Source organism: Mobula birostris, chromosome 32 (assembly GCF_030028105.1).
Source record: "Mobula birostris isolate sMobBir1 chromosome 32, sMobBir1.hap1, whole genome shotgun sequence".
In the NCBI taxonomy this organism is placed as follows: domain Eukaryota; kingdom Metazoa; phylum Chordata; class Chondrichthyes; order Myliobatiformes; family Myliobatidae; genus Mobula; species Mobula birostris.
The window spans coordinates 23,101,016-23,172,898 of record NC_092401.1 but is presented as its reverse complement, the minus strand read 5'-3'; the positions used below and the strand labels follow the sequence as shown (position 1 = coordinate 23,172,898).

General features: G+C 44.9%; 2 protein-coding genes across 2 annotated transcripts in view; one reads left to right on the top strand and one right to left on the bottom strand.

The window, feature by feature from the left end:
- Nucleotides 1–18,133, top strand: part of LOC140191094 (keratin, type I cytoskeletal 19-like) — a 25,036-nt gene extending 6,903 nt beyond the window's left edge. The window contains exons 3-12 of the mRNA XM_072248175.1: nucleotides 2,272–2,428; nucleotides 3,373–3,534; nucleotides 5,822–5,947; nucleotides 7,460–7,680; nucleotides 11,873–11,916; nucleotides 13,151–13,178; nucleotides 14,233–14,276; nucleotides 15,508–15,535; nucleotides 16,553–16,569; nucleotides 17,355–18,133. Coding sequence (XP_072104276.1) covers nucleotides 2,272–2,428; nucleotides 3,373–3,534; nucleotides 5,822–5,947; nucleotides 7,460–7,680; nucleotides 11,873–11,916; nucleotides 13,151–13,178; nucleotides 14,233–14,276; nucleotides 15,508–15,535; nucleotides 16,553–16,569; nucleotides 17,355–17,377 — 850 coding nt within the window. The 3' untranslated portion in view covers nucleotides 17,378–18,133. The remainder of the gene's footprint in view (nucleotides 1–2,271; nucleotides 2,429–3,372; nucleotides 3,535–5,821; nucleotides 5,948–7,459; nucleotides 7,681–11,872; nucleotides 11,917–13,150; nucleotides 13,179–14,232; nucleotides 14,277–15,507; nucleotides 15,536–16,552; nucleotides 16,570–17,354) is intronic.
- A 33,613-nt stretch (nucleotides 18,134–51,746) lies between these two features.
- Nucleotides 51,747–66,065, bottom strand: LOC140191092 (keratin, type I cytoskeletal 19-like). The gene is made up of 10 exons (XM_072248169.1): nucleotides 65,617–66,065; nucleotides 63,741–63,823; nucleotides 63,450–63,606; nucleotides 62,164–62,325; nucleotides 58,643–58,768; nucleotides 57,553–57,773; nucleotides 55,934–55,980; nucleotides 53,973–54,000; nucleotides 52,995–53,011; nucleotides 51,747–52,198 (listed from the first exon to the last, which is right to left on the bottom strand). The coding sequence occupies exons 1-10, from the start codon at nucleotides 66,043–66,045 to the stop codon at nucleotides 52,182–52,184; spliced, it is 1,287 nt and encodes a 428-aa protein (XP_072104270.1). The 5' UTR covers nucleotides 66,046–66,065; the 3' UTR covers nucleotides 51,747–52,181.
- Between the last annotated feature and the right edge of the window lie 5,818 nt (nucleotides 66,066–71,883).

Genomic DNA, 71,883 nt, shown 5'->3' with positions numbered 1-71,883 from the left:
TCTTTCCAAGCATAATACTTGCCCAATCTGACATAAGCATCATCATCTTTTGAATATCCAGGTTTTTTTTATTGCTTCATCAATACTGATGCTGCCACATGCAGTTAGATTCAAAGTGCCCACAAACATGGTCTTGTAGGAATTTTCCCATTGCAACTTAATATACAAAATTATCATATTCTGTACAGAAATGTCTGTACTTTTGTCTGTACTTAGTGTATGGAAGGCAGATTTCTGCAATTCTTCTTTTAATCTGTTTCTGAAGCACAATGCTGATGCACAAAGCACAAATTCAAGTGTATTGTTCTTACTGTGCCAGCTCTCTGGTATATTTACATATTTGCCCACATTTGCATGAACTTCTTACATAGAATACAGAGAAGTATGAATTTTAAATGCAAAGATCATATTATCAATGTCCACTTTGATTATATCAGAGTAAAACTACTTTTGCGCACCATGTTTCACTCTTGCTTCATGCTCTTTGGGAGTTTCAGTTAACCTGCCCAAAATTCCACATTTCTTCTTGTTGGATAATTACATAGTGCATCTTTATGAATTCTCTGGTTAAGATGTCCTCTAAGAAATGTAACTTCCATTCTTCACAATTTTTTCCACGACTGAGCATTCCCCCAACTTTTGCTTCTGCACAAATGATGTGTATATGTCACCATGGTATTGATATCTTGCTGAGACGTATCGCCAATTTTTATTTTTTTCTTTTTGATGTGAAGACAGTAGTTCAGTGTTTATGATTTGCAAAAGCAGTTCTACCTTAAACTTTGTACAAGCTTTTATCTTCAAACTATTTAATTCTTCTGTTTTTCTTTTTCTCATCCTTTTGATACTAAAAATAATAATTATTATTTTTTTGAGAATATGAAAATAATCATTATTTGAATACTTTAACATGATAAGCAATAATCTTAACAATTTTAATAAAATAACCACAGTCATGTAAATAGTTTTATAGAAACAAATTTTTCCCTTGATATAACATTTTTTATTAAAAGTTCTTATTAGGTTTTGATTTTTTGAAAGATTACTTGTCAAAATAGTCAGAGTATAGAATTTTTCACGTCAAAAAACACAAAACACAAATCACAACCAAGTACACAGAGTCAGGCAGTCAGAACAACTGATAGACACAATAGCAAAAGTATAGGCTAGGTGGCAACGGCATTCAGTGGCAGGTGGTTTATTAACAATGAGCTGCCAACTTCCATTCTGTGTTTATTTTTACAATTTGTAACAGTGTTGTAACTTGAAACGCTGACAATGTAAATATGTTGACACCCTAAAACATTTAAAAGTAAAGGCTGTGGTATGTTTAGTATTTAGAAAATTTATGGATTATATTCATGAACACAATTAATTACAGGGTGTTTCATAGTTACATTACCATAGATTTGAAAATTATATTAGAATAATTTGGAAATTATATTAACATTATATAAAAGAAAATTCCAGCTGTACGGCAACAAAGGCTATGTGTGTGGGAACATTTCTGTTACTGCCTGGCCATGCTCCCATGCAGCTTAGAGGGAACAGTGCACTCTGGCCAATGACCCTAATTGATCAACATCCTCCTGTAATCTACAATAGTATACACTTTGCACAAACTGCACATGAGGAATTCTGCAGATGCTGGAAATTCAAGCAACACACATCAAATTTGCTGGTGAACCAGCAACTTTGATGTTTGTTACTTTGCACAAACCATCTACTTTTATGTCATAGCTAAAATGGTCAATTTTATTGTTTCAAAGTTTATATATTTCAAATGATAACTATCATATGGGGAGCTTTTCTTTCTGTGTTCTTCTTGTATCAATTATGTAAAACCAACAAATGTGTGAAATGTTCTCTATGGATTGGTACATTTTTGTCTGTCGATGAGTAGGAGACAAGAAGCTTGTTTCATTCTTTTTGTTTTGTTGCTTGTTGTGCTGTGTTTTTTTGTGTTCTCTGTGTCGTTTTGTCAAGCCTGATGGGCATCCTACTGTATGTTTACACTTGTGGGCCGCCTCCAACACATCCTTAGGTTGTGTTGGTTGTTAATACAAATGATGCATTTCACTGTACAGTATGTCTCCATGGACACAAGATAATGAACCTGAATCTGAGTGGGATTTCAGGATGAGGCATTTGATCTGTAATGAACTCAGGTCTTTCAGCTATGAGCTGGGAATTGGTTTACAGGATAGGAAGGGTTTCAACTTTGGTCCCTGGTCCTGTGGTGGCATTGTTACCCTGCCCTCTCTGTTACAGGTGGCAGGCAGAACAGATGCTGAGGCAGTCTGTGGAGGGTGATATCGGTGGCCTGCACCATCTGAAGGAGACCTACCTGCAGCTACGGGACAGCCTGAGCTATGACATCGCTGGGCTGGAGGACGAGATTGCTTTCCTGAAGAAGAATCACGCTGAGGTGAGTGGCTCCAGTGCCCTGTTGCAACACTGTGGGATTTAAAGTAACAGAAGGAGGGGTCTATCTGCTGGGAAAGCCCTTGCCCTCAGCCAGTGAGTGTCTTCCAGCCTTCAACAAGCAGAGATACAATTTAGGACCCACCCTGGCCAATGGGGAACTGGAGCCAGCTGATAGGCTACCTGATTTTAGCCCAGTGAGAGATCAAATGAAATAAGGAGTGATCTGAACCGTTTACCTCCTCCTTCGATCATGTCCTATCTTCTCACTCCATTCCCCCCTTCCCCCCATCAGGTCTCACCTATCACCAGCCAGCTTGTACTCCTTCCCCACCCCAGCCCCTCCTTCTTCCCTTCTTCCTTCTTCCTTTCCAGTCCTGATGAAGGGTCCTGGCCCGAAACGTTGACTGTTTATTCCCCTCCATAGATGTTGTGTTACAAATGATAGAATGCCGCTCCCTGGTATTAATTAATTGGGGTAAGGTCAGGGGCACTCTATGTCAACCTGTCAATCTTCAGGCCATGCCAGTCAGGGACTTGTGCTAATATTATTTTGTGACTGTATGTGCTGGGTCATAACTACCTGTGCTGTGTGTAACTGTGTGTGCTGGGTCATAACTACCTGTGCTGTGTGTGACTGTATGTACTGAATTTTGTACCTTGACCCTAGACAATCAATGTTTTTGTCTAGCTGTACACATGTGCTTGATTGAATGATGACAGCCTTGAACTTGTGTTTCAGGAGGTGATTCTGTGAGAGCAGATTCTACAAGATTGATCTGGTCTCAGTTCCATCCATTTATTCGACTTGACTTTAATGTAACTCATAGATCCTAATCCCCTGCAGAATTTATCACAGGCAGCAATGTAGCACCAGGGAGATCTGCAGTGCATTGTCAGTCGTAAGTGGGCTGTACTGATCCAGCCTCGTGTTGTCTTGTTTCTCAGGAGCTGAAACTGCTGCAGCAACAGAGGACCCAAGAGGTGCATGTTGAGGTGGACTCTGCTCCGACCCCTGACCTGAATGCAGCCCTGGCAGAGCTCCGGGAGAAGTACACCACCCTCGCTGACAATAACCAGGCAGAGCTGGATAAGTGGTACCATGAGCAGGTAAGGATTGGAGCAGCCACTCACATCGGTCCCGACTGCAGGACGATAAACGACTGCTTAGTCTGCACATCATTGTGGCATAGTCCTTGAGTGAGTACAGCGGGCTGTGGAGTGATTAATTTCTGAATGCATTTAAACTCTGGAAGGATGGCATGAGCTACTGATCAGTGTGGGATATCATGAGGTCATGAAACATACCAGATAAAAGCAAGTTATTGTGCCTCGCGGGCTTGGCTTGCATAATGAAGTGATGCCAAGCACAACTTGGGCCCCACTTATTGTGCACTGACCCAACAATCTCCCTCCAGTCTGTCTGTGTTACCTCTGACTTTTGGGAATTGAATGATTTGCTGTTTGACTTGTGAGTGTTTCGACAAAGCTTTCTGGCTACGTCCACACTAGACCGGATAATTTTGAAAACGCCGGTTTCGCGTAAAAACGATAGGCGTCCACACCAGGCATTTTTGAAAATACCTCCGTCCTTATTAAAACGGGTATTTGGGCGAATCTCCTCCTATTGGGCAAGCGCAGGACACATCTACAGAAAACAAGCGAAGAGGAAATGGTATACTATTTCCGTTTCCGCGGCGGTGTTATGCTGTTTCCATTGGTCAAAAACTAGAGTACAACAACAGCGAAAGATAAGTTTTCAACAATGTCTTTGAGGAACACAAAGAAAACCTCTGCTGGAAAAAGCAGCTATTAACGTAGATAATAAAGTAAACAACACACACATGAAGCCGTCCGCCATTGTTGTTGTGGTGTTGGAGGCTGAGTTCAAGAAAGCAATGAAATACTGAGCTGCCGCCACCATCTGTTCCGGCGCGTCATGACAGCGTTTTTAAAGAGCTCCGGTTACCCCATACATACTACACTGCCCAAACGGCGTTTTCAGATTTACACCACTCTGGAGAGCGTTTTGGAAAAGCTCCATTTTCGGGGGTGGAAGACGCCGTTTCAGTGTGGACGGAGGGTCAAAACGAAGAGAAAACGCTTCGGTTACGGATTTGTCCGGTCTAGTGTGGACGTAACCTCAGCGAGATACTTTTGTTTCACAGCTCTGAGTGAAGTCGTTGCGAGCAGCCCCATTGTGATGGGTTGTGCTCTTGGTCACCATCTGAAAGTCCAAGTGAATTTATTAGCAAAGTAAATATACATTACCATATACTACCCTGAAATTAATTTTCATGCACACATTCACAGCAGAGCAAAGAAATGAAATAGAATCAGTGAAAATCCCCACAGAAACTGACAAACAACCAATGTACAAAAAAGACAAACTGTGCAAACACAAAAAAAACGTAATAAATAAGTAAATAGACCACTCACCATCGACGAACAATTGCAGCAGTGTGTTCTATCTACAAGATACACTGCAACAACACACCAAAGTTTCTAAGGCAGCACCTTCCGGACCCATAACCACTAGAAGGACGAGAACAGCAGATACCACCACTTGGAAATCCCCCTCCAAGTCACTCACCACCCTGACTTGGAAACATACTGCCATCCTTTCATTGTCACTGGGTCAAAATCATGGTATTCCCTCCATAACAGCACTGTGGGTGTCCCTACACCTCAGGGAGGGCAGCGGTTCGAGAAGGCAGCTCAGCACCACCTTCTCAAGGGCAACTAGGGATGGGCAATAAATGCTGACTTAGCTGGTGATGCTCACATCCCATAAATGAATAAATAAAAGAGAAAGAAAGAATACCAAGAACATGAGTTCTCGAGTCCTTAAAAGTGAGTCTGTGGGTTACGTTTAGTGATCAGTTCAGTGTTGTGAGTGAAGTTGTCCATGCTGGTTCTGGAGTTCAGTGGTTGAAGGGTAATGACTGGTGGCATGGCACCTCAGGCTAACTCCTTGCCAGTGATAGCAGCAAGAATAGAGAATGGCCTGGATGGGGATGGGTGGGGGGAGAGTCCTGGATGGTGGATGCTGCTTTCCCGTGGCAGTACTCTTTGCAGAGTATGTACGTGTCACCATATACCACCTTGAGCTTCATTTTCCTGCAGGCATTTACGGGAAAATAAAGAAATCCAATAAAATTATGAGAATCTGTACATAACCAAGAGCAGACATGCAACCAATATGCAAAAGAAGACATATTGTTAAAATAGAACTTAAATAGTTACTACTATGTTCATAAGTTGTACAGTCCTTGAATGCAAGTCTGTATGTTGTGAAATCAGTTTAGAGTTGACAATGTTTAGACAGCTCTTACCAATCCCAGCTTGGTTGTCTCCCATCTCTCCCCAATAATCTGCCACTCATTTTCTTTTTCAGCTCTCGGTTAAAGAAGTACAGGTGACTCAGAATGACCAGGCTCTCACCAGTATTAAAACTGAGCAGTCTCAACTGCGAAGTAATTTGCAAGCCCTCGAAGCTGAATACAGTGGCTTACTCGGAAACGTAAGTGACCTTTGCCAATACACAATCTGCTTGTTTGAGTAGAATGGTTATCTATAGTTCTTTTCTCTACTGGGGTGGGGCAACACTGATTACCACTCTGATTACCTTGTTTTATTAAAAAACTATAAAGGTTTATTTACATCACATTAGATTATGAGGACGCTCAGTCCTCATTTATTGTCATTTAGAAATGCATGCATTAAGAAGTGATACAATGTTCCTCCAGAGTGATATCACAAAAAAAACAGGACAAACCAAAGACTAACACTGACAAAACCACATAATTATAACATATAGTTACAGCAGGAGCTGCAGCTTCTCACGTTCTGTGTAAGCATGGTACTCTGAGTCCTCCCAGGCCACAGAATGGACAGCTGGACGGGGTGTCAGTGAACCTGCTCAAAGATCTGTTGTACGGTACTGCCCGATGCAACACCTACCACTCCCTGGTCCCCACAGTACAGGGGAAGCACCCCTGCGTAAAGGCTGAGTGGCCATTTTAGGGGGCTGTTTGGGGTTAGTCTGCAGCCTGGTGGTTTGGGTGCTGCATAGTCCCAATCTCCTTCCTGAAGGGAGTTGGGGAGGGAGGTTTCCCACAACCTGGTTACACTGTAAGTGATGTTTGGCCCAGATTTTATGTGGTAAACCATATATATATGTTGTAACTGGGTTAACTGTCTGGACACGCCCCTCTGCTGACTGCTCCTGTGGCTTCTCCCACAGAACCCTGAATAAAGGCGATTGCGCCATTGCTCCTCCCTCAGTCCAGGGCAGATACTCAGCACGGACTTTGGTCCATTTACTGTTAATAAAAGCCTTTCAGTATCTACTCTACTTCCAGTCTTTTGGAGTTAATTGATTGAGCATCATTTTATTAACTGGTTTTATTCAGCTGAGGTGATGGGATTTGAACTCTGATTTCAGGTTAAAAATCCAGTAACCTCTGTCCTATGAAAGTTAAGGCTTAAGATAATGTCCAGGCATGGATAGTTAACAGATAGTGTCAACCCAGGGAAATAAGGCCTTGGAAAAATGAGTCCCTTTGCACAGCAGGGGCCTGGGGCCATTTGGCATACCAAGACAAGATAAGAATGCAAGTGAAGGATTCTAGGGGGGCACACTTACTTTAGATTACTTTACTAAAATCAGTTACATTACTAATTCTGAAGTATTATCGGCATTTAACATGTAGATTCTATTGGCTATTAACACCTGTATTACTGAAATGATTGGTGATTGATCAATTTGAACATACACAGATTACCAAATGGTCAATATCTGTAACTGCTAGTCAATCTTATATAAAAATGTCACCTCTTTGTTAAAACTTAGAACAGTTGGTGATAGGGGCCACACAGTTCTCCTTATGCACAAGCAAATAAAAGTGTGACAGAGGAATGAGAGAGTTTTCAGAGTCCAATTAATGCACGTTGATGCTCCTAAAGTCCCTCCAGTCCCCTTCCTGTTGAAACCTGTTCAAAGCAGCTCATTCATGAGTTCTTGTGCTTTCAGATGACTGCACTGGAGAACACGCTGGCTGACACTGAGGACTCGTATGTCAATCAGCTTCAGAGTTTGCAGTTCAGAATTCGGCAGCTAGAGGGTGAGCTGGCAAGTATCCGAAATGATCTGCTGAAGCAGAACAGTGAATATAACAGGCTCCTTGACATCAAGATGAAGCTGGAGGCCGAGATCAACCAGTATAAAATCCTGCTGGACGGTGGTCAACAAAGGTAAGCACAGGTGGGAGGTGGTCACCAGTGGAGGCACAGGGGAAGACGATGAGAAATTTCTGCTCCATCCTCAAAGGCTATGCAAGGTGGAGGCATGCATGAGTGCTGGTCAGTTGATGCGCCCGGGGTTCGAGCCTGGAGTTCAGGGTCCTGTCATCATCTGGTCTGGGGATCAGAGCCCAAAGGTCGATTGGAAGTCAGAGCTTGATGCCCGAAGCTTAGAGACTGGATGTTAGAGGATTGTCCTAGAGATGGAAGACTGTCCAAGCATGCGGGTGGGAGGAAGGAGGCAAATAGGCCTGTTTGCTCTGGTTTTGGGTTCCGTGTTGTCCTGCCGAGCGTCTTGAGCTTTCTATCCGTGCTTTTACCTCTAGATCTGTTTGTAGTCCATGCCTCAGTCTCCACCTCATCCAGATGCATGGAGCCAGTTTCCACTTGCATTGGAGACACCCACTTCACCACCCTTCCCCCATCCCTCTGCCTCTGTGTTACCACCCTGGTGTCTCAAGTGCCGTCAAGAGTGAAATTCAGTTTCCCCCAAGCTTGAGAAGATCAAAACCATTAACTCTCAGAGGATTTCTCATTAACTGCTTTCTTCAGCCTCTCACTGTCTTCCTCTGTCACAGGTCCGCAAATCTCACAGGCACCTTCTCATCTCTCGCGTACATCAACAGGTGAACACACACACACACACACACTCATACATACTCTACCTGTGACCTCACTTTTAAGCAATTATGGATCTGTATTCCCAGATCCTTTTGTTCTGCCTCACTCCTCAGTGCCCTACCACTCACTGTGCAAGTCCTACCCTGGACTCTTCTCCCAAGTGCACCTCCTTATTCTTGTCTGCATTAAAATTCCAATTGCCGTCTTCAACCCATTTTTCCAGCTGGTGAAGATCCCACTTCAAGCTTTGACAACCTTCCTTACTGTCCACTGCACTGCCGCCCAATCTTATGGTCTTTTAAACCTAACAAACCCTGCAGTCTGTTGAAGATTGAGTGGAGAAACACAATTGCCCATCTCACATACTGACATACAAACATACTCATTATGTACACTACCAAAAACACTCTCTCTCTCACTCTTACACATGGAGTGATGTCTTCACTTACACAGTGACTCACACTTACTGCAGTCATATACTGACACTGCCAGAAACACACACTCACATGTGCACTCCTTCTTGGAAGTCCATCGGGAACGATGGTGACGTCAGTGAGGCCTCTGATGAGCGTGAAGCCTGGACTGGGAAGCACAGATGCGCCTGTAGGTCGGGTTGTCTCTCCTTGCGGTTCTGGCACTTCTGATCAAGGTCCTTCAGCTGCTGCTCTTCGTATGTACTGGTGCCTTCATAGACTGCCAGGCACCGGTCTTTGGCCACGGCCTGCCAACCAGTCACAGGGATAGTGAATGCTTTCAAAGACGCTTTCACACAGTCTTTATGGTTCTTTGTGAGGCCTTCCTGCTTTCTGGCGCCATGTACCAGCTCAGAAAAGACTACCATCCTTGGAAGGTGGTTGCCTTCCATCGAGACCACATGCCCAACCCATCGAAGTTGAGCCTTCATGACCAGAGTTCCCGGCCCTTCATAGCATTTTTTTTGGTGGGGACTTTGTCTTGCTGCAAGATGCCCATGATCTTGGGAAGGCATCACAGGTGGAACCGCTCAAGCATTTTGATGTGCCTGAGGTATGGGGTCCATGTTTCACAGCCGTACAGCAGAGAAATCAGGATGACTGCTCTGTAGACTGCCATCTTGGTCTTCAGCTGGATGCCATATTCTCCCCACACACGTGCCCATAGCCTGTCAAAAGACACCTCAGCTTTTGCTTTGTCCTCCTACCACTGACCTTTCATCTTCCGCAGCTCAGCCTGGACCTTGCTACGCTGGTGTTTCAAGCGGTCACGGAGGTTGACTGCTTGTCACTGAGCCAGCGTGCGAAGGCCTCCTACTTCTGCCTGAGGAGGGTGACAATATTAGAGTTGTTCCTATTGGACCAATCCTGATGCGTCCACTTGGAGTGCCCGAGAACGGCACTTGCGGTGCTGTACAGGGTGTCTCTGAAGGCAGCCCATGTTGTTTCTGGGTCTGCTTCCTCAGGCAATCGCTCAGGTTGTTCCTCCAGTTTGCTGATCGGCTCTTCTTTGAGGCTGGGGTCAGCGAGCCATTGAATGCTCAGCTTCTGCTCAATGTCAGCCTGCTGACGCCTGTGCGCCCTGGCGATCTGAAATGACAGCTTGTTTCTCAGCAGCATGTGGTCAGTCTGGCAGTCTGCACCTCTCATCACTCTGGTGATGACCACATCCCTGATGTCCCAGCACCTTGTGATCACGTATTCAATCAGGTGCCAGTTCTTCGAGCACGGGTGCATCCAGGTTGCCTTGTGGATGTGTGGAAGCTGAAAGAGGATATTGGTGATTGTCAGCCCATTTTCTGCACAGAACATGAGCAGTAGCTGTCCATTTGAATTCTCCTTTCCAAGACCTGCTTGCCAATAACTTCCGGCCAAGATTTATGGTCACTGCCTACCCGGGCACTAAAGTCACCCAAGTAGCAGGATCTTGTCGTCTTTGGGGACAGAATATAGTAGCTGGGCAAGCTCCTGGTAAAACAGTTTCTTTTGTTTAGAGGTGTAGGTCACGGTGGGTGCACAGGCACTGATCAGCGACAGATGAGCCTTGGCTTCCAGAGGCAGCCTCATTACCATGAGACGATCGTTGATGCCTCTGGGGAGGGACTCCAGGTTCCTGACTATTGTGATCCAGATGGCAAAGCCAACTGTGGCCTCTCTAGCCTCATCCTTTTCCCTCGCCACTGCAGAAAAGCACGTAGGCAGCCCCTCCTTCTGTGACTTCACCAGTCTTGGCCAGGCATATCTCACTGAGCGCTGCAATGTCGACGTTGTACTTCTGAAGCATGTGTCCTACAAGTGCAGCTCACCTCTCTGGTCTGTTACTCGTATTGTTGTCCATGATGTTCCAGGCTCCAACTCAGAGTTAGCTGAGCTTTCTGGTGGTTCTCCTTTCTTTTGTGGTCTTTGAGGTAGTTTGACCACAAATTAGATGTCCGGTCATACCCTAATGCTGACAGAATAGGGTAAGCCAAACTTTCTTTAGGTCACCTCTTCCAGACCCTTTACCATGAGGGGGGAGCAGTGCGGTCCCTGAAGAGGGCTGCTCTGTCGCCAAGGTGGCTGCCGAACTCTGTCCTCGCTTCGTGGGAAAAGACTGACCATCTGAGTGCCAGTCTGTGACTAGTGGCTCCCAGCGCCATCTTGTGCCTGCCAATGTTGCCACTGGCCCCTTGCCCCAGGACTTGAGTTGGTTGTAGAGATTGGCATCACCAAATCCTGGGTATGAAGACCATGAGTTACCCAGCATCATGATCCCCCTCTCTGTCCAGACACTGATGTCAGAAGGGATGCCAGGGATAATGTTTTGATGACGGCTGAACTGCAGAGGCTGTCAGAATGACGTTGAATGAATATCAGACTGCCTGAAGGGCTCCGACTGTGGATTCTTTCCTCAGTTTACTACCCAAGCCTTTCCCATGAGTGGGTATAGCCGCAAGGCTGCGGAGGTTTTATATCAGAGCTTTCCTTCTCCTAGGTGTGCTGTCTTCCCAGGCCAACAAGCCCCACTGCCCGAAGCAACTGGTTTTAAGGCACCAGTGACTCGTATTTGCCCCTTCTCCTGTCAGTGTAAATAGTTCTGCCATGTGAAGGCCGGGGGTTGGACTTGGTTATCAGAGGCTAATTTGAGACACTCGCCATTGAGAGCACTTCATAGGTAGTGGGAGCTTATCCCCACTACCACCCCGGCTATGACAACCATTTGGAACCTTTGTGCACTCACATACACACAGTATCACACACTGTCGCAAAGGTTCACACACAATCGTGAACAGTTGTGCACACAGTCACTTGTGAACACCCACTCAGTTACTCTCAGACTCAAACACACAAGTCCGTGAGGCAATGGGATAGAAAATGGTTTGAGGTAAATCCTGACAGATTTGATGGGCAGATTGGCCTCCTTTGGCGCTGTAAGAGCCTTGTGATTCTGCCCAGAAAGGGTGAGGTGGAAGGAGACGATTTGAACATCTGCTGGGGGAGACGGTGGATGGGGGAAGGAGCATCACAATGCAAGAGACCCATTTTAATGATTTTTTCTTTTCACCCTTTAGCTTCAATACTGCCGGAATCTCCTCATCAAACGTCTCCTACTCCAGTAAGTTTTCCACATGGACTCTGGCTAACCAACTGACGTGGACTGTGGTGACTTGAATTATGGAGACCAAACACCTTATTTTGAAATGAGAGACAAGGGACCGCAGTTGCAGGAATCTGGAGCAGCTCACTATCTGCTAGATGAGCTCAGAGAGTGGCGTAGCATCTGTGAGGCAAATGACAGTCGACATTTTGGGTTGAGGCCCTTCATCTGGTCTGAAAAATAAGAGGGTAGATGACCAGTGTAGAAAGATGGAGGGAATGGGCTGGCAGAATCACATTGAGGGATGGGAGAGATAGAGGTTGGGGGGGGGGAACGTGGTGATTCTGAGGTAGTATATGGTCATATATATGTAATTTGATCAAAAAATAACTTTGAAATGAAGAGGAAGGGAGTGGGAATGCCATCAGAAGCTGGGAGGTGATAGGTGGAAGTGACAAAGGGCTGAAGATGATGGAATTCGATGAGAGAGGAAGTGTGGAGTAAAGGGAGGGAGGTGGGGAGGGGTACCAATGGGAGGAGTGTGTGGGTGATGGGCATATTGGAGAAGGGAACTGGGGTGATGTGGGGCTAGTGGGTCAGGGTGAGAGGGGGAAGTGTAAAGGGACAGAGGAGGAGCACTTATTGGAAAATGAAGAGTTTCATCCTTGTGCTGCCATGTTATATACAACCCAGGCAGAACTTGAGCTGCTGCATTGAGCCTCAGCTTGATAGTGGAGAAGCCCGAGGAGAAACACGTCCTGATGCAAGGCTTCAACCCAAAACATTAACAATTCCAAATGCTGCTCGATGCACTGGGCTCCTCCAGCAGTTAGTTGCTCCAGCTTGTCTGTGCCTTCAACTGCCCTGCCTGAGCGGAAACACAGTGTCTGAGAGCTGGAGGCAGACACGGTTGGTCACAGCTGGCATTTAGTGTCCTTGCCTGCCCAGGATCTCTGAGAGGATGGCACAAATCTCTATGGAGAGGAGTTGATGCACCCACAGGGACAGTGTGTCCTAGGTCTTCAAACTCAAGGCTAGTCCTTGGTCTTTAAGCTCATGTGTGAGTCCTTGGCAGTTATGGCATTGCCAAGCATTATTGCCCTTCTGGGTTGGAGGGGGGGGAGAGAGAGAAGGTGCCGTAATGTCTCCCTGGGTGAAAGGTCGGACTGACCAGGCTTCCTCGCCCTGAAGTTTGAGACAGGGCATCTTTTTAGGACTTCGTTTAAGACTGAACTTTTGTTTTCTGTTGCAGGCATGGGTCCATCTTCCTCTGTGAGCAAGTGAGTTGATCTGGTTTTACTCTGACTTTGACACTGTATTTTGGAAGGCTGAGAAATCACCTTGTCATTGCCGTCTACATCTCGCCCAGAGAGAAACAGATAGACCAAGTTAATCCAATGGCCGTCTTACCAGTAAACACTCCCAGGGCAAAGAGAGCCTAGGGTTTGTTCAGAGAATCACATTATCCCTCCACACAGCATGTTCCATCACCAAATCCTGGGTATGAAGACCATGAGTTACCCAGCATCATGATCCCCCTCTCTGTCCAGACACTGATGTCAGAAGGGATGCCAGGGATAATGTTTTGATGACGGCTGAACTGCAGAGGCTGTCAGAATGACGTTGAATGAATATCAGACTGCCTGAAGGGCTCCGACTGTGGATTCTTTCCTCAGTTTACTACCCAAGCCTTTCCCATGAGTGGGTATAGCCGCAAGGCTGCGGAGGTTTTATATCAGAGCTTTCCTTCTCCTAGGTGTGCTGTCTTCCCAGGCCAACAAGCCCCACTGCCCGAAGCAACTGGTTTTAAGGCACCAGTGACTCGTATTTGCCCCTTCTCCTGTCAGTGTAAATAGTTCTGCCATGTGAAGGCCAGGGGTTGGACTTGGTTATCAGAGGCTAATTTGAGACACTCGCCATTGAGAGCACTTCATAGGTAGTGGGAGCTTATCCCCACTACCACCCCGGCTATGACAACCATTTGGAACCTTTGTGCACTCACATACACACAGTATCACACACTGTCGCAAAGGTTCACACACAATCGTGAACAGTTGTGCACACAGTCACTTGTGAACACCCACTCAGTTACTCTCAGACTCAAACACACAAGTCCATGAGGCAATGGGATAGGAAATGGTTTGAGGTAAATCCTGACAGATTTGATGGGCAGATTGGCCTCCTTTGGTGCTGTAAGAGCCTTGTGATTCTGCCCAGAAAGGGTGAGGTGGAAGGAGACGATCTGAACATCTGCTGGGGGAGACGGTGGATGGGGGAAGGAGCATCACAATGCAAGAGACCCATTTTAATATTTTTTTTCTTTTCACCCTTTAGCTTCAATACTGCCGGAATCTCCTCATCAAACGTCTCCTACTCCAGTAAGTTTTCCACATGAACTCTGGCTGACCAACTGATGTGGACTGTGGTGACTTGAATTATGGAGACCAAACATTTTATTTTGAAATGAGAGACAAGGGACCGCAGTTGCAGGAATCTGGAGCAGCTCACAATCTGTTAGATGAGCTCAGAGAGTGGCGTAGCATCTGTGAGGCAAATGACAGTTGACATTTCGGGTTGAGGCCCTTCATCTGGTCTGAAAAATAAGAGGGTAGATGACCAGTGTAGAAAGATGGAGGGAATGGGCTGGCAGAATCGCACTGAGGGACGGGAGAGATGGAGGTGGGGGGCGGGGTCATGGTGATTCTGAGGTAGTATATGGTCATATATATGTAATTTGATCAAAAAATAACTTTGAAATGAAGAGGAAGGGAATGGGAATGCCATCAGAAGCTGGGAGGTGATAGGTGGAAGTGACAAAGGGCTGAAGATGATGGAATTCGATGAGAGAGGAAGTGTGGAGTAAAGGGAGGGAGGTGGGGAGGGGTACCAATGGGAGGAGTGTGTGGGTGATGGGCATATTGGAGAAGGGAACTGGGGTGATGTGGGGCTAGTGGGTCAGGGTGAGAGGGGGAAGTGTAAAGGGACAGAGGAGGAGCACTTATTGGAAAATGAAGAGCTTCATCCTTGTGCTGCCATGTTATATACAACCCAAGCAGAACTTGAGCTGCTGCATTGAGCCTCAGCTTGATAGTGGAGAAGCCCGAGGAGAAACATGTCCTGATGCAAGGCTTCAACCCAAAACATTAACAATTCCAAATGCTGCTCGATGCACTGGGCTCCTCCAGCAGTTAGTTGCTCCAGCTTGTCTGTGCCTTCAACTGCCCTGCCTGAGCTGAAACACAGTGTCTGAGAGCTGGAGGCAGACACGGTTGGTCACAGCTGGCATTTAGTGTCCTTGCCTGCCCAGGATCTCTGAGAGGATGGCACAAATCTCTATGGAGAGGAGTTGATGCACCCACAGGGACAGTGTGTCCTAGGTCTTCAAACTCAAGGCTAGTCCTTGGTCTTTAAGCTCATGTGTGAGTCCTTGGCAGTTATGGCATTGCCAAGCATTATTGCCCTTCTGGGTTGGAGGGGGGAGAGAGAGAAGGTGCCGTAATGTCTCCCTGGGTGAAAGGTCGGACTGACCAGGCTTCTTCGCCCTGAAGTTTGAGACAGGGCATCTTTTTAGTACTTCATTTAAGACTGGACTTTTGTTTTCTGTTGCAGGCATGGGTCCATCTTCCTCTGTGCGCAAGTGAGTTGATCTGGTTTTACTCTGAATTTGACACTGTATTTTGGAAGGCTGAGAAATCACCTTGTCATTGCCGTCTACATCTCGCCCAGAGAGAAACAGATAGACCAAGTTAATCCAATGGCCGTCTTACCAGTAAACACTCCCAGGGCAAAGAGAGCCTAGGGTTTGTTCAGAGAATCACATTATCCCTCCACACAGCATGTTCCACAGGCGTGGAATCAATAGGTAAAAATGTAAAGGCATCCGTTAGTCTTGCGAGACCATGGATCTGTGCCTGGAACGTCTTCACTCTCCAGGGCGCAGGCCTGGGCAAGGTTGTATGGAAGACCAGCAGTTGCCCATGCTGCAAGTCTCCCCTCTCCATGCCACCAATGTTGTCCAAGAGAAGGGACAACACAGCTTGGCACCAGTGTTGCCGCAGAGCAACGTGTGATTAAGTGCCTTGCTCAAGGACACAACACGTTGCCTCAGCTGAGGCGCGAACTCCCAACCTTCAGGTCACTAGTCCAATGCCTTAACTACTTGGCCACATGCTCACAATGGGTATGGAGAAGGAACAGGAAAGATAAAGATCAGCTCTGTTACATCTACATTGAAACATGCAGTGGAATGCTTTGTTGGTGTCAAATAAAATCACCGAGCATTATGTTGGCCGTGTCCAAGAGCCAGCAGGCTTCCAGCCCTACCATAGCATGACCACAACGAATTAACCCTGACCCCATGTCTTTAGAATGTGGGAGGGAAAACGGGTCACCCGGAGGAAACCCATACACACTCCTTACAGGCAGTGGTGGGAATTGAACCCCAATCAGTGACCATCGTAAAGCAAAGTGCTACACCACCATTGGAAAGAGAATGACTACAGGTTTAGCTCAGTGATTAATGGAGTGCCTTCAAGGGGTTGTACTGCCAACCAAGCATTACTTCTTAGCTTCTTGCAATGTACCATGGTGATTATATTTGACGTGGCTCTCTGTAGGTAAACTCTAACATTTTATCTTTTCTCTCATTTTTCAGAACCAGAATCACCACAGGTAATGCACTTTGCTTCCCACTGTTTGATAGCTTGGTATGAAGGGATTCCTGGTGTGAGTGCAATGAAATTGAGCCCCAGTGGACCCTCGGTCTGTGCTGAGTGGGTCTCCAGACAGGAGTGAGTGGGAGATACCACTCTGATTGTTCTCAAGTTGAAGGTCAATGGAACTTGACTGAAAAAGGAGAGAGAGAGTAACCTAAGCAATGAGGGTGAGGAGGAGATATACCAGGATGCTGCCGGACTAGAGGGAATGTCTTATGAATATGGTTGAGTGAGCTAGGGCCTCTCTATTTGGAGCAAAGGAAGATGAGAATCGACTTTATGGAAATGTACAAGATGATGAGGCACAGATAGAGTGGGTAGAGACATGGGTGAAATGGTTATTACAAGAGGGTATAAATTTAAGCTGATTAGGGGATATCAGAGGCAAGCTCTTTACACAGAGAAGTGGGTCTGTGGAACACCCTGCCAGAGGTGGTGGTAGAGGCAGATAGAGGAATTTACGACACCCTTAGATAAGCACAAGGGTGATAGGAAAATGCAGACCATGTAGGAGGGAAGGGTTAGATTAATCTTACAGTGGGTTAAAAGGTCGGCACAACATCATATCATGGTCCTAGGGCCAGTACTATGCAGTAGTGTTCCACCTTCAGTGTTCTGTGAGGATCATTAGGAACTGACGTGTCACTTATGAAACTTGCAAAAGTTTTATCTTTCACAGGATAATGGTAGAAAGAAGTAAGTGTGAAATTCAAAATTTCTCTTTATTTAATGTCTTCACAGAACGCGTGACAACTCGTAATTAGGAGAAATACAGGCTCCGGGGTGCCACCTGATCAGTGCACTGAGACCCGAGACCTCCATGTTCTGCTGGAATCTCTATGATGTGCAATCTCTGGCCACCAGCTCTCCACTTCTGTCCTCTACCCTCTGCTCATCGTGTCCTGATGCTGTAGCCAGTCATCAGCCGCTCGCTTTCAACCAAATCGTATCATTTCTGAATGCAACCCTCGGGTTGCCATGGAGACTCCCGTCAGTGACTTCACCTTCACATGCTGCTGTGTAGTTAATGCCAGTAATCCACCAGCCCGACAACCACCAGAACAACACCCACCAAGGCTACCCCACCAACCCACAACCATCAGCCTTACACTCACCAGAACCACACCCTTAACCCTACACCCACCAATATAACATCAACCAACACAACACAACATACAAAATCCAACACTCGTCAAGACTACTCAGAACAATGTGACACATACCAATACAGCACCCACCAGTCCTATGCCAGCAACCCTATATCCACCAACTCTACGCACATACACCATCCCATCTATCAAGCATGCTGGTTGCCAATTCCTGCACTCAGACAGTCAGACCCTCATCACCCTTGGGATCCCAACCATGACACGGGTGGTTGGCATTAACCTATCCCATCCACCACCTGGTCTGATAGTGTCACTGTTTGTGGGTATGGGCTTCATGTGAATCCTCTCTGAGTGGGTCTGGCCCTGAAGCCCTGGTGTGAGCCTCGGGCAGCTCAAGTACTAGACATCTTTGTGCACAATTGCTGTAAATCCATCCAATAAATGCTCTCCATCTCAGCCCTCTGCGTGGTGTGACTCAATTAATCATCGGAAGGAAATGGATCAAATACATCAACTTTCAGACATGTCACAGTGAGATCCAAGCCAGTGTTTATGCCCAATTCCACATTAGTATTACAGAAGAAGAGATCAAGACTTTACTTGCTGAATTGTTTTTCTTGCTAATACATCCATTGATGTAGCCTCCAGAATCCTCCATGGTAATGAATTCCAGAGCTTTATCACTCTCTGATGAAAAAATCTATCTTTAACTCAGTTTCAAAGGGATGCTCCTTTATTCTAAGTCAATGGCCTTAGATCTTAGACTCTCCTGCTAATTGAAATGTCCTCTCCATATCTACTCTATCCAAGCCTTCCAGTATTTGGCAAGTTTCAATGCAGTCCCCTCTCATCCTTCTGAATTCCATCAAGTATAGGCCCAGAGATATCAAACACTCCTTGTGTTAAGCTTTTTTCCCCTAGGATCTTTCTTCCAAACCTTCTCCATGGTTAGCACATCTTTCCTTAGATGCGGGATAAAAAAAAACTGCAGACACAGAGTCTGCAAAGGACGTAGAGGACATTGGCAAGGGTCTTATTGCAGGCTCAGAGTCAAGTGAATGGACAGGAGAATGGACAGGAATCTGACAGGAGAGGTTTGGTGAGGAAAATGTAGAAGTGTAGGGTTAAATGGAAGGAGGATATAGAGGGTTTCTTGTAAATAAGAACAGAAAAAAAACTAGGGAATTAGGATGGGAACGGGGAAGTTCTTTATTGTTAAGTGGAGCAGGCCGGTTGAAGAACCTGAGGGCTGTGGGAAAGTAAATGTTCCTGAAACCGCTGGTGTGGATCTTCAGATTTCTGTACGTCTCGCCTGACAGTAGCAGCAGTGAAAGCCTTGACCTGGATGCAAGGGATCTTTAATGATCAATGGTTCTTTGTTGAGGCAACACTTTGTTTTGGTGGGGAGGTCTATGCTTGGGATGAACCAGGCTATGTCCACAGCTCTCTGAAGTCCCTTGTGCTCCTGTGCTTCACAAATCTCATACCAGACCATAACACAACCAGTCAGGGTACTTTCAACAGTGACTGAATGTTAAGAGTTTTGGCTACATGCCAAATCTTCTTAAGCTTCCAAGAAAGGGTAGGAGCTGGAATACTCCTCCGTGCTGGGCCCAGGACAAGTCATCTGAGATATTAATGTCCAGGAATTTGAAGCTGCTAGCTTTCTTCACATCTGATCCACCACACTGTCTCCCTAATTCCTCTTTCTGAAGTCAACAAGTAGCTCCTTGGTCCCAGGAGCCCATTAAATAGAGAGAAAGCGCTGCATTTCTGTAGCACCTACCAGAACATACAAAGGACCACAGCTAATGAAATGACTGTAAGCTGACAGTGTGACCCATAGCAATGTTGTGATGAAGATATCGCAGAAGCCGATCTGTATACAGGCAGCTCACAATACAGAATGCATCCAGCGACACTAAAATCTCTAACTCAATTGCGGATTGAAGTTCAAATAATTGCATCTAAGTTAGAACAAACTGCAGAACAGTACGACATGGGAGCAGGCAAATTAAATTCATAATTAAATTGATGACTAATTGAATTAATTTAATTAATAAGTAAACTAATTATGCTGGTAATCAGTTGCCCAAATAAACAAATAGCTCCTGTCTACACAATGTCCATATCCTTCCATTTCCTGTACATTCACGTGCCTATCTAAAAGCCTTTTAAAAGCCTATGTTATATTTGCCTCCAGGACCATCCCAGTTGTGGGTAAGACAGACCAAATTCCAGGTTTTGAGAGTAATTTTCAGAAGTCTGCAAGTATAAATCACTGAGGGGGAAATTTGATTTAAACTGCATGAACACATTCTCAAGTAAAGCTTTGATATCATGATTCACACCAGGAGCCACTGTTTTGCATCTCATTTCCCTTGGTGAATTGCTGCTTGTTAGTCTAAACTTAGATCATGGGGTCTTCAGCAGCAAGGGGCTGGATTGGATGGGCAGATGGCAAGCCCCAGGAGAGGACAAATGGGAGACCAGAGATACCGGGAGTAGCCAAGAGGAGGCCAGAGACATCAGAAGCAGAGGCAAGTCAGTATAGTACAGGGGTTCCCACGGACCCCTTGTTTAATGGTATTTGTCCATGGCATAAGAAAGGTTGGGAACCCCTGGTTTAGCAGCATGCTGTCAACATCTTGGTTGGTAATATCAACATTTCGGAAGAGAAAGTGTTTTGAAAGGAATAGGACAGGAGGTAGAAAGGTGGGGGGAGTAGCATTACTGGTCAGGGATAGTATCACAGCTATTGAAAGGGAGGACACTGCAGAGGGAGTGTCCACTGAGTCGTTGTTGGTGGAAGTCAGAAATAGGAAGGGATCAATCACTGTGCTGGGAGTAGTCTATACGGCCCCAAATAGCCCTCGAGACACCGAGGAGCAGATAAGCAGGCAGATTTTAGAATGGTGCAGGAAATACAGGGTTGTAGTTATTGGTGATTTCAACTTCCCTCATATTGACTGGCACCCCCTGACTGCAAGGGGGATAGATGGGGCTGAATTTGTGAGGTGTGTTCAAGAAGGATTCCTCCCTCCGTATGCGGACCGGCCAACGAGAGGAGAGGCCATACCGGATCTAGTTCTGGGTAATGAACCTGGTTAGGTGGCAGACCTCTTGGTGGGGGAGCATTTTGGTGAGAATGACCACAACTCTCTTCGCTTCAGCATAGCTATGGAAAAGGATAAAAACAGACAAAATGGGAAGGAGCTTAACTGGAGAAGGGCTAACTATGAAGGGATGAGGCGGGAACTAGCAAGAGTAAATTGGAAACAGATGTTCAAGGGTGAAAGCACAGAAGTAATGTGGAGGAACTTTAGGGACCGCTTGTGCTGGGTTCAGGATAGGTTTGTCCCACTGAGACAAGGAAAAAATGGTCAGAACAGGGAACCGTGGCTGACGAAACACGCAAGGAAACTTGTCAGGAGGAAGAAGGAAGCATATGTTAGAAATAAGAAGCAGGAGGAAGGAGGGGCTCATGAGAAATATAGGGTAGCCAGGAAGGGGCTTAAGAAAGGACTGAGGAGAGCTCGAAGGGGGCATGAGAAGGCCCTTGGCATGTAGGATTAAGGAGAACCCCAAGGCGTTCTATGCTTATGTGAAGAACAGAAGGATGACAAGAATGAAGGTGGGGCCGCTAAAGGATAAAGAAGGCAACGTGTGCCTGGAGGCGGAGGAGGTTGGGAAGGTCCTAAATCAACACTTTGCTTCAGTATTCACAAGTGAAAAGGACCTTGATCAGGGTGAGGTCAAAATAGAACAGGCCTGTGTGCTGGACAATGTGGAGATTAAGGAAGAAGAAGTGTTGGATCTTCTTAAAAACATCAAGATTGGTAAGTCCCCAGGGCTAGATGTGGTATACCCCAGTTTGTTGTGGGAAGTGAGAGAAGAGATCGCTGGAGCAGTAGCTATGATCTTTGAATCCTCTTTGGCTGCAGGGGAGGTGACAGAGGATTGGAGAATGACAAATGTAGTTCCCTTGTTTAAAAAAGTTAATAAGGAGAATCCTGGGAACTATAGACCGGTGAGTCTTACACCGGTGGTCTACAAACTATTGGAAAGGATTCTTAAGAATAGGATCTACGAGCACTTGGAGAAGTACAGTCTACTCAAGGATAGTCAACATGGCTTTGTGAAGGGAAGGTCATGCCTCACGACACTAATTGAGTTTTTTGAAGAGGTAACAAAAGAAATTGATGAGAGTAGGGTGGTAGATGTGGTCTACATGGATTTTAACAAGGCATTTGACCAGGTCCCCCACGAGAGACTCATCCAGAAAGTCATGAGGCATGGGATCAGTGAAACCTTGGTTGTTTGGATAAAAAAACTGGCTTAAAGGAAGAAAGCAGAGGGTAGTAGTGGAAGGAAAGTATTCCGCCTGGAGGTTGGTGACTAGTGAAGTGCCGCAAGGATTTGTCCTGGGACCCCCTGCTCTTTGTGATTTTTATAAATGACCTGGATGAAGAGGCGGAAGGATGGGTGAGTAAGTTTGCAGATGACACGAAGATTGGAGGAGTTGTGGATGGAGCTGTAGGTTGTTGAAGATTACAAGAGGATATAGGCAGGATGCAGAGTTGGGCAGAAAAGTGGCAGATGGAGTTCAATCTGGATAAGTGTGAGAGGATGCATTTTGGAAGGACAAACCAGAAGACTGAGTACAGGGTTAATAGTCAGTTACTTAAGAGTCTGGATGAACAGAGGGACCTTGGGGTTCAAATCCATACATCCCTCAAGGTCGCTGCACAGGTTGATAGGATAGTTAAGAAGGCCTATGGGATGCTAGGCTTCATTAATAGGGGGATTGAGTTCAAGAGTAGAGAGGTCATGTTGCAACTCTACAAATCTCTGGTGAGACCACACTTAGAGTATTGTGTTCAGTTCTGGTCACCTCATTATAGGATGGATGTGGAAGCTATGGAGAGGGTGCAGAGGAGATTTACCAGGATGTTGCCTGGATTGGAAAACAAGTCTTATGAGGCAAGGTTAGCAGAGCTGGGACTTTTCTCTTTGAAGGATGAGAGGGAAATTGATAGAGGTCTATAAGATTATGAGAAGCATAGATAGGGTGGACAGCCAGCACCTGTATCCCAAGGCACAGATAGCAAACACCAGAGGGTATATGTACAAAATCAAGGAAGCAAAGTTTAGGGGAGACATCAGGGTTAAGTTTTTTACACAGGGTGTTGTGGGTGCTTGGAATGACTTGCTGGGGATGGTGGTGGAGGCTAAAACATTAGGGGTATTTAAGAGCCTCTTGGACAGGCACATGGATGAAAGAAAAATAGAGGGTTACAGGGCAGTGTGGTTTCAGTATGTTTTTTTAACGGATATATGGGTCGGCACAACATCGAGGGCTGAAGGGCCTGTACTGTGCTGTAGTATTCTAGTGTTTACTGAGATGGTTGTTAGAGACCTTAATCCGGCCATCGTCTTCTCAAAAGAATGTCACTATACTTGGCCATCTGAGACAGAATTTTGCAAACGATGTCACCCAGTGAAACAAGCAATAGGTGACTGACACTGCAACATACTCAGCCTGCAATTCCCCTCTTCAGCCTGTAGGTGGTGCTCCCAGCGTAAAGGATTGAGACCTTGAATATCAGTCTTGGAGCAGTACGACAAGCTCTTTGGCACACCTCATCCATGGAGGGGAGGGCCTCGTCTTTGACTCAGTTCAATATATCTAAGGTCACTCCATCAGGTCCTATCCTACCCAAACTGTCCCTATAATTCAGGCCTTAAGTCCTGGCAACATTCTCTTTGTACTTGTTCCACATTAATGTTGTCTTCACTGTAGCAGGGTGACCAAAACTGTGCACAATACTCCAGGTGCAGCCTCACCAACTTTTTGTAACAACTGCAACATAATGCCCCAACTATCCTGAATAAGCTTTGATGGAAGCTCGGTGATACCCTCTCTTACTGCTCCTCCGTTCTCTGTTGCTCTCCAACTGTTCGCTAGCTAGTCTCCTTCTCCTCCCCAACCTTTTTAACCTGTCATCTTTCCCCCTTGTTTCCAGTCCTGAAGAGTGGTCTCGGCCCAAGACGTTGACTGTTTATTCACTTCCAGAGATGCTGCCTAACCTGCTGTTTCTCCAGCATTTGTGTGTGTTTCTATACTCAGTGCCCAGAGTGAGAAAGGCCAGTGTGCTAAACACATTCATCACCCTGTCTATGGATTTCACAGGCACAAGACTATGTATCTGAATTCCTGATCCACTTTTCTCCAACACTCCCCAGAGCCTGACTGTTCATTATGCAAGTCCTGCCATGGTGTCTTCTCAAATTTGCAAGACCTCATCCTCACTTGTATTCTTTTTAAATATTAGCTTTGTTTGTCACATGTACATTAAAAAATACAGTGAAATGCATCAAATCAAATCAGCGGGGATTATGTTGGCCATCCCACAGTGCCGCCATGCTTTTGGTGCCAACGTAGCAAGCCCACAATTTATTAGCGCGAACTATATGTCTTTGGAATGTGGGAGGAAACCAGAGCATCCCGGGGATACACGTTGTGGTCACGGGGAGAATGTACAAACTCCTTACAGACAGCGGGAAGAATTGAATGCTGATTGGTGATCACTGGCACTGATCACTGCTCTTCAGCCCACTTAATTCATGGATCAAGCTTCCTGTTACGTTTTGTAACTTCTCCTCCCACCTCTTTACTTTATACTTGTGCATCGGTGTGTCTGCGTCGCTCTGCAATTCGGGCACATCACGCATGCGCACACACCTGCCCGCACAAGGCTTCACGGTCATGGTAGTTTTTCTCGGGGTAAACAAGTTTAAAGCGAGCCTCTTTCTTCGTAAGAGCGAAATGTGTCCTCCATAATTTCGGAGGTCTGTAAAGCTTTATGGAAAATATTGCAGCCAGAGTTCCTTCCCTACCCTGCAGTCACCCAATGGGAAGCTATTGCAGTGTGGGGGGAAATACGATGCTCCCAGGCAGCCCAATCACAGTTGTTGCGTTCTGCGTTGCCACGACACGTAGTTACATTTTGGGAGAGGTGCACATCAGGCTCTGGCATAGGGATCTGCGTTGGCTCTGCTTAGGGTTTGTGGCGACACAGTACTTACGGTGTCACATTGACACATAAGTATAAATCAGGCTTTAGTCTTAGCAATACGGCTAGCCATTAAGTATGACGCTCTCAGAGCAGCAGCATTTGTGGAGGTGGTGGCTCTCAGCACTTGCTTCTGTCCCGCTTGCTCACGTTTTTTCCGCTCAAAAAACTTTTATCTTTAGTGCAGGGTGCTTGGAATCAAGGTGCCGAAGCAGATTTGAGGGCCTCATTGCCTCATTAGACAGCTTGTCTCCACATATCACACACAGGGGGCTTGGAGCGTGTGAGTCACCGGTCGCAATAAAGCCATATTTTATGTACGACTCGTCGTATTTTCTGTTGAAGGAAGTTTTCTTTTTTTTGCAATCTCGGCCTCAGCTGCCTCTGCGTTATCATCGTCGTTAGGCCTTTTATGTCTCCTACCATCCCTTCCAAAGAAACTCTCAAGCGATGTTTGTTTTTTACACTCATCGAGTAGTTGTAGGTTAATGACCGACTGATGTCCTCGTGTGGGTAATGACCTCGCGTACGTTCAAGTTCAACAGTGCGTGACAGAGAATGAGGAAAGGTGCAGTTGACTCATATTGTTTCCTCGTGGCCCGGTAGCACATGCTTTGCGGCCCGGTGGTTGGGGACCACTGTACTAGTTCAGTATATATAAGCCAATTACCCATCAATCTTTCCGATGTAGCCAACTATTTCTGATTTTAAAAAAATGATTATTATCACCCAGTATTCACTCTTTATGAACCCTGAATTCCTCAAATTCTTCCGTTTTTGGACTTTAAAAAAAACTTGATCATGTCTTCCCTCCTGAAAAACAATTGCTTTTTGTAACAGAACCATTCCTCGCTGCCTCTTATTTGATTTCGAACATTTCGCTGCATTTTAACAGATCAGTAACCATGTCAGGTTTGTTTTAAAAATACTTCATCACCAATGTTATGTTTTGCACTTCAAAATATTAAACTAATTCAAAGGAAGACATGGAGTCTGAAGTGTGGGTGTAACTTCATCTTTACTTTTCGCGAGGCACGCGTATATCACGTGGTAGCATGATGGTGTATGCAATTAACGTATTATACAGGTAACTCACAATTAACTATTTAAACAAAAAAGAATGCCTAATCAACCAATATATGCACAAGATTACTCAAATATTATTAAAGTATTAAATACACAACAATTCCCTCGTAATTTTCCCCACAACCTTCAGCCTGCAGCATCTATTTAGGAGCCATACATTGGTTCAATGGAATTATTGCTCATTTCAAACACCCACACAACAGCATTATGGTTCAGGAAGTTTATTGAAAGCAACCATGACAAGTGTGGATCGTGAGAGTATTCCAGGCCTCCTGCCCTGTCCTGGGCCCAGACAGGGTACAGGCACCCAGTCACATGCTGTACCCCCAGGACTAGTCACATTGCAGCTGGGCGAGTCTCTGCAGCTGTCAGACGCTAGTACAGCTGTGCGATGGCAGACTGTAGGCACTCCACTTGTGCTGACTGAATGGATGACAGGGTAAGCTGTCCCCATAGCAACCATATTGGAAGGCCTCTCGACCATTACTTGGACAATTCCACCATAGCACCAGCATAATCCTTAAAGCTCTGTAGGAACAAAACTGACCGATTCTTGACGAACAATTGAGATGGGGACAAAATGTGATGTATGGATGCTTGAAACGAGGTGTGCTTATCCTGTTGTTCTCTGTTCTATTTCAGGACCACTAAAACCAGAGATAAGCCTCTTTTTCAATCTGATGTCAGTGCCTGCTGTGTCCCTGACAGTACAGTCAGGTCCTAGGTTTGACCTTTATTCGTTTTGGATATTTTATTATTGTGATGTTATATCTGCAGGATGATGGACTCTGTTCAGTTGGCCACAGCTTGGATCGAAACAAGAAATTGGCTGTTGGTGGGGTGTTTTGCAGAAGGCAGGAGAAGGAGGTAGTCATGGTGGTTTTGCATGGAGCATCTGACGCTCTGATCTGGTGTTTGCTTCAGTTCTCCTTGGTGGGCCAGGCCAGGGAGCAGGAGCTGGCCATTGAGCACCTCAAGCCGGTTCTGCCTTTCTGCCAAGTCTGAGCTGTTGTCCCATCGCAGAGACAAACACAAACACCTGGATGATGCTCCACTGATCCGAGGGAGTCACCAGAGGAAGGCACAGACTTAGATCCTGATCACAGTTATGTCAACTTGCTACTTTCAGCAATCAGTTCTTGGGGCACGTTATGCTAAAGACGACTGAGAGCATTAACTTTGATCCAAAATGAAGGACAATTAAATTTATCCTACTTGGTTTCCTGAAATCTTCAAACAGAAATTTGATCTTTCTTTCCCAGTCTGTCCTATGTGACTCCAGACCCACCTCAGATGGTTGACACCTGTCCCAGCTCAGTTTGGGGGCAAGTGGGGAGAGGCAATAAATACTGGTCTCAAAATGGAAAACCTCTAATTTAAAGGGAAGTATGTGAATCCCAGGAGCAGAGAGCTGTGGCGGGTTGGGGGGGGGTGTAGATCGAGGGACCTGGGCTATAAAGTTCTGGTCTGCAAAGTTAACCTGGACTGTTTGGTTTGTTTAGGAAGGATTATGATGTGAAGACTCCACCAAGACTCCACCATGGAGGGGATACCTCGGAGCCTGTAGTCCCCCACATCTCCCGTTGCTGCTGGGGCTTCTGTTAGGACCTAGTCTATAACTAGTTGGTTAATTGGCAGCTTCCTATTCCATAAAAACAACTTCACAATTCTGAATTCCCCATCGCATCACCATTATTTGAGAACTCATAGGCAACGTCAGCATTGAGAGGGATGACAGTAATGTGATGTTTCTTTAACTCTGTCTCACATCCTAAAGAGCAGGAAAACATTGATAATCTGGCATCAAAGATCAACTTTATTCAGCACGTAATTTTAAACGTATTAGGATTTTGCTGTGGCGCGTTGGCGCAACATGCAATGATAAAAACATTTAACGCTGACTATGAATCAAGAATTATATAAAAGTCAAGTCAGAGGTTAGTGTTGTGTATTTAATATTTTAGTAATATTGTAAATATATTGTTTAAGTAGGCATTCTTTATTTGTTTAAATAATTTATTATGGGTTATATGTAAAATTATGTGAGTTGCTTAGGTCATGACGTCACCAGGTGATACGTGCACAGCTCGCTTAAAGTAAACACGGAGTTAGATAGATTATACTTGTTTTTGTTTTGATTTGTTTTTATGTTTTGTTATATTCTTATGTTATATTTGGAGTTACAAAACATAACAGTGACGGCGAGGAAGTTTAAAACAAACCTGAGGCAACTACCTACCTGTGCAGCGAGATGCTCAAGTAAAAAAAGTGCATCAAGAAACGGTCAAGAAATAAAGGCAATACAGCACGTGCTCTTCATAATGGAAGACACGGGTGAGTTATAAAAAGGCAGAAAATGGAAGCATTCACAGGTTCATTAACAGTGAATAGCAGGTAATAATCATAAAAAAGGCAGAAATGGAAAGATAGACGCATTCCTTTGCACAACAGGTAAATGGATCATGTATACTGACCTAACTGAGCAGTATTTTGAAGCAAATGAAATATTCAATGAGAAGTGAGTGCCAATTTTGCTGAATGCATTGGGTGGTAAAGACATACAGTTTGCTTGGGAGTTAGACAGTTTCAATCAAACCAGCTGAAATGAGCTTTGCTTCTATCGTGAAAGTAATGCAGAAATATTTAGAACTGAAACCACTGATGATTACAGAATGCTTTAGGTTTCATAAATGGAATCAAAAGGAAGCAGAGCTAATTTCAGCATATGTGGCTGAATTGAAGAAATTTGTCTGAGCATTCTCAGTTCAGTAATGGACTTAATGATAGATAAAGTGATTGTTTAGTTTGTGGAGTATTACAAGAAAGCATTCAAACACGGCTCCTAACTGAAGCAAAACTTATATTTAAAAGAGCAGTTGAAATAGGTGTGACAATGGAGGCAGCAGGCAGAGGCACAATTGAACTGCAGTCAGGAGTAAAAGTGAGCATGAACAAAATTGCAATGTCTAAACAAAAATTAGGCCATTTGGCCCATTTTATCATTTCTGATCCAATTTTCCTCTCAGCTCCAATCTCCTGCCTTCTCCCCATGTCCCTTTATGCCCTGATAAGAATCTGTCAACCTATATATTAAGACTTGGCCTCCACAGCTGCTTGTGGCAAAGAATTCCATACATTCACCACTCTCTGGCTAAAGAAATTCCTCTTCATCTCTAGTCTAAGAGGACATCCCTCTATCCAAGGCTGTCCCCTCTGGTCTTTGACTTTCTCTCCATAGGAAACATCACATTACTCTATAAAGTTCTTTCACCATTCAATAGGTTTCAATTAGGTCACCCCTCATTCTTCCGAATTCCAGTGAATACAGGACCAGAGCCATCAAATGCTCTTCACATGACAAGCTGTTCAATGCTGGAATCATTTTTGTGATCTCCTTTGTACCCTCTACAGCTTCAGCACATCCTTTCTGAGATAAGCGCCCCAAAACTGGGCACAGTACTCCAAGTGAGGCCTCACCAGTATAAAGTCTCAACATTACTCCTTGCTTTTATATTCTAGTCCTCTTGAAATTAATGCTAACTTCAGATTTTCCTTCCTCACCACATACTCAACCTGCAAATTAACCTTTAGGGAATCCTGCACAAGGGCTCCCAAGTCTCTTTGTGCCTCAGTTTTTTGTATTTTTCTAAGTCCTTCTGTAGCCTCTCTACTTCCTCAAAAGTACCTGACTCTCCACCTGTCTTCCTATCGTCTGCAAACATTGCAACAAAGCCATAAATTGCATCGAACAAATCATTGACAAATAATATAAAAAGAATCGGTCCCAACACAGACCCCTGTGGAACACCACTAGTCACTAGTAGCCAACCAAAAAAGGCTTCCTTTATTCTCACTCTTTGCCTGCTAATAGCCACCATTTTATCCATGCTAGAATCTTCTCTGTAATACCATGGGCTCATAGCTTGTTAAACAGCCTCATGTTTTGCACCTCGTCAAAGACTTTCTGAAAATCCAAGTACACATCAACCGATTTTTCTTTATCTATCCTGCTTGGTATTTCTTCAAGGAATTCCAACAGGTCTGTCAGGCAGGATTTTCCCTGAGGAAACCATGCTGACTACAACTTATTTTATCATCTGCCTCCAAGTACCCTGAGACCTCATCCTTAATAATCAGCTCCAACATCTTCCCAATCAATGGTGTCAGACTAACGAGCCTACAGTTTCCTTTCTACTGCCTCTCTACCTTCTTGAAAAGTGGAGTGACATTTGCAATTTTCCAGTCTTCCAGAACCATTCCAGAATCATTAACATTAATAACACCTCCAAAATCTCTTCAGCCACCTCTTTCAGAACCCAGTGGTGTCCACCATCTGGTCTAGGTGACTCATCTACCTTCAGACTTTCCAGTTTCCCAAGAACCTTCTCCTAGTAATGATAACTTCACACACTTCATGCTCCCTGACACCTGGAACATCCACCATACTGCTAGTGTCTTCCACAGTGAAGACTGATGCAAAATACTTATTCAGTTCTTCCACCATTTCATTGTCCCCCATTATTACCTCTCTAGCATAGTTTTCCAGTGGTCCAATATCCACTCTCACTCCTCTTTTACATGTTCTGTATCTGAAGAAACTTTTGGTATTAATATTATTGATGTGATTACTTTCCTATTCCATCTTTACCTTCATAATAACTTTTTAGTTACCTTCTGTTGGTTTTTAAAAGCTTCCCAATCTTCTAACTTTCCACTAATTTTTGCTCTATTATATGCCCCCTGTTTGGCTTTTCTGTTGGCTTTGATTTCTCATTAGCCATGGCTGTGTCATCTTGCCTTCAGTATACTTCTTCCTCTTTGGGATGTTTATATCCTATGCCTTTCAAATTACTTCCAGAAGTTCCAGCCATTGCTGCTCTGCCGTCATCCCTACCAGTGTTCATTTCCAATCAAGTCTGGCCAACTCCTCTCTCATGCCTCTGTAATTCCCTTTATTTCTCTGTAATACTGATACATCTCACTTCAGCTTCTCCTTCTCAAATGTCAGGGTGAGTGCAGTTCTGGTCATCTACTGCACTCGATCATATTCTGATCACTTTCTCTGAAGGGTTCTTCTACCTTAAGCTCTCTAATCAATTCTGGTTATTTAAAAGCGAAACTTGTAGAGAATGCAACAAAGTAGATCACATACCAAGAGCATGTCAGGCAGACAAAAATAAATGGACTGCACAGGGTAGAGAGAAGAATAGAAGTCCAAGCTGCAGTTTGAAAAAGAGCACTAAACTACACACTATTGATGGAAAAATCTGACAATAATGAGACTGACACAAGAATGCGCAGCCTTGAGGTTTACCATGTGAAAACTAACAATCGACAAGCAATATGGTCTACAGCAGGAATGAACGGCAAACTAATTAAAATGGAATTTAACACTGGCTCAGCTGTTTCAGACAGTTTACAAAACGAGTGAATTGCATTTCAAAGATACTAAACTGAAGCCTATAGAATTCCAGCTAAGAACTTATACTGGAGAAAAGATCATTCTTGTGAGAATGACATTTGTAAGAGTGAGTTCAACAACCAAGCTACGTTGTGTTTGTATGTGGTAAAAACAGGAGGGCTAGCACTGTGGGGTCCTGAGTGGCTGAGACAACTACAATTTGATTGTATGCCACGCCCCCTGCAAAAGAGTCAGCTGAAAGTGAATTAAGAAAGGTTCTGGGTGATACCACAACTGTCTCCATGCTGTACACCATGAACCGTTCCCTAACAAAGGGCAAGCAGTTGCTGTTGCCAACCTCTGTGCTCTTGTTGGAAAGCATGTTGGACCAAGGAAGGATCATACTGTACAGAGGAAACATGAAAGCGACAAAAGCAGTGATCCAACAATCTGAGAAAAGATCTGATATGTTAATCGTGAAGTTACTTGCGAAATATGGGTAGGTTTTAAGCTGGAAGAGAGTTCAGGGAGCTGTTGCAAGCATCTGGCTTTTGTGAGAATAAAGAACCAGAATCTACTCTGCGTTCATTAAGTTTATTGCATGAACTTGAAGCGGGAAACAAAAAGCTGCTTGTAAAAGTAGATGCAAATCCCAAAGCCCAGCTGGATGAGTGGAAGGCCAAAATGAAAGGCGTCAATGGAGATACAAAAACAGAGGATTTGTCAGATGATATTGTGGATTAGAAATCCAAGAGGAGGGATCAGAATGTAAAGGGAGCAATTGAAGGATTACTAGGATTACTCTGGTGAAATAAATGCACCATCTTGAGATCAAGATGCACATCCTCGAAAGAAGAAATAAGAAGGTGATAAAAAGAAAGACAAGAAGTTGAAACGGAGGGAAGTGATAAAGAGAACGAATGTGGGCAAGAAAGAAAAAGACGTGAACGAGAGAAGAAACATGTGAAAAAGAGAAGCAAGGATCGAAGTAGATGCAGAGAGAAAATCTGAGAAAAGGAGAAGAAAGATGTCCAGAGCTGTCAGAGCAACATCCTGAAGATTCAGTCAACTCCTACAATCACCACAGAAGAGGTTCCAGGACCTGAGTGTTTCACAGCCGCAAGTCATAAGAACATAAGAAATAGGAGCAGGAGTAGGCCATCCGGCCCATCGAGCCTGCCCCGCCATTCAATAAGATCATGGCTGATCTGTCCGTAAACTCAGGTCCATCTACCTGCCTTTTCCCCATAACCCTTAATTCTTCTACTATGTAAAAATCTATCTAACTGTATCTTAAATATATTTAGTGAAGAAGCCTCAACTGTTTCCCTGGGTAGAGGATTCCACAGATTCACCACTGTCTGGGAAAAACAATTTCTCCTCATCTCCGTCCTAATTCTCCTCCTCTGAATCTTGAGGCAATGTCCCCTAGTTCTAGTCTCACCTACCAATGGAAACAACTTTCCTACTTCTATCTTATCTATCCCTTTCAAAATTTTGTATGTTTCTATAAGATCCCCTCTCATTCTTCTGAACTCCAGAGAGTATAGTCCCAGGCGACTCAATCTGTCCCTCATAAATTAACCCCTTCATCTCTGGAATCAACCTGGTGAACCTCCTCTGCACTGCCTCCAAAGCCAGTATATCCTTCCTCAAGTATGGAGACCAGAACTGCACACAGTACTCCATCTGCAGCCTCATCAGTACCCTGTATAGTTGCAGTATGACTTCCCTGCTCTTGAATTTAATCCCTCTAGCAATGAAGGTCAATATTCTTAATAACCTGTTGCATCTGTGAGCCAACTTTTTGCGATTCATGCACAAGCACTCCCAAGTCCCTCTGCACGACAGCATGCTGCAATCTTTCATCATTTAAATAATAATCTGCTCTTCTATGATTAAGTGGATGATCTCACATTTACCGACATTGTATTCCATCTGCCAGACCTTGGCCCACTCACTTAACCTATCTAAATCCCTCCCCCTCCTCTGTACAATTTGCTTTTCCACTCAGTTTAGTGTTATCAGCGAATTTTGCTACGCTACACTCAGTCCCCTCTTCCAAATCATCAATGTAAATAGTAAACAGCTGCGGGCCCAACACCGACCCCTGTGGCACCCCACTCACCACTGACTGCCAACCGGAGAAACACCGCTTTTATACCAACTCTTTGCCTTCTATTGGTTAACAAATACCAGCACTGTACTTACCATGTAAGTAGCATTATAAAAAGTGGTTTAAAGTGTTTGCAGTGAATGAGGTGATGGAGGTGGTCAGGTGGAGCTAAAAATAGTTGGCCTGCTTAATTGCCTGTTGGAACAAACTTCCAAGATGGTGTGATCAGAAACAATTTTCTGGAGGATCTTAGCAGGTCAAGCACTATCTATTGGTGGGAAGAAATTGTTGACATTTTATACTGAAACACTCCACTACGGGAGAGAGGAGATGGCCAGTATATTGGAAGGTGAGGCAGTGTGAAAGGAGTTGATGGGTTGATGGACTGGTGTGTGATAGATGGGCAGGTTGTGTCAGCTAGCAGAGGGCAGAGGGAAGTGGAATTGCGAGGCAGTGAGTGATGGAGGTAGAGGAAGAAAAGGAAATGAACGAGTTGGATGGAATGAGGGGGTGTGAAGGTGGAGACAGCTGTTGGAGGGAGATAAGCAGGAACACAAAGGGCTGTGGGTAGACAGAACCAAGAGGGGCTAGGGATCAGTGACGGGGGCTGAGGAAGGTTGGGGGAGGGGAATATTCGGAAGATGATGGTCCCAGATCTGATTCACTCATTGGTCCAAAATTAGAGTCAGGAATCGAAGCAGGATATGAACCAGAATTGGTGGGGAGGGGTGTTGGGGGGTGGAATTCAGACTGTGGGCCGAGTATATGGCTGGGCATCCAGAATGTGTGCGGGGTCGTCAACTGAGATGGATCCAGAGAGCTTGTACGTTTATCACTCCCTTTAAACTGCAGGTCCGCAAGATTAGTGTAACGTGTGCACCACGCACTCACAGCCATTTTCACATCCTCACACAGCATCCACGTCAGCAACAGCAGACTCAAAAACAGTTACTTCCACCAAGCTGTTAGGTTAATCAACACGTCCACCTACTAACCCAGGCCTCCACAGCCCCAACCACCATTACTTTATCAGTTCCTGTCAGAGTATCCTGTACAATACTCCTCTACCTGGTGTCACTTTATCTACAGACGATCAGTCTATGTCAATAAGCTAATCTCATGTATTTATATTTATTGTGTTATTTTCATTGTCTTCTCAATGCTTACTTTTTTTTAATGTTGTCTCAGATCCAGGGTAACGATCATTTCATCCTCCTTTGTTATGGGGTGTCAGGGAGGGGTAGCACCTCTGGTGGGGGAAAATGTCGCGTCCTTTTCAGGGCGGTTAGTCCACCTTTGGTCCCCACCTGGCACTCAGCTCTCACCTGTGGCTCCCCGTAGCTGTTTGCATGCGACAGCGGCCACACCCCGGGCAACGGCTTCGACAAGCCGGCTAAACCAGGTGAAGGTAGCCGACAGGTCTCAAACCCTCGGTGAGATAGGGAGTTGTCTATCCCAGCATGTGAAGACAGACTCCGGCGGATTGAGCGGACGAGACCAATGGAAGGTCCAACGGTCAAGAAGGTGGTCCCTGCAAGCGTCTTGGAACGTGTAGAGCAGGACAAGACACAGAAGACGTCCTGGTCATCCACTGCGCCTAGTCCCATCTCCAGCCGTCTAGACTCTGTCTTGCCACTGGATCCAGATGGGAATTAGGAAGAGAGAGTGAGGCTGACGCTGCGCAATTCTCCCTCACTTAAATCCAAATCACGCGCTAGTCTCGACACCATCATAATGGTGTCGAGGTCCTCATCGACGTCAACGATGGACGAACAACATATAATATATGAGAATGGCAATACACAAACTTGCATCTTGAAAATAGCCCAGGCAAAATCACCCTGTCTTCAAGAGTGTCAGATTAGAGTTTCTGTCAATGACAAGGGTCAGTTTCACCCACCCTTCCCCAAATCCAAGGAGGGATTTAAAACAAGAAACATGCGGATCACAAAGCAGCAACACAACAGAGAACTGAACAAAAATAAGACCTGACCTCAAAGTCATTGACACTTGGCAAAAATGTTCAAAGGGCTGGACAAAACAATATAGGAGGCAGAAGCATTCAGAACTTGAGAGGCGATCCATAGTGCAGTACATCTCAGTCCATGAAGAAGACATGCAAGGGTGGGGACAAATACCAGGACAGCCAGAGCCAAAGCTCAAGGGGAGAGGCACAAGGAGGTCAGGTGAGAACTGAAGGAAGGTAAATAGTGGTAAAGGAGGAACAAGGGCATAGCATTTTTCATCCACTGCTTGGTGTTTTTCAGAATTCATACCCCTCTCATCATGATCTTTGTGGTTCTGAATGATCTGTCCAGATGGTACGCAACAAAATATCGATTCTACCAAGTAAGAAGAATAAGGGCAGCACGTAGTGTAGCAGTTTACAGCACCAGTGTTTTCTATGTTTTCCACTATCCTGTCCATGCCTTACTCTTGGTTACCGCTGCCCAGTGGATTTTGTACGGATTAGTTTCAGCTTCCAGTTGCACCTTGAAGTTACGGCTCTGGCTGTATACGGCCCTACCCACTCCGGAGATTCCCCAGCTCACCCTCAGTGTGTCTGATTTGGAGCTGCAGACTCTGAAGCTGCTTGTCAAACGAGGCCTCTGCTTGAGCCAGGGTGTTCCCCGGTGCACTTACCTAAAAGCACAAGGCCATCTCGGTCAGAACAGGTTTCAATGGCAGGGACATTGGAGGGGCTTAAACAGAGGTCACAATGTTGCACTATTTTAACCCAGAGACCAGTGTTCAAATCCCACCACCACAGCAGAGGATTTTGAACTCAGGACCAAGTACTTCCAAGTTATAGGAAACACGCTATTCCACACATAGACCACCCTCCCAACAACACTTCAACATTTTTTGGACGCTTATCTAAGGAAGGATTTGCTGGCATCGGAAAGGTTGCTGAGGAGTTCACAAGAATGATCCCAGGTACAAAAGGAGCATTTGATGGTTCTGGGCCTGTACTCGCTGGAGCTTAAAAGAATAAGCGAGAGGGATCTCAGTGAAACTTATCGAATATTGAAAGGTCAAGATAGAGTGGACGTGGAGAGCATGTTTTCAATGGTGGGAGAGTTGAGGGCTAGAGGACACAGTCACAAAATACAAGGACATCCCCTCAGAACAGAGAATTACTTTAGCTGGACAGAGATGAAGCGGTAGAATTTATTGCCACAGATGACTGTAGAGGCCGTCATTGGGTATATTTAGAGTGGGGGTTCTAGGTTAGGAAGGGCGCCAAAGGTTACAGGGAGAAGGCACGAGATTGGGGTTGTGAGGGAAGATAAATCAGCCATGATGGAATGCTGGATTAGGCTCAATGAGCTGATTGGTCTAATTTTGCTCCTGTGTTATGGTCTTATGGAATGGATATCAGCTCATCCAGATGAACATCACTCCCAATGCCACAGTCAGTGGACTGACCCCATACAAGCTCGTCAGCCCAGGTACGGTCAGTGTAGCTCATACCTTGTGAGAGAAAAAATACATCCTTACCTTTCTACTCACAAGCAAAGACCACTTACGTAACCGAGTAAGCCATTGTATTCCGTCTCGAAAGACAGCTCGGTCACAACGCTGATGAGAGCCTAATCATTCGGAGTCATCTGTACTTCTTTAATCGCAAGCTGGAAGAAAATATTAGAGGGGATGGATGTGAGACAACTGACCTCAGTTTGATGAGATGCTGTCCAAATGGTAACTAGGAACAGAACACAACGGGACTGCTGGCACTGACCACCCCCGGAGTAGTGAGTCAAAGCATCCCTTGGATCCGCACTCTTGGGCTCCCAACTTTTTATTGCAATTCATTTTTATGTTTTGAAGTTACAAATCAGAACAGTTAGGTCGGTTTCCAGAAAGTCTGAGATAACACCGATGGACTGGAGGGAGACTTTTAGGTCAGCGTACGAGTACTAGCTGTGCTCCATCATGGGCACTGGGCTCCCCGTTATCAAGGACGGGTTCTGATCTAAATCTGATTCTGAGAAGGCTGGGGTAGAATTTGTCACATGCCCTTTCTTTACGAGTCTTGTTTGTTTTCAGTGAGGGTGGTGTGCCTCTCCCTGAGCTCTGACAGGGCTGCATTCAGGTCAGAGGTCAAAGCCAAGTCCACCTCAAGCGACACCTCTTGGGTCTTTTGCTGCCACAACATCCTCAGTTCCTGAGAAACAAAGCAACGGAAGGTTAGATCAGGACTGCTCATTTGTGACTGGCAATGCACAGCAGATCCCCCAGAACTCTTGTCGGTGTTACAGTACTGCATGCCATGAACATTGCAGGGGGATTAGGAACAAGATGAAGAATTGGTTGGAATATTTTCCTGCAAAGAACTCTCTGCCTGACAGGGTAGTCAAAGCAGAAACTTGAACTTCCAAACTTACGCGCCAGATCTTAACAAAATATGTCGTTAAACTGAAGTGCACGCAAAAAAGATTGACAAGGTTGTTACCAGGACTGGCGGTCTCGGTTATAGAGAGAAGCTGGAACATTTTATCCCTTGGCCATAGGAGAATGAGGGGTGATCTTGCAGAGGTGGATAAAACCATGAGGAACAGAGGAAAGGTGACTAGGTCTCTCCCCCAATCCCAAGGTTGATGAGTCCAAAACTAAAGCAAGTAAGTTGAAGTGAAAAGGGAAAATGGACCAAAAGGGCTGCTTCTTCTGCACAGCCTGGAGAGTATATGGACAAGCTGCAAGAGGGAGTAGTGAGGCAGGTACCATTACGTGTGCATAGTTATATACATCAGAAAGGAGGGATCTGGGCCAAATGCAGGCAAATGGGACTGACTCAAGTAGACAAACTGATCACATGGACATGTTGGGCTGAAAAAAAATCACTTCGGTGCTGTAGAGCACCATGACCATCTGATAATGCAACTGACCAAAAGCTGGGGAACGGTGAGAGAAGTTCACAGCTGGTGTACTAATTTATGAGGGGCATGGATAGGGTAAGTGCAAGCAAGCCTTTTCCATTGAGATTAGGTGAGACTAGAACTGGAGGTCATGGGTTAACAATGAGAGGTACATATGTTTAAGGGGAAACATGAGAGGGAACCTCTTCACTCAGAGGGTGGTATGCGTGTAGAACAAGCTGCCAGCGTAAGTGGTAGATACATGTTTGATTTCAACATTTGAGAGAAGTTTGAATAAGTACATGGATATGGAGCGGTATGGAGAACCATAGTCCATCTACAGGTTGAGGGGACTTGACAGAATAATAGTTTTCCATGAACTAGATGGGCCAAAGAGCCTGTTTCTGTGCTGTAGTGTTCTATGACTCTATAGCCAATACTTACCACTGTGAAAAAGAAACAGCGAAGCAAATGGGAGGGCATCCACCTCATTATGGGTCTTCTTCAGGAAGGCAATCTTGTCCTCCAGCCCAGCGATGTCATTGGCCAGGCTGCCCTGTAATTGCAGGTAGGTCTCCTTCAGATGCTGGAGGCCATCAATATCACTCTCCACAGACTGCCGTAGCATCTGCTCGGTCTGCCACCTGCAACAGAGAGGGCAGGAGGACAAGACATAACTGAGCACCAAGCATGGACGATGATGGAGGTGGGCAGGACACACTGGGCAAGATCCAGCAGTGTAGAGAGGAAGGAAACTGAAGGAAAACAAGTTACCCACTTGTTTTGAAAGTCCTCAGCCGCCAGCTTGGCATTGTCAATCTCCAGAGCGATCTGGGAGTTCTACAGGGTGGCATCCAGTATCTTGAATAGGTGAAAAGGACAAAGGTCAGAGGAAGGTGCAAGCCCACAGACATGCACTTCTAATCTGCATTTAATATAGAAAACAGTAAAAAGAGTGGCACTGAGATAGACAAAGGACGACAAAGTTCAAAGTAAAGTAAATATATGTATGTCACCATATACGATCCTGAGATTCATTTCCTTGCGAACGTGCTCAGTAAATCCAATAACCATAATAGAATCAATGAAAGACTCCGCCAACTGGGTGTACAACGTGTATACAACAAACTGTGCAAATACAAAAAGAAAGAAATAATAATAAAATAATAAATAAATAAGGAATTAATATCGAGAAAATGAAATGAAGTGTCCCTGAAATTGAGCCCATTGCATGTTGGAACATTTCACTGATGGGGCAAATGACATTGAGTGAGGTTATCCCCTTTGATTCAAGAGCCTGACGTCTGAGGGATGATAACTGTTCCTGAGCCTGGTGGTGCGAATCCTGAGGCTCCTGTCCCTCCTTCTAGATGGCAGCAACGAGAAGGGAGCATTATCTGCTGATCTGGGTGGTGGGAGTCAAACCTAGATATTCAATTCCTTCACACTAGATTCCTGGGCACTGCCCTTTCTCACTGGTGCAGGTCCCCTCCCACCAGATGCCAGGTGACACCCCTTGGCACAGATACATAAACAATACCCTTCTTAATAAAGAACAACTCAACCCAGTCTGTCTCCTCCACATCAAAAGTGCAACTTTGAAAACCCATATTCAAATACTGTCCCCGTGGTGTAAACCCCACCATCCCAAATGGAAAGCTTGCAAATGAAACTGTGATTCCCTTGCATTCCTGCCAACACAGTATTTGAATCTGTGCTCAGTTCTACACTGGAGAAACCAATCGTAAAAGGGCAATCACTTTGTAAGTCACCGCCCCCGCCTTCTGCATAGGCAAGTGAACAGCATGCCGTGAGCTCTCCTGGCCACTGATCCGTTTCTGACTTCTCATGTGACAGTATGAATGACAGCACTTCAGCTTCCAAATGGACACAGAATCCACGTGACTCAAACTTCAGATAGTGTTCATTGTTCAAACTCAGAATCAGGTTTAATATCACTGGCAGGTGTCGCAAAATTTGTTAACTTTACGGCAGCAGTACGTGATAAATAAATATAGAGTCCAGTCCATAAATTTCATAATTTAGATTCTGAGGGCATCGGGACCCAGCAGCCCCTCCGACAGCAGCGACTTGAACGAATGGCCTCTCCAAGGGGTTCTCCGAGAACCACTCACTCTCCTCCACATTTGCCTCAATACTGCAGTCTTCCTCGATGCTTTAGTCAGTGAGAAATGTAGTCAATCTTGGCCCCTCATCTTGTCTCTGAGCTTCTCTTCATCGTAGCTCGTGCTCACATTTCTCTCCCGGAGTTTTCTTGGAGACAGCTAGCTCACTCGATCGAACTACAGGCTGTAAGTCACAGGCTCCAACAGTTTTAAAAACAAAATTAAGACACAGAAAAGCTGAAATCATTGATTAATTGGAATATGTTGTCTGAGGATTCATTGTTTGCCTCCGTCGTCTTGACTCTATTAAATAGTTAAGTTAAAGTTGGTGCAAAAAAACAGAAATAGAAAAGTAGTGAGGTAGTGTCCATGGGTTCAATGTCCAGTTAGAAATCGAATGGCAGAGGGGAAGAAGCTGTTCCTGAACCATTAAGTGTGTGCCTTCAGGGTTCTGCACAACCTTCCCGACAGTAACAGTGTCCTGGGTGGTGGAGATCCTTAATGATGGACGCCGCCTTCCTAAAGCACTGCTCTTTGAAGATGTCTTGGATATTACGGAGGCTGGTACCCTCAATGGAGCTGACAAACTTTACAAGTTTCTGCAACTTACTTCGATCTTGTGCAGTAGCTCCCCCCCATACCAGAGAGTGCCGTAGCTGGTCAGAAAGCTCTCCGCAGTACACTTGTAGAAGTTTTCAAGTGTTTTAGTTGACAAATCAAATCTCCTCAAACTCCGAATGAAATATAGCTGCTGACTTGCTTTCTTTCTAGCTGCATCAATATGTTGCGTCCAGGTTGGGTCCTCAGAGATATTGACACCCAGGAAATCTCTGCGCTTCTAATCCCTCTGTGAGGATTGGTTTGTGTTCCATCATCTTACCCCTTCTGAGGTCCACAATCAGCTCTTCGGTCCTGCTGACGTTGATTGCATGATTGTTGCTGTGACACCACTCAGCTAACTGGTATATCTCACTCCCGTACGCCCTTTCATCACCATCTGAGATTCTGCCAAGCTGTTAAACTTGTTACTTGTTACGCTGTAACTTTAATTTCGTTCTCTTCATCATGCTCCACCATGGGCACCAGTCTCCCCTCACCGAGGACATCTTCAAAAGTAGTTATCTCAAGAAGCTGGCATCCATCATCAAAGACCATTGCCACCAAAGACAAGCCCTCTTCTCCTTACTACCATCAGAGAGTAGGTACAGCAATCTGAAGACACCCACTCAGTATTTTAGGAACAGATTCTTCCCCTCCACCATCAGATTTCTGAACATACTATAAACTCATGAACACTATTTCACTATTTTTGCTCTTCCTTTTGCATTTTATGCTAACTTATAGTGTATTTTATGTACTATATTAATATGTCAGCGATATTAAACCTGATTCTGATTCTACAGTTGCTGCCAGGGATCTCCATAACACCATAAGATATAAGAGCAGAATTATGCCTGTCGAGTCTGCTCCACCATTTCCAATATCCTCCCATTTGATTTTCAGAAACCTCGAGTTTTTTCATTTAGTCATAGCCCCCTCCTCATGCTTTCCTCTCACTCCAAAGTCATCCACCGGAAAGCCATTAGCACCTCCCCCAGCTGGAACCAATGTCACCAGTCCTATCACACCCAATCTCTCCACTTCTGCAAAGTAATAACATTTCAATCAGAATCAGAAAGAAGGCAAAGCTTAGGAGGGATAATGATGCCTAACGGCGACTCCTTTGCTTGTGTCTTAGGAAGCAGCTCTATTTCCACCTTTGATGTATATATTTTTCCCTTTCAGGGTTCTTTTGAGGACCCTGGCCTGGAGTTACACGCAGGATCTCTCAGTGGGTGAGCATCTGGGAGACAGACCACCGCTCCCTGGCCCTTAACGTTATCATGGAAAAGGATAGAATCAGAGAGGACAGGAAAATTTTGAATTGGGGAACGGCAAATTATGAGGCTATAAGGCTAGAACTTGCGGGTGTGAATTGGGATGATGTTTTAGCAGGAAAATGTACCATGGACATGTGGTCGATGTTTAGGGATCTCTTGCAGGATGTAAGGGATAAGTTTGTCCCGGTGAGGAAGATAAAGAATGGTAGGGTGACAAGTGAGGTGGAGAAGCAAGTTAGGTGGAAGAAGGCAGCATACATGAGGTTTAGGAAGCAAGGATCAGATGGGTCTATTGAGGAATATCGGGTAGCAAGAAAGGAGCTTAAGAAGGGGCTGAGAAGAGCAAGAAGGGGACATGAGAAGGCCTTGGCGAGTAGGGTAAAGGAAAAACCCAAGGCATCCTTCAATTATGTGAAGAACAAAAAGATGACAGGAGTGAAGATAGGACCAATTAGAAATAAAGGAGGGAAGATGTGCCTGGAGGCTGTGGAAGTGAGTGAGGTCCTCAATGAATACTTCTCTTCGGTATTCACCAAAGAGAGGGAACTTGATGACGGTGAGGACAATATGAGTGAGGTTGATGTTCTGGAGCATGTTGATATTAAGGGAGAGAAGGTGTTGGAGTTGTTAAAATACATTAAGACAGATAAGTCCCCAGGGCCTGACGGAATATTCCCCAGGCTGCTCCACAAGGCGAGGGAAGAGATTGCTGAACCTCTGGCTATGATCTTTATGTCCTCCTTGCCCATGGGAATGGTACCGGAGGACAGGAGGGAGGCAAATGTTGTCCCCTTGTTCGAAAAAGGTAGTAGAGATAGTCCGGGTAATTATAGACCAGTAAGCCTTATGTCTGTGGTGGGAAAACTGTTGGAAAAGATTCTTAGAGATAGGATCTATAGGCATTTAGAGAATCATGGTCTGGTCAGGGACAGTCAGCATGGCTTTGTGAAGGGCAGATCATGTCTAACAAGTCTGATAGAGTTCTCTGAGGAGGTGACCAGGCATATAGATGAGGGTAGTGTAGTGGATGTGATCTGCATGGATTTTAGTAAGGCATTTGACAAGGTTCCACACAGTAGGCTTATTCAGAAAGTCAGAAGGCATGGGATCCAGGGAAGTTTGGCCAGGTGGATTCAGAATTGGCTTGCCTGCAGAAGGCAGAGGGTCGTGGCAGAGGGAGTACATTCAGATTGGAGGTTTGTGACTAGTGGTGTCCCACAAGGATCGGTTCTGGAACCTCTACTTTTCGTGATTTTTATTAACGACCTGGATGTGGGGGTAGAAGGGTGTGTTGGCAAGTTTGCAGACGACACAAGGGTTGGTGGTGTTGTGGATAGTGTAGAGGATTGTCAAAGGTTGTAGAGAGACATTGATAGGATGCAGAAGTGGGCTGAGAAGTGGCAGATGGAGTTCATCCCAGAGAAGTGTGAGGTGGTACACTTTGGAAGGACAAACTCCAAGGCAGAGTACAAAGTAAATGGCAGGATACTTGGTAGTGTGGAGGAGCAGAGTGATCTGGGGGTACATGTCCACAGATCCCTAAACATTGCCTCACCGGTAGATAGGGTAGTTAAGAAAGCTTATGGACTGTTAGCTTTCATAAGTCGAGGGATAGAGTTTATGAGTCGCAGGGTAACGATGCAGCTCTATAAAACTCTGGTTAGGCCACACTTGGAGTACTGTGTCCACTTCTGGTCACCTTACTATAGGAAGAATGTGGAAGCATTGGAAAGGGTACAGAGGAGATTTACCAGGATGCTGCCTGGTTTAGAGAGAATGCATTATGATCAGAGTTTAAGGGAGCTAGGACTTTACTCTTTGGAGAGAAGGAGGATGAGAGGAGACATGATAGAGAGATACAAGATATTAAGAGGAATAGATAGAGTGGATAGCTAGCGCCTCTTCCCCAGGGCACCACTGCTCAATACAAGAGGTCATGGCTTTAAGGCAAGGGGTGGGATGTTCAAAGGGGATATTATAGGAAGGTTCTCTACTCGGAGAGTGGTTGGTGCGTGGAATGCACTGCCTGAGTCAGTGGTGGAGGCAGATACACTAGTGAAATTTAAGAGACTACTAGACAGGTATATGGAGGAATTTATGGTGGGAGGTTATATGGGAGGCAGGGTTTAAGAGTCGGCACAACATTGTGGGCTGAAGAGCCTGTACTGTGCTGTACTATTCTACGTTCTATGTTTATCTCTTCTCAATCACTACACCTTTCTCAATATGAATTTTTAAAGTGCCAGTCATTCCATCAGCCCATGTATCTCACACTCCCCGAAGTCCATTGCTATTCTCTCACTTCAGAAGGACTCCAAATTTGAAGCACCTGCAGATTTGGAAATTCTGCCTCATTCACTTGCGTCACATGAAGGATAGTAACAACCCTTTGGGAACTATAGAACATACCTTTCTCCACCCAAAACACCTCAGAAATAATTTATTCCACTGCCTTCAACCTTAATCACAAACACGTCAAAATTATTGGGAAGTAAACCAGTAGGCTCTGTTTTTCTCTCCACAGATACTACCTGGCCTACTGAATGTGCTGTTTTTATCTTAGACTTGGAACATCTGCCAACACTGCCCCGTCACTTACCCCTTAGTTGCACAGGTACAGATCCAAGTTCTCCATGACCCCTGGACACTGCAGCTCAGCAGTGATTGATCTGGAATGTGTGAAGTGGAAAATATGAAGCTACTCATTTAAATATTTTGGTTATCCATCAAAAATATTTAAATAGAGAGAAAACCCAGAAAGGCTTAGCGCCATGGTGTGCCTGCACAACATATACAGGAAGCTGTCACATGTGTGGTGGGTAAAGGGGAAGGCAAAAAGAGTATTGGCCCTTGTTTCAAGAGGGTTGGAGAGTAAAGCTAGGCACGGTGGTGTAGTAGTTAGTGCAATTGCTTTATAGTGGAGGCAGTAAAGTTCGGTTTTGATTCCTGCCATTGCCTGTTAGGAGTTTGTACATTCTCCAAGTGACCTCACAGGATTCTTCTGGGTGCTCTGCTTTCCTCCTGCAATCCATAGACGTACTGATTAGAGTTAGTGAGCTGTGGGCAAGCTACGTTCGTGCTGGAAGCATTTAATTTGATGCGAAGACCAACGCATCCAGGGTGTCACAGTCCCAACCATTAATTCCTCATTTTCTCCTAATTCCCTTTGATGGCGACACACCTGGTTCTCATCAAGACCTGCAGCATAAAAACCCCGGCTTTGCATCCACTCATTGCCAGATCGTTGTTTAGCCAGTGTGGTAATTAATGATCCTGACCGTTAGGATTGTGTACTCTGAGATTTACTTCAGTACCAAGGCTTACCTGTGTAACTCTGTCTCTCCGTGTCAAGATAAGTATTGTCTACCCCTCGTCTTTCTACGCTCCATGTCAAGATAAGGGTTGCCTGCCGCCTGCCTTTCTGTTTGCCGTTCAACTCCAGCAGCGCTTCGGGTCAGGTTCCAGCTATGCTCACGCCCTCGTCTGCATCCTAACCTGATCTCCGTGCCAGTGTCCTGCATTTGGGTTCGCCCCGTTCCTTGCAACACAGGGATGTGCTGGGCGAAGCCTGTAAGTGTTGCCACACGTTATGGCACCAACATAGCATGCCCCCGTAGCAAGATCCAGGGCACAGATCTAGTACGTTGGCCTGCCTCCATTACCCAGCCTGGTCATGCAGAAATACGATTCAGAGAGACTTCAGTCACATTTGACTGGTAAACAATCTCAGAGCAGGAATTTGTCCCAGATGGGTCTGTACATCTAAGTAAGTAGTGGTATTCCCACCAGCACATGATATCCCAATATTCCACTGTAACAGGCACAAGTCTCTTCCTCCTCAACCCAAGGTCTTGTCCGCACCCAAGGTGACACTACCCCCTCAAAACCTAGCGAAGTGAAACTGAAGGAGACTAACTTATTCAAGCTCACAAGCAAAGCTGCTGGAAGAGGACAACTGGTTGTTACCAAGTCTGGAGGGCTTGATTTATAAGGAGACAGTGGGCCAGTTTGCCTTGGAATGTAGGAGGCTAAGGGATCACTCAAAGCAACCAGATTCAAGCAGGTGCTCCTAGCTTTCATTCTCTCTGCCTAAAGTTTACCTTGTTGCCTGTTGTGGTTAGTTTCTGTTCTCCCTTGTTTGGTGGTGCCTTGTGGCTTGTTATTTTACTGTCTCGTATTAAGGTCATCATTCACCACTAAATCATCTCTGCTGCTCTGTTTTGGGTCAGACGTCCACTACATTTCCTGACAAATAGCCTCTCCACATCAACACTTTGAATGAAGTACGGGCCCAGAGGCATCAAACAACTCTCACATGATAACGCCTGTCATTCCTGGAATCATTCCAGTGAACCTTCTTTGAACCATCTCCAGGGTCAGCACGTTTGTCCTTGGAAACATAGTCCATGAGTGCTGACACAAAGACATAGACAACATTGCCAAGGGACTTACTGAAAGTTCAGAGTCAAATGGATAGGCAACGTATGACAGAAGCTGTTTGGTGAGGGAAAAGTGGAAGAGCATTGGTTAAATGGAGTGAGGGTAAATGGTTTTGTGTAACTAAGACCATAAAAAGCTGGGGAATTAGGAAGGGAATTGAGAAGTTAGTCTTTATTGTAAAATGGAGTAGGCTAGTTCAAAACCTGGTGGTTGTAGGAAAGTAAATGTTCCTATAACTGCTAATGTGCTTCTTCAGGCTTCTGTCTGTCGTAGCAAGAAATGGCTTTACCCGGATGGAGGGGATTATTTTGATTGATGGTTCTTTATTGAGGCAGCTGTTCATTTCGATGCTTTCAGTGCTGGGAAAGGCTGTGCCTGTGATGGACTGGGCGGTATCTACAGCACTCTACTTCCCCTTGTGTTCCTGTGCTCCAGACCATGACACAACCAGTCACAGTATTTTCAACAATGAATTTATAGAAGCTTGTTAGAGTATTTGGTTACTTGCCCATTCCCTGTAAATTTCTGATACAGAACAGTTGGAATACTTTCATGATTGCACCTATGCACTGGGCCCAGGACAAGTTATCTGAGATGTTAACATCCAGAAATTTGAAGCGCGTAGCTCTCTCCACCTCTGTACCATCAAAGGGTACTATCACATCGTCTCCTTACTTCCTCTTTCTGAAGAAAACAAGCATTTCCTTGGTTCCCTCGTATACACTAAAATTATATTCACGGAAGTTACTGTCAGCCATAAACATGCTTAAAATACTACACAACTTGATCTGATTTTTTAAAATTGCTTCTAATAACACCACACGACAAAGAAACAGATTGAGGCCATTTAGCCCATCAAATCTGCTCTGCTGTTCCATCATGCCGGTTCATTATCCCTCTCATCTCTGACAACCTAAATGCCTACACAAGCTAAGTCCATTTGCCACCTTTGGTCCATATCCCTCCAAGCTTTTCCGATCCATGCAACCATTGTCTTTCTCCAGGAATGGGGAATCGAAAACCATACTGCATCAATAAGAGAGAGAGATTTTAAAGGGATCTAATATCGCAGTCAAATCAGTCAGAAACAACACAATATGTGATGGCGTTCTCCGTAGAACAGGGCCGTAGGTTGTTTCGCAGGGTAAAGTTCAACAGCTGACGGGAGACCCGTTAAACAGAGAAAGCCCTGCATTTCTGTGGCAAGTTCCAAAACATACAAAAGACCACAGCTAATAGCTGCAAGCTAACAGCATGACCCAGAGCAATGTCGTGATGAAGTCATCACAGCAGCCGATCTATATACAGCCAGCTCACAATACAGAATGCATTCGGTGACACTAAAGCCTCTAATTCTAACTGATAAAGTCCCACATAGGAGATTAGTGGGCAAAATTAGGGCACATGGTATTGGGGGCAGAGTACTGACATGGATTGAAAATTGCCTGGCTGACAGGAAACAAAGAGTAGAGATTATTGGGTCCCTTTCGGAATGGCAGGCGGTGACCAGCGGGGTACCACAGGGTTCAGTGCTGGGACCGCAGCTGTTTACAATATATATTAATGATTTAGATGAGGGAATTAAAAGTAACATTAGCAAATTTGCCGATGACACAAAGCTGGGTGGCAGTGTGAAATGTGAGGAGGATGTTATGAGAATGCAGGGTGACTTGGACAGGCTGGGTGAGTGGGCAGATGCATGGCAGATGCAGTTTAATGTGGATAAATGTGAGGTTATCCACTTTGGTGGTAAGAACAGGAAGGCAGATTATTATCTGAATCAAGTCAAGTTAGGAAAAGGGGAAGCACAATGAGATCTAGGTGTTCTTGTACATCAGTCACTGAAAGCAAGCATGCAAGTACAGCAGGCAGTGAAGAAAGCTAATGGCATGCTGGCCTTCATAACAAGGGGAATTGAGTATAAGAGCAAAGAGGTCCTTCTGCAGCTGTACAGGGCCCTGGTGAGACCACACCTGGAGTACTGTGTGCAGTTTTAGTCTCCAAATTTGAGGAAGGACATTCTTGCTATTGAGGGAGTGCAGCGCAGGTTCACAAGGTTAATTCCCGGGATGGCAGGACTGTCATATGTTGAAAGATTGGAGCGACTGGGCTTGTATACTCTGGAATTTAGAAGGCTGAGAGGGGATCTTATTGAAACATATAAGATTATTAAGGGATTGGACACGCTGGAGGCAGAGAGCATGTTCCCGCTGATGGGTGAGTCCAGAACCAGAGGTCACAGTTTAAGCAAAAGGGGTCGGCCATTTAGAACGGAGTTGAGGATAAACTTTTTCACCCAGAGAGTGGTGGATATGTGGAATGCTCTGCCCCAGAAGGCTGTGGAGGCCAAGTCTCTGGATGCTTTCAAGAAAGAGATGGATAGAGCTCTTAAAGATAGCGGAATAAAAGGTTATGGGGAGAAGGCAGGAACTGGATACTGATTGTGGATGATCAGCCATGATCACAGTGAATAGCGGTGCTGGCTCAAAGGGCCGAATGGCCTACTCCTGCACCTATTGTCTATTGTGGATTGAAGTTCAAATAATTGCAGCTTAGTTAGTATGTACGGTAGAACAGTATGGCACAGGAATGGGCAAACTAAATTAGATTAATTTAATTAACTAATATGTAAACTTATAAATTAGTGATCAGTTGTCCAAGTAAACTAAACCCTTCTGCCTAAGAATGTCTATATCCTTCCCATCTCCCGCACATCCACGTGTCTGCCTAAAACCCTTTAGAAAACCAATATTATATTTGCCTCCAGGACCATGCCAGCTGTGGGCAAGACAGACCAAATTCCAGATTTTAATTGTAATTTGTAGAAGTCTACAAGTAAAAGTCACATAGGGGGAGTAATTATTTAAACTGCATGAACACATTTTAGATTAAATCTTCTATATCACGATTCACACCAGTAACCACAGTTTTTCATCACAATTCCCTTGATGCATTGTTGCTTGTTGGTCTAGTTCTAGATCATGGGGTCTTCAGCAACAAGGGACTGAATTGGGTGGGCAGATAACAAGTTCAAAGAGAGGCCAAATGTGAGGCTAGAGATCCCAGAAGTAATTAAGAGGAGACTGGGGATTCCCAAGCACAGGCAGGTCAATGCCTGATGTTAATTGATTAATAAAATCATCATTTAGGAAGGGAAAACAGAAACTTCAATATGGCCATAATCTTCACAAAAGCACGTCACTGTGCTTGAGACCATCTGGCAAGCTTGCCTGAGACTGAATTTGCTAACAGTGTAACACAGTCAAGCAAGAAATGATTTGCTCACATTGCACAGGGTTCTATCCCGGCAACAACCTCAGTCTGCAGATCCCTACTTCAGCCTGCAGGTGGCGATCAAAGCCCAAAAGATTGAGTCCCTCTGCAAATCATACAGTTGGGAAATACACCCTTCAGCCCAATTCATCAATGACAACCAAGATACCCACACAAGCTACTTCCATATCCCTCCAAAAAAAAACAAATCGCTGCCTGTGCAATCATAGTCTCCTTCCTGGGGTTGAGGATCCAAAAACCAAAAGAGGGGAGAGATTTCACAGAAACCTGTACTGAGTACCTGAAATATGGTGCCAATAGAAGTGAACAAGATGGCCGCAGTTGCAACACTTGAGGTATTTGTATGGTACCTGAAGGAGAGGGGTTTGCCTGTGACTCTCATGTCTATACTGTACAGGTATGAATACTCCCCAGTCTCCTTTACAGTAACGAATAACATCCTAGCCTATTCTACCTCTTCCTATAATTCAGGCCCTCAGGTTTTGGCAATATCTTTCTCCCCTTCCTTTCTTGTTCTTAATAACAGGGAGACCAAAACTGTACACAATATTCCTGGTGCAGCCGCAGCCTTGCGAACATTTTGTAAAAACTGCAACATTCATTCTCCCACAACTCCTACATTCAGAGCCCAGAGCGATAAAGGCCAGCGAGCAGAATGCCATCATCACCCTGCCTGTGATCGCACAGAGAACCGTGTGCTTGTATTCCTCAGGGCCCGACTGCTCACGATGTAAGAATTACCAAGATCTGTCTTCCCAAAATTACACTTACTTTGATTACATCTGCCATTCTTTTTAAAGATAAGCTTTATTTGTCACATGTACTTTAAAGAATACAGTGAAATGCATCAAATGTGTCCTTTAACATCTGCCGGACGATGCTGAGGATGTTCTACAAGTCTATGGTGGCCAGTGCTATCATGTTTGCTGTTGTGTGCTGGGGCAGCAGGCTGAGGGTAGCAGATACCAACAGATTCAACAAACTCATTCGTAAGGCCAGTGATGTTGTGGGGAGGAAACTGGACTTCTCTGACGGTGGTGTCTGAAAAGAGGATGCTGTCTAAGTTGCATGCCATCTTGGACAATGTTTCCCTTCTACTACATAATGTACTGGGTGGGCACAGGAGTACATTCAGCCAGAGACTCATTCCACCGAGATGCAGCACAGAGCGTCATAGGAAGTCATTCCTGCCTGTGGCCATCAAACTTTACAACTCCTCCCTTGGAGGGTCAGACACCCTGAGCCAATAGGCAGGTCCTGGACTTATTTCATAATTTACTGGCATAATTTACATATTATTATTTAACTATTTATGGTTTTATTATTTATGGTGCAACTGTAACAAAAACCAATTTCCCCCAGGATCAATAAAGTATGACTACGACTATGACTATGACTAACTCAGTGACGATGGTCCTGGGCAGCCCATAGGTGTCGCCACACTTCCGGCACCAACGTAACACACTAACCGTTACCAGATCTCTGAAAAGCAGGAGGACCCAGACGAAACACACACCATCACGGGGAGAACGTACAAACTCCTTCCAGGCAGTGGCCGGAGTAGTACCCTGATCGGTCATCATTGCCCCCTGATCACCAATCTTCAGCCCACTTCCTCAGTGGATCAGGATCCCTTTTTTAATTTTCCCCACAATCTTCAGCCTACAACACCAATTTAGGTTCATTTATGGATTCAGCGGAGTCAGTGCTCGTATCAAACAGATACATGACAGCATTATGGTTCAGGCAGAAGTTTATTGAAAGCAACCAAGACAAGTATGGAACAATGGACAACACAAGGCCTTCAGCTCTATCCTGGGCCCAGACAGGCCAGCATCTCACTCACATGCTCTACCCCCAGGAACAGTCACACCGTGTTTTCCCACTGCCGTCGCGGGTTCAGGAGGGAAGTAGGTAGGATTGGCAGTGCCTCTCTTTCAGTGAGGACAGCTGAGGATGAAGGCTGCTGTCTCCATAACAACCATGTTGGAAGCACTACAACTCCGCTTGAAGGGAGTTACAGGACATCTGGCTCCGCCATCCATTTTTATCTGAAGCAGAAAGTGAAGAGTAAAAGGGCAGGGGACAGAGGGCAGCCCACATCCCAGGAATCCCAGCAGCAAGCAGGAGTTGTGGGGGCCTTTATCCAGGCTCCTCGGAAGTCCCTCTGCAGCAGACTCTTCATGAAACAATTTTTTCTAAGCAAAACAAAGAGCACAGGTTAACTTTGCAGACCAGAACTTCATAGCCCAGGTCCCCCGATCTTCTCCCCTGCCACAGCTCTCCCTTCCTGGGATTCACATATTTCCCTTTAAATTGGAGGTTTTCCATTTCGAGACCAGTGTTTATTGCCTCTCCCCACATGCCCCCAAACTGAGCTGGAACAGGTGTCAACCATCTGAGGTGGGTCTGGAGTCACATAGGACAGACTGGGAAAGAAAGATCAAATTTCTGTTCGAGGCCGTCAGGGAACCAAATGGATTAAGTTTAATTGTCCTTCATTTTGGATCAAAGTTAATGCTCTCAGTCGTCTTTAGCACAACGTGCCCCAAGAACTGATTGCTGAAAGTAGCAAGTTGACATAACTGTGATCAGGATCTAAGTCTGTGCCTTCCTCTGGTGACTCCTTCGGATCACTGGAGCATCATCCAGGTGTTTGTGCTCGTCTCTGCGATGGGGCAACAGCTCAGACTTGGCAGAAAGGCAGAACCGGCTTGAGGTGCTCAATGGCCAGCTCCTGCTCCCTGGCCTGGCCCACCAAGGAGAACTGAAGCAAACACCAGATCAGAGCGTCAGATGCTCCATGCAAAACCACCATGACTACCTCCTTCTCCTGCCTCTCCCCCCACCAAACACCCCACCAGCAGCCAATTTCTTGTTTTGATCCAAGCTGTGGCCAATGTAACAGAGTCTATTAAAATATCCAAAAGGAATAAAGATCAAACCTAGCCCTTGAATGTAATGTCAACGAAACAGATTGAAGAAGCGGCTTACCTCTGGTTTCAGTGGTCCTGAAATAGAATGAAGAACAACTGGATTAGCACCTCACAAGTTTTAGGCAACAGAACTTAAAATCCATACATTACACATTGTCTCCATCTCCATTGTGAGTCTATAACTAGCAGGTAATTGGCAGCTTCCCATTTCATAAAATCGCATCACAATTCTGAATTCCCATCAAACCACCATTAAGTTGAGAATTCAAAGGCAAAGATCTGTCAGCATTGAGAGAGATGATCCTTGGGCATGTCCCCACTCTCTCCCACATCCCCAAGTAGCAAGAGGTATTGTCCGCACACAGAAATAACTATTGATCAGAAAGGAATAATAACTGTTCCAGGAGAGGCAGACGGCACTGGAGATCATTGCAATGTCTCGGGTGGAGTATAGTCAACAGTTTTAGGCGCATTATCTAAGAAAGGATTTTCTGGCATGGGAGAGAGTCCAGACAGTTCACAATAATGATTCCGGGAATGAAAGGGTTTATTTATGAGGGGTCTGTATTGCTGGAGTTTAGAAGAATGAAGGGTGAATCTCATTCAAACCTTTCAAATACTGAAAGGCTGAGATAGAATGGACTTGGAACAGATGCTCCCTATAATTGGGAGTCTAGGACCAGAGGGCACAGCCTCAGAATAAGACAGCAGTTTAGAATACAGGTGAGGAGGAATTTCTTTAGCCAGAAGATGGTGAATCTGTGGAATTCATTGCCTCAGACAGCGGTGGAGGCCATATCATTGGGAATATTTAAAACAGAGTGTGATAGGTTCTTGACTAGTAAGAGTGTCAGAAGATATGGTGTAAAGGCAGGAGAATGGGATTGAAAGGGAAAATACATCCATCACGAAGGAATGTGGAGTTAACTCGATGGGCCAAATGACCTAATTCTGTTCTTGTGTTTATGATTTAGAAATTTTTATCTCACCCATCACCCTCCCAGGCCAAGAATCGATGTCAAGAGGTACAACTTACTTGATGGTTATCGTACTACTTCCTGTGCCTAAATTTGATAGGAAGAAAAGACCAGTTAACCTTCAGCAAGATTAAATACAGTTCAAAGTGCAGGAAAACATTGATAAACTGGCATTGATCAAGGTTCAATTTTATTCCCCATATACATTTGCATGTATTAGGAATCTACATGTGTGTTGGTCCGGGTGCGACATGCAATAAAAACAACATTCTACAATTATTATGACTAAATTATATAAAAATAAAGTTAGAGGTTAAAATACAGATATGCAAAAAAAATGTGCATTAATACTTGAATGCACTTACAATATAAACAGCATTATAAATGTATTTAAAAAGTTTACGGTGACTGAGGTAATAGATTGAGAGGGTGGGGAGGGGCAAAGAATGGTAGATCTGATTAACTGACTGGGTGAAGGAACTTCCACGATGATGTGATGGAAAACAACTTGATCGTTTGATCAGAAGCAATTTTCTGGAGGAACTCTGTGGATCAAGCTGCATTTCTGGGTGTATGTTGAGAGAAATTGTTGACGTTTTGCATTGAAATCATGCATTCTGGGAGAGAGGACATGACCTGTATATTAGAGGGGGAATGGTGTGCTAGTAGTTGGTGGACTGATGGGCAGGTTGTGTCAGTGAGGAGAAGGGAGGAGGAAGAGGAGTTGGGTGACGGATGTAAAAGAAGAAAAGGAAATGAATGAGGTGGATGAAGTAAGGGGAATGTGAAAGTGGAGACAGCTACTGGTGGAGAGGATCAGGAGGGGCTGGAGAGGGTGGGGTGTAAATGGTCAGAAACTGATGGCCTTCTCTCTGACTCGCTCATTAGCCCAAAATTAGAGTCATCAGTCCAAACGGGATGTGCAGCCAGAACTCCAGAACTGGCGGGGGGGGGGGGGGGTGCAGATGGATTCAGACTGTGGGCTGAGTGTGTGGCTGGGGTCCAGAATGTGGCTGGATTTGTCAACGGAGGTGGGGCCTAGAGAGCTTATACATTTACAACTCCCTTTTGAACTCCTGGTTCACAAGGTAATACTGTGTAATAACGTGCACATCTCCATGCAGCCTCTATACCAGGATCACCAGACTCAAAAACACTCACTTTCACCAAGCTGTCAGGCTGATCATCCCACCCCACTACCACTACTTTATGTCTGGCACCTTACGTACAGATTCTCCTGTAGCTACTGTCACTTTATGTGACCTAAGTAAATAAGATAATCTTAAGTATTTATATTTGTGTTTTTAAAACTTTTATTGGGTACTCTTGTGTATTATTTAAGCTCCTTCAGATCTGGAGTGACAATCATTTTACTCTCCTTTACACTTGTATACAATATACAAGAATGACGATAAACAATCTTGAACTGTGAACGATGTTTGATTGTCAAGAGATGCAGGCCCAAGCAAAGAAAATCAACTAACCAAAGTTCTAAGATTAAAGTTTCTGTCAATGACAAAGGTCGATTTCACCCACCGAGCTGTCACCCTTCCCTAAATCCAAGCAGAGTCAGTACACTGGGAAAGTAGCAGCAAGTCAGGTAGCAGAACAAAAATAAAACCTGACCTCAAACTCATCAACAGAATCAGTGCTCAAAGAGCTGGACAAAACAATACAGGAGGCGGGATCATTCCAGACTTGAGAGCCAAAAGATAGTGCAGTGGAATTCATCCCCATGATGAGTGCAGGATGAATCAGAGATGTAGGGGTGGGTGCAAATACCGGGTCACCGAGAGACAAGGGTCAAGGGGAGAGAGGGCAACAAAGGTTCAGGTAAAGAAAAGCAATGTTAGAAAAGAAAGAGGGTAAACAGTAGTACAGAGGGAATAGGGTATGGCACTTCTCAACCACTGTTCCCTGTCTCCCTGTTTGGCAGGATTAACACAATGATTCACACTCTTTGATGCACAAAGCTTCCCCCTTATATAACAAGAGAAAAAAAGCACAGTGCAATACTTACCAGTCCCTCCAGATACGAGGCCAGAGGATAATTCACCAGCTGTCATGCTGGGGGGGGGGGGGGGGGGGGAGAAAGAGAATGAAATGTTCTTAGCAAAGGTTAACACAAAAATGGGGGTTTAATGCACTGGGAGAGGAGGATAGCAGGAGGCACAATTCTGTAAGGATGTGACTACATAGCACAGGACGTAGAGGAGATTCACCAGAATATTTCAGTTATAAGGAGACTCTGCATAGGCTGGGTATTTTCCCTGTAGCTGTGGCTGAGGAAGTCTTTGAAAGAGGCAGACGAAATTATGCCAGGCATGGAGAGGGTAACTGGTAGGAAACATCCCCACAGAAGAGATACTTGGAACTAGAGAACATAGGAGGGCAAGGGGGCAAGGAAGTGGAGGAGATGAGGAAGAAATTCATCAAATGTGTTTAGAAACAGAAACATGCCTAGGCAGTGGTTAAGCAGATACATTTAATTGTATGGATGAGTAGATAAATAGAGGTACAAAATGCCAACTTCTAGTGAATGGTATCAGTACAGACGGCTGTGTGATTGGCGCAGGCATTGAGACACCAAAGAGTTCCTACTGAAACTGTAAGACTGGATTTAAAGTTTTCTGACAGAGGACTACAACCTAGCCTATGTAGCACCATGCCTGAGCATTCACTGATGAAAAGTGGCTGGAGACAGGAATGTCAGTCTCTTCACTGTGGGTTTTAAAAAAATATCAGGCATTTGCTCAAACTCAAGATGTTCTGAACGTGTTAAGGGGGTAGGAAAGTATGCTTAAATTCCTTATCAGAATTTTGAGGGGTCCAGGGAATGAGAAGCATCAAGTGTAGGCTCTCCATAGTTGCTTAGCGCCCTTCAAAAAGGGATGAAGATTAGCAAGGAACCGTCAACATAGATTCAAGGAGAGTTCCTACTCAACCAAATGACTTCTACTAAAAGGGAACTCTGTCTCCAAGTTACTTTGTTGTAGCTCTCACACTTTGTCTACCTGCCCTGTATTTTCGAACACCATATTCCACATTCAGTTTTCCTTTTCATTCTCAACGTAGTTGTTTATGGAATGGTAGAAGTTTGAGGAGATTTGTAAGTAACCTAGACATAATAAGTTTCTATAGCTGGATGGTAGAGGGCTTCCTGACTGGTTGCAGCATAAGGAATTCATCCAACATTCGAAAAGGTGTACGTGTGAGTTGAGCGCTTGCCATGTTGCCATCGGAAGTATTGCGACATTTGCAGGCTGTCTCCAATACACCTTCAGGCTATGTTAGTCGTTGATGCAGTTAACCCAGTTCACTCTATGTTTCAATGTACATGTGACAGATAAAGCTAATCTTTAAACCCAGTACATCAGTACCTTCTTCCACCCTGTCATCAGAGTCCCAACAGTACATGAATACTACATCATTCTTCCGCACTCTTTCTGTAATTTATAATTGACTTTAGTTTGTACTGCTGCTGCAGAACCAAAGTTTGACATCATAGGTCTGACTCTGAATAATCTGACCAGAATCAATTCTAACGAGTTAGGTGAATAAGAGGCAGCATGATAATACAATGCTTTACAACACCAGTGTGTGTTTTTTATGACTCCCAAAACTCTGTCCGTGCCTTACCTTTGGTTGCCGCCAACCAGTAGACGTTTGTACTGATTTATCTCAGCTTCCAGTTGCATCTTGATGTTAAGGGTCTTGTCATATTCGCCCTTCAGGCGCATTTGCTCACTCCGGAGACTTCCCAGCTCGCCCTCGAGGTTTCTGATTTGGAACTGCAAACTCTGAAGCTGCTTGTCAAATGAGGCCTCTGTTTGATCCAGGCTGCTCTCCAGTGCACTTATCTAGAAGCACAACGCCATCGCGGTCAGAACAGGTTTCAATGGCAAGGACATTGGTGGGGCTTAAACAAGAGGTTGTGACACTGGACTCTTAACTTTGAGACTGGAAGTTCAAACCCCAGCATCACAGCTGCGGAATTTGAACTCTGAGCCAAGTACTTCCAACCATGTTATAGGACACATGCTGCTCAAACACATGCCTCCCTCCCAACAACACTTCAACGTTTTTAGCTCCCTTATCTAAGGGATGTACTAGCCTTAGAAAAGGTCCTGAGGAGGCTCATGAGAATGACCCCAGGAATGAAGGGTTCAGATATGAAGAACATTCAATAATTCTGAGTCTGTACTCTCTGGAGCTTGGAAGAATAAGGAGGTGGGTATCTCCTTGAAACCTAGCTAATATTGAAAGGCCTAGATAGAGTGAATGTGGAGAGGAGGTTTTCAATAGTGGGGGAGTATAGGACAGCCACAGAATACAAGAAAACCAATTAAAACGGATGAGGAATTTTTTTAGCCAGAGAGTGATGAGGTGTGGAATTGATTCAGGTGGCTGTGGAGACCAAGTCTCTGGGTATACTTAAATGGAGGTTTATAAGTTATTGATAAGTAAGGGCATCAAAGTTTAGGACAGGTAGGAAGATGGAGACAAGAGGGAAAATTACTCAGCCATAATTAAATGGCAGGGCAGACTTGATGGGCCAAATAGCTTGAATTGCTGATACTTCACTCCCAGACCCACAGTCAGTGGACCGACCCCAATCAGCCCATTGAAACTGCCCAACAAGCAAACCCGTCGAGGTGCAGTCAAACCCACACCTTGAGAGCAATAGTTTTTTTCATTGCCATTCTACTCACAAGCAAAGACCACTTACATTGCCGAGTAAGCCATTGTATTCGGTCTCGAGATTTTGTGATTGATGTCGGAGCTGAGACATCTCAGTTTTAATACCAGTGAGAGCCTGGTCATTCTGAGTCACTTCTACTTCTTTAATCGAGAGCTGAAAGAAGGAAAAAAGATTAGGGGGACGGATGTGAGGCACCTGACCTCAGGTTGATGAGACGCTGTCCAAATGGTAACAAGGAACACAATCCACAATGATACTGACCCCCCTCAGAACAGTAAGTCAAAGCATCCCTTCGTAGCAACACTCAGAATTCAAATAAAATCCTTCAGTACCAAGCAAGTCCTTGAGATAACAGAAACTGGGAAGAGACTTGGGTTAAGGAGACTGTTAGGTCAATTCCCAGTAAGTGAGATAACACAGGTAGACTGGACGGAAACTGTTGAGTAAGTCTACGGTAAGTTGGTTACTAGTTGTGTTCCATCAAAAGAGATTATTCTAACTGGTTGCACCAGCACCTGGTATGGAGGGGCCACTGCAGAGGGTTGGAAACTCAGCCAGCTTTATCATGAGCACTAACCTCCCTACTATGAAGGCCATCTTCAAAAGGCAATGCCCTCTAAAAGATGGCATCCATCATTAAGAGCAACTGCCACCATCTCCTGTTCTCATTCCTACCTTCAGAGAGGAGACACAGGAGCCTAAAGACCCACGTTCAATGTTTTAGGAACAGATTCTTCCCCTCTGCCTTCAGATTTTTGAATGGATCCCCCCAATAAAACTCTTTATTTGTCCTTTCTTTGTAATATTTAATGTTATATATATATAACTACATATGTACACACACAAACATATATAGATATATACATTTTATTTATATATGTGTGTGTATATATTATATAGACACACACACTGGTTAGTCTTACACATATACATACACACACATAATATATGGATAATAGTAGAGGCAGATACATTAGGGAAATTTAAGAAACTTAGGTACATGGATGATAGAAAAATAGAGGACTATGTAGGTGGGAAGGGTTAGATTGATCTTAAAGTTAAAAGGTTAATACTATATCATGAGCTGTACAGTGCTGTAATGTTCTAAGCTCATTTATGAACTGCCTCTACTCCCAGAGCAAATTATTGGTGATCTCCATGGGATCTTTTAATGGCGCAAGCTAGCTTGCTAAATCAGAGTGTAATCCGACCTTCTACATTTGACATGTTAGGATTGTGGGCCACACATTACAAACGCAGTTTGCAGGCCCAACACTGAATACAAGTAGTCAGCAGAGAAGAAGGCTGAAGGAGAAAATTTGAAGTTTTCAGTACATGAATCACTGGCAGGTGACCATTGTCCTAAAGCGATTGTGTTGTGTTATTAACTGAACCCATTAATAACCTGTGTTATTTTATTAACTGAAGCAGTTGCCAAATCAAAGAACACCATTCAGTGGTTATACAGCTCCTTGGTTGGTCACAGCATACTGAGCCCCTTCTTGATCTCCATCAGTGGTAGCTTCTATGGTGGCCTCAGAAACCATCCAGAGAGCAACTTCACAATGGATTCCCGCTGTATCTACTCAAAGATTCAAGGACCTTGGCCAATTTCTGAGTCATCAGGACTTAAGGTTTGGGTAACTAGCCTATGAAGATGGGTCGATTTCTGGTTCAATACACCAAACAGGAACAAGTGTAGGGAGGTTCCAACCATTGAGGACAGACTGGAGCTGAAGGATCTGTGTTTTAAGTATTTGTGTCTGGACTGTTATCATCAGATACTACGAATGCTGATGCTGCTTTTAATGGGGAACCTGCCCTGTCAAATTGACTGGGAGGAAATCACATTAGCTGGAAGTATTTTCTAGATTTCACTAGGTCCATGTCACTCCAGTAGTTTTTAATCCACTGTTCTACCCTACACTCATGACTATGGCTAAGCACGGGCTTAAATGCATTGAAAATTTTGACCCACTGCTGTTGGTAGAATCTCAGATGGTGATGAGGCAGTTTAAAGGAATGAGGCAGGCCAGCTGGTTGAGTGGTGTTGTAACAATTTCTCCCTCAATATCAGTAAGACCAAGGAACTAATTTTGTGGGCTCCAGGAGGGGTGGGGGGGGAATAAATCAGGAGAGCACACACTAGTCCTCATTGAAGGGTCAGCAGTGGAAAGGGTGAGCAGCCTCTGGTTTTCCTGGGGATCTATAAACATACGAGATTCTGCGAATGCAGGAAATCCAGAGAATCACAGGCAAAATACTGGAGAAACTCTGCAGGTCAGGCAGCATCCATGGAGGGAGATAAACGGTCAACAATTCAGGCCTGGGCCCTTCATCAGGACTGCGGATCTATTGTGGTTCCTGCACTGATGCAATCATGAAGACGGCATGCCAAATGATCTACTTCATTAGGAGTTTGAAGAGACTTGACATGCCAAAGACTCAATTTCTATAGATGTATGGTGGAGAGTATTCTGACTGGCTGCATCACAGCCTGCTATGGAGGCATTGACGCACAGGATTGCAAGAGACTGCAGAGGGTTATAGACTCAACCCTCCGCCATTGAGGACATCTTCAAGAGGGCGTCTCAGTAAAGTAACATCACTAAGGACACACTCATCGTCCAGGACATACCCTTTTACTACCATTGGTGGAAGTTGGATACTGAAAACCCATAATTATTCAATATTTTCACCCCTTCCACCATCAGATTTCTAAATGACACACATAAAATGCCGGAGAAGCTCAGAAGGTCAGGCAGCATTTACAGAGAGGAACAAAGAGTCTACGTTTTGGGCTGAGACCCTTCTTCAGGACTGGAAAGAAAGGTCTTTTACCCATCACCTCTCAGCTTCTCACTTCTTCCCTCCCCTTCCCCAGCCACCTAGCAACCTATCTTACCCCTCACTTGGTCTCACCTATCACCTTCCAGTTCCATCCCCTCTCCCCACCTTCTTACTCTGGCTGCTTCCACTTCCTTTCCGGTCCTAATGAAGAGTCTCAGCCTGAAATGGTGACTGTTTCTTCTTTTCTATAGATCCTGCCTGATCTGTTGAGTTCCTCCAGCATTTTGTGTCTAACTCTGGATTTCCAGCATCTGCAGAACCTCTTGCGTTTAAGATTACTGAATGATCCGTGAAACAAGGAACACTGTCTCATTTTCTTTCTTTTCCCCACTATTTTTGTTGTTGAAAGGTTTGCACTGCATTGCTGCCATGAAAACAAATTTCATGTCATGTGTTAGTGATATTAAATCTGATTCTGAGAAGGTTGGGGCAGAAATTCTCTCAGGTCTCTTCTCTGAAGGTCACTTGAAGCATTTCCTTTCTGCAAGCATGCAGGAGATAGGGAAATCAGAGACGTTGTGACTGGCTGAGGACCTGTACAGTTTGGAGCTCCAACTGTTATTGTGGATAGCATGGCAACTAACATGTCCTCCACAGCCCACTGTCTTCCAAGGACTATGCTACAGTGATGTGCAGATTAAGCAGTCATTTATTGTTTTGCAGTCAGAGCCGATGTGAGTGGCTGCTCCAATCCTTACCTGTTCACGGTACCACTTATCCAGCTCTGCCTGGTTATTGTCAGCGAGGGTGGTGTACTTCTCCCGGAGTTCTGCCAGGGCTGCATTCAGGTCAACGGCCGGAGCAGAGTCCACCTCAACATGCACCTCTTGGGTCCTCTGTTGCTGCAGCAGTTTCAGCTCCTGAGAAACAAGACAACATGAGGCTGGATCAGTACAGCCCACTTACGACTGACAATGCACTGTAGATCTCCTTGGTGCTACACTGCTGCTTGTGATGGATAATTCAAGAGAATTAGGAGCCAAAAATCAAGGATTGGGTGAAACATTCCTCCCCACCGTCGAAAAAGGATTGTTTGAGGCTAAAATTCATTGCACAACAGGGTAGTCAAAGCAGAAACTTGAACTTCTAAACTTACATGTGCCTGTATGTCACTAAACTGGAGAAAGTAAAATAAATATTTACAAAGTGGCCATCAGGACTTAGAGGGCTTCGGTTATAAAGAGAGCCTGGAAAGTTTTTTTGTTCCCCTAGGCCATAGGAGAATGAAGGGTAAACTTGTCGAGGTGGATAAAACCACGAGGGACAAGGTGAATATGGCTCTTTCCCCGATCCCAAGGTTGAGGAGTCCAAAACTACGGAGAATAAGTTTCAGTGAAAAAGGGAAAGGGGACAAAAGGGCAGTTTGTTTTTCTGCACAGGCTGGTGAGTATATGGAACAGACTGCCAAAGGGAGCACTGAGGCAGGTACAATTAAACTTAAGTAGTTATCAGCATCAAGAAGGTTTAGAGGGATGAGGATCAAATACAGGCAAATTGGACTGACTCAGTTAGACACCTGGTCACATGGACAAGTTGGGCTGAAAGGCCAACTTTTGTGCTGTAGAGCACCATGACCATCTGATAATGCAACCGAGCCATTGCTGGGGAACGGTGACAGAAGTTTACAGCTAGTGTACAAAATTATAAGCGGTAAATGCAAGCAGGCTTTTTCCCACTGAGGTTCGATGAGACTAGATCTAGAGGCTATGAGTTAAGGGTGAAAGGTGAAATGTTAAAGAAAGACTACTTCAGTCAGAGGGTGGTAGACACTGGTTCAATTTCAACATTTAAGAGAAATTTTATAAGTAAATGGATGGAAGGGGTATGGAGGGCTAGGATCCAGGTACAGGCTGATGGGACTAGGTAAAACAACAGTCCAGCATGGACTAGATGGACTTAAGGGTTGGTTTCTGTGCTGTAGTGTCCTATGGTAGATACTCCCCTCTGTGAAGAAGAAACGGTGGAGCAACGAGCGGTTGCCTACCTCATCGTGGTTCTTCTTCAGGAAGGCAATCTCGTCCTCCAGCCCAGAGATGTCATTGGCCAGGCTGCCCTGTAATTGCAGGTAGGTCTCCTTCAGATGGTGGAGGCCATCAATATCACTCTCCACAGACTGCCGTAGCATCTGCTCGGTCTGCCACCTGCAACAGAGAGGGCAGGAGGACAAGACATAACTGAGCACCAAGCATGGATGATGATGGAGGTGGGCAGGACACACTGGGCAAGATCCAGCAGTGTAGAGAGGAAGGAAACTGAAGGAAAACAGGTTACCCACTTGTTTTGGAAGTCCTCAGCCGCCAGCTTGGCATTGTCAATCTCCAGAGCGATCTGGGAGTTCTGCAGGGTGGCATCCAGTATCTGGGATAGATGAAAAGGACAAAGGTCAGAGGAAGTCAGAAATCCACAGGCATGCATTTCTAATCGCTATTTAATATAGAAAACATTTAAGGCACTCAGGAATAGAATTGAAAGTTACAGAGGAAGACGAACAGCTTCACCTAGACCTCTGTCATTGGTGCAGGTCCATCCTCACCTGACACCAGGTGCTACTCTTTGCACGGATACCAAATTCCCTTTTTTATAAAGAACAACTTTGCCTCTCTATCTCCTCCACATCAAAAGTGCAACTTGGAAATCCCACATTGAGATTGTACCCGTCCTTGTGGCTGTGAAGCTGGTCTTTTTTCAGTCCTTCTCAAGCTTTCTCCCTCACTCTGCTTGTCAGGACATCACTTCCAATGTGTTATTTCCTCATCCCACCATCCCGGAGGAAAATCAGTGATTCTCCTGTGTTCCTTCCATCTAGTACTTGAATTCAGTCTTAATTTCTGCACTAGAGAAGCCAAGCTTAAATGGGAAATCATTTTGTCAATCAACCCCCACTCAGCTTACAAAGGACGACTGAAGTACTTGTTGCTTGTCATAAGCTCTCTGGGCCACTGATCTGATTTTAACTCCTTACGTGATGTTATATGTGAACAACAGCTCATATTACAATGCTTTATTCTTCTTTTAATAGGTCCATTTCCCTTCTGATCTCCCCTCACAGACCCCATATTCAGATTTAGTAATCACACATGTACATTGAAACATACAGTAAAACGCACCATTTGTGTTAACCTCCACACCCAGGAATGTGCTGGGAGCAGCTGTCAAGTGTTGCCACACATTCCAGCATGTCCAACATTGCAAAGCCCAGGGTACTGATCTGGTGGGTCGGTCAGTCTGGTCATTTGACACTGTGGAGGAGAGAGTCTTCAGATGCAGTTGACTGGCAAAGACTCACTGAGCAGAAACGTGTCCCAGGTGGGCCAGTACATCTTCCAAAAGTGAGCTGCAACCTCTCCTCTATAGAGTATCCAAGTATCCCACCCTGACACCGGTAAGTCTTCATCTCCTCAACCCAAGGTCTCCTTCCCACTCAATGTGAGACCACACCCTCAGAGGAACTGCAGAAGACAAGTGAATCCGAAAGAGACTGACTCATTCCAGGCCACCTGCAAAACTGCAGGAGGAGGTCAACTCTCTATTATCAGGACCGGAGGGGCTGAGTTATAAAGAGAAGCTTGGTCATTTTTTCGGCAATGTAAGAGATCAAAGGGTGACTTCAGAGGTTCATAAAATCTGGGTAGCCGATCTTTTTCCCATTTCAGGGGAGTCCAAATCAAGAGGTGATAGATTTAAAGGGAGAGCATTAAGATTTAAAGGGGATCCAAGGGAGTAGGTTTCCCCACAGAGAGTGGTAGAAAATGGAATGAGATGTCAGATGCAGGTACAATTATGATGCTTAAAGATTTTACACACTCGTGGATAGAACAGAGACTGCATATGGTGGAATATGGAACTAACCAGATGCCAAGGAAACTCAGCTAGCCAGACAATATCTGAGGAGGAAGGTGGACAAACAACCCAAAACATCATCTGTCAAGGTTTCTGAGCAGATCCTACACGACCTGCCTAGTCCATGCCGAATCTTGCTTGTCCCATGTGGATAGGATAGGGTTAGAGGAACATGGGTCAATAACAGGCATCTTGCAGTCGGATAAGACACCGTCTACAGCCCAGAACCCCACCCACCACAGGATGGGCAGAGCGCAGAAGCTTCTTGCTATAATGCTGTGACCGGTCTGAGCAGTGAACGAGTTACCCACCTGCTTCTGAAGGGGTTTGACCGTCTGCTCGTACACCGACCAGTCGAACCCTTGGACAACAGTGTTGGCTGACAATTCGCGAATCTCCTTCTCCAGCTCCTGGTTGGACTGCTCCAGGCGCTGCACCGTCGCCAGGTAGTTGGCCAAGCGGTCGTTCAGGTTCTGCATGGTGCCCTTCTCATCGCCCACCAAGCCGCCGGCGCCGCCTCGCAACGAGAGCGAAGCGGCAGACAAACCAGAGCCAAGGGCAAGGGCAAGGCCAGAGCTATAGCCATAGCCACCACCGGCCACGCTCATGCCACTGCGACCGGCGGAGCGCAGGATGAATGAGCTACTGCTCATGGCCGACTGCCGCTGTGGCAAATGTACGCTCTGGGAATACCTGGGGATCTGCGTGGAATAGCTCACCATACTGCTGGAGGACCTCATGTTGGAGAACACAGAGACAACCGCACCTCTGCTGAGAACAAAAGTGAGGTACACTCTCTGCCCTTTATATCTCCACCGATGTCCTCAGCTCCTCCCTCTCCCTCCCACCGCGAGTTCATTGGACCCAGCCCGCAGGTGTGTGGGTGTGGGTGGGGGAGGCGGAGTGGAAGAACTGCAACCGTGTATGTAAAACACAAGATTTTATCTTCCAGCTGAAGGTAACTAGGAAGGCTTGGTAGAATATCGGGTTTTATTACAAGAGTTGCGGGTTCAGAATTACCAAGTTTTTATAAGGCGTTGTAAACGCTGGTGAGGCAGCACTTGGAATATTGTCTGCGCGTTTGAGAAAATCTACACTGTCGCCACTTTATTAGGTATCTCCTGCAGCTAAAATAGTGGCCACTGACTTCGAGATCTTCTGCTACCGTAGTGGATCCATTTCAAGGTTCAACGTGCTGTGCGTTCAGAGATGCTCTGTGCACGGCAGTGTTGTAACGCGCAATTATTGGAGTTACTGCGCCTGCTTGTCAACCTGATCTAGTCTAGCCATTTTCCTCTGACTTCTCTTAACAAGGCATTTTTTTTTACCCATAGAGCGGCCGCTCACTGGATGTCTTTCGCACCATACTCTGCAAACTCTAGAGACTGTTACGTGTGAAAAACCCAGGAGTTCAGTAGTTTCTGAGATACTCAAATCACTCCATCTGACACCAACAATCATTCTATGGTTAAAACCATTTAGATCCTTTTTCTTGCCCATTTCGATGTTTGGTCCGAACAACAGCTGAACCTCTTGACCATGTCTGCATGCTTTTATGTATCCAGTTGCTGCCACATAATTGGCTGATTAGATGTTTGCATTAAGGAGCAGGTGTACTTAAGTTGCCGCTGAGTATATGAGGTACAAAAACTTGACAATATATGCCTCCAAGCTGAAGGACAGCTGCTATCACACCATTATCACACCATTATCAGACTCTTGAAAGGATCCCTCATATACTAGTAGATGAACTCTTGATCACCCAACCTACTCCATATTGGCCCTTACACCTCAGCTGCAGAAAGTTGCAAACTCAGCCCGCTCCATCATAAGCGCTAGCCTGCCCACAATTGTGGACATCTTCAATAGGCAATGCCTCGGGAAAACATGGGCACAGCTCTACTGCTGTCTGCAAAGAGACTGTGTGTTCTCCCTGTGACCGAGTGGCTTTCCTCTGGGTGCTCCAGTTTCCTTCCACATTCTGAGAGTTAGGGTTAGGATTAGGATTAGGGTTAGTAAATTGTGGGCTTGCTGCGTTGGCTACAGAAGCATACGGACACTTACGAGCCTCCTGCAGCACATCTGCGAACTGTGCTGATTGTTGACTCAAACAACGCATTTCTCTGTAAGTTCTGATGTTTCGACACATGTGACAAATAAAGCTGGTCTTTTTCTAATCTCTATAATGAAAAACAAGATCCATTCACTGTATCTCAGTACATGTGATGATAAAAACAATACTCACACCGATGATTATTGCAGAGAAGATTCACTGAGATGGTTCTGGGGTGAAGAAATATTCAGACTTGGACCAAACTTTTGTCATATAACCAAGGTGCAGTGTAATTCTCTGTTCAGGTACACTGACAAAGGACATTTGGAATTTACACAAATGAGAGTCTTTATTGAAATTGAATGAGAGAATGGATGTCCTTATTGAAGCATATCAGATTTGAAACTAGCATAGTGAATCTCTTTTGGACTTCTTCCATTGCTAGTGTATCCCTTCTAAAATAAGGGGGGAGGGGGTCAAGATCATGCACATACTCCAGATGTAGCCTTGCCATTACCCTGTATAATTACAACATACTGTACTTCTCAGTGTCTAAACTCCAATCCCCTTGCAGTAAAGTTTGCAGATGTGTGAAGTTCTGAGGGATGTAGATGTCCTTGTGCATCAATTGCAAAAACATACCCAGTAGGTAGTATGTATTGGACTTTATGGTAGTGTAGCGGCTGGTGTTACTGCACCCATTATAAGATCGGGGTACAAATCCTGTATGGAGTTTGTAAGTTCTCCCTATGACTGTGTGAGCTTCCTCCAGGTTCTCCGTTTTCCGTCCACACTCTGAAGACATATGGTTGGTGTTGGTGAGTTGTGAGCATGCTTTATTGATGCTGGAGACATGACAACAATTGTGGGCTGCCCAGCACAATCCTCACTGATGCAAAATGTCACATTTCACTTTATGTTTCAATGTACATATGATAAATAAAGGTAATCTTTAAAATCTTTTATCTTTAGAATCTACTATATAGCAAGATTGGAGACACAAGAACCTGCAGATGGTGGAATCTGGAGTTAAAAGCAAACTGATGGGTGAAAGCAGCATCTGTGGTTGGCCAAGCCCCTTCATCTGGACTGAATGACAGAGGAGAGATAACCAGTCCGAAGGCCGAATGTCTTCATCAAACATCAATGTAACATCGAAACCATGAGCTGTTTGTCTCCCTCTCACTGTGGCAAGAGTGATACCTCTCTCTCCCTTGTTAGTGAGAGAGAGCTACCCTGTGGCATATCAAACTATGGAGGGTGAACCACTGAGGTATTTTCTGATGGACTTTAGATCACGGTCTCTTTGGTGGTTTTGACATTCCTCGGATGGCAGGTGGTGGGGGCTGATGCTTTTTGCTGAGATAGGATGAGGAGGGTTGAAGCTTTTGCTGTTGCTTGTACATAGGGGGGAGCCTTTGGGGTTCAAATGTTTTCCTGTCATTCATTCTTTGGGGTTTTTCTTCTGTCTCGTGGAGATTTCAGGTTGTATATTGTATAGTTCTCTGATATTATTGAATGACCTTTATTGTCATTATACATAGGTACAATGAAAATCTGTCTGGCTTCCTCTCAGGCAATTAAATAAAGTGGTAGATAAAAACAAGACAGTAATAGAAAAACAGTATTAAATAGATAAGTAGCAGAAAATAAGCTGCAGCCGCACCAGAATATCACAGTAATGCACAAAGTGCCGTTAGTGCAAAATGGAACAATTGAACCATTGACCTCAAGTCCAAACCCATTGGGGGTTGGAGGCTGGAGATAGCCTGTCTTGGAGGACTATGTATGGGCATAGGTAGGAGGGATGAACAGGGTTTGTTTCGCTGTTGTCGTTTTATTGCCCATTGTGCTCTGTGTTGTTCTGCCCAGCATTGTGAGCATTCTATATTGGCATCGCAATGTGCAGCAATACTTGTGGGTTGCCACCAGCATATCCTTGCGTGTGTTGGTTGCTAATGCAAACAACGCATTTCTCTGTACGTTTCAATGTGCACATGATAAATAAACTTGAATCTTGAGTCTTGTATCTTGAAAGTATAACAGGCTGAGAGGGAGAGCTAGTGCAAGAACTGGCAGGTGTTTAGTAGAACCAGGTGAGGAGCTCGATTGGCTGATGGAGAAGGGAAGGGTAGAAGTGGTGTTAGAGGCTGGGAAGTCTTAGGTGGTAGCAGCAAGGTCTGCAGATCAGAATCAGAATCAGAATCAGGTTTATTATCACCGGCATGTGACGTGAAATTTGTTAACTTAGCAGCAGTAGTTCAATGCAATACGTAAACTAGCAGAGGAAAAAAATTAATAATAAATAAGCAAGTAAATCAATTACGCAATTGAATGGCTTTTTTTAAAAAATGTGCAAAAACAGAAGATTCAAGATTCAAAAAACTTTATTGTCATTCTAACCATACATCAGCTCGGCAGGGCAGAATGAGACAGCGTTTCTCAGGGGCAGTGCAATGGTAACATAACAAGCGCAACACTAAATAATAAACATAACAATAAATAGTAAAACACAACAGCCACATGTCCGTTAAAATCAGTTATAAGTGTCCAGTGCAAGTTAAAAGAGTCCAAAGCAGTCAGGTGGAGAAGCTATTTAGCAGTCTGACCGCCTGTGGGAGGAAGCTGTTTAGTAGCCTTGTGGTTTTAGTTTTGATGCTCCTGTTATGTTTGCCTGATGGCAGAAGTACGAACAGTTCATGGAGAGGGTGTGAGAGAAATACTGTATATTATAAAAAGTGAGGTAGTGCCCAAAGCTTCAATGTCCATTTAGGAATCAGATGGCAGAGGGGAAGAAGCTGTTCCTGAATCGCTGAGAGTGTGCCTTCAGGCTTCTGTACCTCCTACCTGATGGTAACAGTGAGAAAAGGGTCCTTAATAATGGATGCTGCCTTTCTGAGACACCGCTCCCTAAAGATGTCCTGGGTACTTTGTAGGCTAGTGCCCAAGATGGAGCTGACTAGATTTACAACCTTCTGCAGCTTCTTTCGGTCCTGTGCAGTAGCCCCTCCATACCAGACAGTGATGCAGCCTGTCAGAATGCTCTCCATGGTACAACTATAGAAGTTTTTGAGTGTATTTGTTGACATGCCAAATCTCTTCAATCACCTATTAAAGTATAGTCACTATCTTGCCTTCTTTATAACTACATCGACATGTTGGGACCAGGTTAGATCCCAGAGATCTTGACATCCAGGAACTTAAAACTGCTCACTCTCTCCACTTCTGATCCCTCCATGAGGATTGGTATGTGCTCCTTCGTCTTACTCTTCCTAAAGTCCACAATCAGCTCTTTCGTCTTTCTGACGTTGAGAGCGAGGTTGTTGCTGAGGCACCACTCCACTAGTTGGCATATCTCACTCCTGTATGCCCTCTTTTCACCACCTGAGATTCTACCAGTAATGGTTGTATCATCAGCAAAATTATAGATGGTACTTGAGCAATGCCTAGCCACAGTCATGTGTATACAGAGAGTAGAGCAGTGGGCTAAGCACACTCCTGAGGTGCGCCAGTGTTGATCGTCAGCAAGGAGGATATATTATCGCCAATCCACACAGATTGTGGTCTTCCAGTTGGGAAGTCGAGGATCCAATTGCAGAGGGAGGTAAAGAGGCCCAGGTTCTGCAACTACTCAGTCAGGATTGTGGAAATGTTGGCATTAAATGCTGAGCTATAATCAATGAACGGTATCCTGACGTAGGTGATGGTGTTGTCCAGGTTGTCTAAAGCGGTGTGGAGAGCCATTGAGATTGCATCTGCCATTGACCTATTATGGCGATAGGTAAATTGCAGTGGGTCCAGGTTCTTGCTGAGGCAGGAGTTCAGTCTAGTCATGACCAACCTCTCAAAGCATTTCATCACTGTCGATGTGAGTGCTCCTGGGCGATAGTCATTAAGTCAGCTCACATTATTCTTCTCAGGCACTGGTATAATTATTGCCTTTTTGAAGCAAATGGGAACTTCCACCCATAGCGGTGAGAGATTGAAAATATCCTTGAATACTCCTAAGGGAATCTGTTAGGAAAGGAAGGTGGAGCATGAAATCAAATAAGAGAGGTGGGGCAGGCAAAGGGAGGATTGTGTAGGTGGAGTGGGAGAAGGAAGAGATAGAAACAGGGAGAAGCACGACTCGGGCTTGGGTTAGGTGTGGTGTGGTGAATCTGTGGAATTCATTGCCACAGATAACAGTAGAAGCCAAGTTCTTGGGTAGATTTAAAGCGGAGGCTGATTAGATTAGATTAGATAATGAGGACACGCAGTCCTCTTTTATTGTCATTTAGTAATGCATGCATTAAGAAATGATACAATGTTCCTCCAGAATGATATCACAGAAACACAAGACAAACCAAGACAGAAAAACTGACAAAAAACACATAATTATAACATATAGTTACAACAGTGCAAAGCAATACTGTAATTTGATAAGGAACAGACCATGGGCACAGTAAAAAAAGTCTCAAAGTCTCTCGAAAGTCCCATCATCTCACGCAGACGGTAGAAGGAGGAAAAACTCTTCCTGCCATGA

What these genes read in the sequence shown, in the direction of transcription:
- LOC140191092 (XM_072248169.1), bottom strand. Translation starts at nt 66,045, where the DNA reads ATGAGGTCCTCCAGCAGTATGGTGAGCTATTCCACGCAGATCCCCAGG. An exon ending in GCTGAGGACTTCCAAAACAA is followed by an intron (nt 63,607 to 63,740) that starts GTGGGTAACCTG and finishes TCTCTGTTGCAG; the next exon opens with GTGGCAGACCGAGCAGATGC. An exon ending in CCTCGTATCTGGAGGGACTG is followed by an intron (nt 54,001 to 55,933) that starts GTAAGTATTGCA and finishes TATCAAATTTAG; the next exon opens with GCACAGGAAGTAGTACGATA.